This window comes from Tachypleus tridentatus, chromosome 13 (assembly GCF_004210375.1).
Source record: "Tachypleus tridentatus isolate NWPU-2018 chromosome 13, ASM421037v1, whole genome shotgun sequence".
Classification (NCBI taxonomy): domain Eukaryota; kingdom Metazoa; phylum Arthropoda; class Merostomata; order Xiphosura; family Limulidae; genus Tachypleus; species Tachypleus tridentatus.
Window position 1 is genome coordinate 25,970,154 of NC_134837.1, and position 72,089 is coordinate 26,042,242.

A 72,089-nucleotide genomic window follows, 5' to 3' on the forward strand; every position below is an offset into this window, starting at 1 on the left:
TATATTTTATATCCCATTTCAAACCTATCGCTTTGGAAGGATTTAGGGTTTCCCTGCTGTTTCAGTAGTCTCTGAAAAACTATTAAAACCAGTATATTTTACCCAAGATTTAAAGTGTAATATTTGTCGTGTATATGGAATATATTTAATTGTTATAATGGTTTATAGTTCCCAGCCGAGACCAATCTTGTTTTTTCCTTGGCCCAAGAGTGGTTTGCTGCCTAATATTTGGCGCTTAATGTTTTCAGCAACATTTCTCACGTTATTAATAGTAAAAAAACTAATCAATTTCTCACTTCGATATATGTATGAAAACGGACAAAAAACAAAGCACTCCCCTTGAAAATGTTGTTAATTTGCCATATATTTTATTTGATAACACAAAAATATGTAAAACTATATGCTCAAATTTGTATAAGAATATATAAGAAACTACAGCAGATGCACAGCATATTTTAAAACAAAATGTTACTAAAATCATGAAAGTTCAGATATTTACAAAAATTAGTATTTACATTGGAATTTAAGATCATATGTGACCAGATCTCCTCGAGTGCATGCGAACGTGCATAGTACATTGTCGATTCTGACAGTTTAGAATCTTCTTCAACTTTATGGGACTAAATGGGAATTTCGCATTACGCACTTAACAATATAAGTTGCATGCATTTCTAAATATATATTTTAACTCAAACAAACATGGATATTAAAATAAATGGATAATAGTAAATCCGCTACACTTTCCTTATGATCATAAAATTACGTAGCGCTCTAAAGTACATTAGTATAAATTCTATCTTTTTGGTAAAAGCCCAAAAGAATCATCAATCACATGACTGAGGAATTCTTCAAAAGCTAGGATGGGTTTCAAAGGAGCTATGGGAATTTCGTGGTTAGATTTTCTGACCAACTGACAGATATAACACATTTTACAAAACGTAGAAACATCTTATCTAATTTTTACCCAAATTAAATGTCTCATGATTGCATCATATGGCTTGTTGACACCTAAATGATCTTCCATGGTTTAAGATAACAATAAAATAGTCAACTCTCAATATCTCATAAAGATATGCTTTGGGAACAACGATTTGGTGAACTATAGCCCACTCTCTTTTGGTCCTGGCGTGCCTGGTTGTCTCCAATTCTTCATAAGCACACCAATTTTGAAGAATAATCATTCGGAACTTTCTCCAGTTCATTTTCTAGGAGAACATATTTAAACAATGAAGAGATCTGCGGATCCTGTACCTGCTCGGCAATCAGTTTTCGCTAGCAAACAGAACTTACCAAACGAACAGACCCCTCGCGTCCATCATTGTTACTCACTAAGGAAATGTTAGTAAAACAATTATTCACAAGATCCCTACCAGATTCAAAATGACAAATCTATAATATCGTTCTCTCAATACATTCCAATAAATTTTTTGGCTTCATATGTCGCCTGAGTTCGGGTCACAGCACATGATATACACACGTACGGATTCTCCTTAACAATAACATTATCCTTAGATGAAACAGTGATCGGCTCACTAACAATCTTGGGTATAGCACCAACTTTTTTGCCCAGCCAACTCATTACCCAACAATAACGGTACACCCTTAATTGGCAGAGTAGGTCTTACTCCAACCACAACTGGTCCCGAAACCAGGTTTGTTGTTAAATAAATGTTATGATGAGGAACATTAATAAAACCACCTTCAATACCCAGAACCATGACAGACTAACCAGTGGCATAACTCTAACCTAAAGGCAACATACCTTCTAACAACAATGATTGAGTCGTCCCAGTATCACTTGGAATATGTATTGGTATGAGATTATTAGTGTCATTTGTCAAAGACACAGAAGGTCTAAATTCCTCCCTAACTACATCATCCAACAAGAATGGGCGATGTGGCAAAACTATGTCCATATATAAACAAGAATGCACTGGGTGTTACCTCTTAGTTTTTCTTTTTCAACCACCAACAATCGGAGATAACATGACCAGTTTTGTTCGTTTTTGTTTTTGTTTTCAAATGACAGGCAGGCCTTGATAATTTTGGTATTTTTTTTATTCCGTCTGTAAGAAGATTTTGAACTAGAGAAGCTATTTTTGAAAGAATCCTCAGCTTTAGTAGAATGAGCAGATGCAAGTTTTTGTTGTAATGATAAAAAGTTCTTTTTAAGAAAAGTGAGTTTACGCATCAAAGTTTAATCATCGGAAAAAGCAGCTGCTTCCTGTAGTGTTTCAACTCTGTTTTCATCCAAGTAAGATCTGACACCGTCATATGCACAATGTTTAAATTCCTCAATTAGACACAATTGTTTTAGTTCGTTGAAACATCTGCCATTGATAGAAAAACAACTTTTATCCTGGACGAATTCGATATAACTTTGATAATCTTGCTTGAGATAATCTCGAAACTTTTGGCTATAAGCTTCTGGTAATAACTCGAAGACTTTGAGAATAGCTACTTTAACAATAACATAATTCTGAAAATCGTCTCTAGAGAGAGTGGCATTAGCTTCATGTGATTTATCAGTTAAAACACTTTATAATAATAATAATGATCATTTTCGGTGAGCTATTCCATGGATTTATCAACTTTATCAATATTTCTCAACTTCATTTTTAGTAAATAGAGGTACTTTAATATATCGACTAAGTTCAAAGTTGTCATATTGCCTTTTTGGATTGGTGTTGAGCTTAAGTTCCATTTTTTTTAGCTTCGATACGAGCTTGTTCCTTTTCTTTTTCTGCTTCGTTGATGGATTGCTCTTTCTCGGCTTCGATACGAGCTTGTTCCTTCTCTTTTTCTGCTTCGTTGATGGATTGCTCTTTCTCGGCTTCGATACGAGCTTGTTCCTTCTCTTTTTCTGCTTCGTTGATGGATTGCTCTTTCTCGGCTTCGATACGAGCTTGTTCCTTCTCTTTTTCTGCTTCGTTGCTGGATTGCTCTTTCTCGGCTTCGATATGAGCTTCTTGGCCTCGAGACGTTTATTTTCTCTTTCAGCTTCTATACGAGCTTGTACAAGTATGAGTTGCTTCAATTTTAGCTGGATTTCTAGCTTATCTTTATCACTTAACCACGATTGGGTAGAGGAGACGTTAGAGTATTCCCTTAATGCTTTCTCAGATAACAAATCATCACTGACTAGTATTTCAATAACACGCTTTTTTATTTCGCATTTCTTATTAACGTCTTAACTTCTATTGAAAAAAATTGGAAATTTCAAGCAATCCACTTTTTTATATCTTTCTAGTTGTTCAAGGGAGAGTGGTGCAAGAAAAGTGGCCGAATCAATGACCTTTACAGTAAAGGTGCAACCTCTTTAGAATTGTATTAAATATTTCTATTTGCCCTACAACTGGGAACCTCAAACTGTTTGAGTGGCTTAATAGATTGATCAATCATCACATCAGTATTCTTTACTCCCATAACACTTATGGTTATTCACATCCAAATTATATTTATAATTCAATGCATGATAACCTACATGCATTATATTACGTTTATTGTAATTAACAACCATGTACCATTTATTCGTCCAATTCACTAAATTAATTAAATCCTTTTGAAAGGCATTTTTTGCTCCTCCACACTACTACCGACACCCAACACCTCCACACAACTACTGACACCCAACACCTCCACACAACCACTGACACCCAAGATCTCTACACAACCACTGACACCCAAGATCTCTACAAAGCTACCGACACCAACACCTCCACACAACCACTGACACCCAACACCTCCACACAGCTACGACACCTAAAACCTTAATATTATCAGCAAAATTAACTAACTTATTTCCTACATCTCTAGGGACATTTCTTACCAGCCTTCCTTTTATTCAGCATCTTCCAAAAAATTTCTCAAAATTCAGGAACATTTTATCATGAATTACACAAACAATAGCCTTTTCAAAGCGTGTCAAAAGGTTTCTAAGGCAAGTTTTTCCTTAATAAAATCATGTTGATTACCAATAAAATCTAAACTTTATTAAATTACTTTTCAAAAAAAAATGTTATTAGACTTTCAAAATATTCTCTACAAATAACGAAAGACTAATGTGTATATAATTACTGGGACAATGCTCATTACAACTCTTGAAAATATGAGTAACATTAGCCAACTTCCAATCCTTTGGCACCTACCCACTATTCAAGGGCTGACAAAAACAAAAATAGTGTTAAGTGGCTTATATACACAGCTCTTAACCTTCTTGAAAATATTTGAGGAAATATTATACGACCCAGAACCCTTAACACTTTTGAAACTTCCCATCTTTACCTTAATAAGCTCAAAGTTAATGTGACAATCTTGTTCAATCTTGTTTACATGTGTCAACTCTTAAAGATGGAGAATATCATTTAACCCTTCATTAGTATATCGGAAAAAAAACAGAATTTAATAACTCAATCATCTCATAGTTATCCGATATGAGTCTTTCTGTATGATCTTTCTAAGACCCATCCAAATATTTTGTTAATCTTTAATGTACTCAAAATATCCTTTTAATATTTATATTTTCTGCCAACCTTTCACCATATTTTCTTTTTATGTCATGATTTCCCGTTTGACAAACTCTCTTGATATTCTATAGCCTTCTAAATCTCCAGTACTGCCAGTCAACTTAAATTTGTAATGCTTTTCATGAATTTCATCCATTATACCCTTTGTGAATGAGCCTGGTTTTTTACTATAAGGAATACGTTTACATTAAACATTTAATAACTGTTTTAATTTTCCACATTTTATATCAGTGTTTCCAAATAACTTAGCTACTCAATTTACCAAAAATAATTCGTTCTGCATCTTTACAAAATTTTCTTTTTGGAATTTGTAACCATTATTCCTGATCTCATGTAGCAAAACATCGAACTTAATAGAACATTGTTTATCAATTGCACCACAATGTTCCCCAATTTTCACCATTTCGATCATTCCTATATTAGAAGTCACCAGTAAATATGAAATATCATTGTTGCTTAAACCAATGGTGAAGTAAACCATCTTCAATAGTTCAAAAAACCTTTTTCCCTCATGGGTTTACTCAAAACTTCTCCAGTCTATATACCTGAACTTAATATCACCAATAATTATGACCTCATTAACACTGACGTACCAATTTTACTGCAAAGTTTCTCATCAATTTCATCAATATAGCTTGGTTGTCTGTAACAAATTCCCACTAAAATCTTTCCCTTTAGATAAGTTAACGGAAACCCTCAACTTCAACGGGATGTAACTCACATTTTACACATAAAACTAGGCTCCACTCTCTCTTTAGGATACTCTTAAAACATTTTTAACCCTGTACTTCAAAGAAATTTCTGTCATCAAAATTGTTTACATTTAACCATGTTTAATTACGTCAGCTTATATCAAAATCCTTCGTTATCCATCTTATTTCTTATACTTCTGTCATTGCAATACCAACAACTGAGCCTACCCTGAACTTTTCTCTAAACGTTATTTTTCTGCATTTTGTTTGTCCTAGCTTCTCCACTTTCTAGTCCTAATTTTAAACTTCCTTTTCAGATAAGTTAATAGCCCTTACAAGCAAGCCAGTCATCCCTACTTAGATATAGACCATCCATTCCAAAGATCTTCCTCCCCCCCATTGAACTGATCCCTCAAGTCAAACCGACCAGTCTGATCATCCTTACATACTGACCTAAGCCTAGTATTTAGACCCAGCGACCTTTATTATATCTCTTGCTTTGTGAGTCAAATACTCCTCCCGTGTTCCTAAGTAGCATAATCTAATACTTTTCTCCCGATTTACCCCACAGACTATCCTATCTGTATACTTATTAAAGAATTACCTGCAACTATAACCTCTATTTATTATTCACATTCTTCTCTGTCTCAGTGGTAGAAGTCAAAGGCTGAGATTTGTGGTTCGACAAAAAAATTTCAGCACAATTTAATCCACTAATTTTAGCCCTAATAACACTGTTTTTACCTACCTTTCTGAAAGTCAGTATTAGCTAATGTATCCCTTGAGAACTGAAGCTAATGTTACCCTTAAAATGCTGCTGTCATTTTATACAGTTTATACTTATAGTTATCTATTGCCTCTACTCTGGTCAGGATAAACTCATATTTTCTTTCCAACCTTCAAACTATAGAATCTATTGCCTAAAAAAACAAATACTACGAATAATGTGACGAACAAAGCTATTCTACGATAGATTGTTTAGTCAGAGTATTAATGGACGGAAACTGCCTGTTGTAGAAACACAAGTGTAAAGAACAACCTTTCGAAAGTTTTCCGCTTTGCGTCTTCAGAAGTCAACAAGTAGTTGCCGTCCATTCAAATAAGTTTCAAAACATTTGCAGTCAACTTGATTTTTATTACAAATATGAGGTCTACTGAATTCTGTGTTACGTTTGATCCTTCGATTTGAATACGCGAGAAGGAAATGTATCAGTTAATTTCATTGCCTTTCTGTGCACCCTAGTGACTAAAGCCAAGATGGACTGCTCAGATGTCAAAATGCAGGACTCTGGTAATTTCGCCTTCAACTACGATATTAATTACCAAGTTGGGGCCACCAACAGCCGTTGGGAGGCTGGAGACGGATACGGAAACAAACGTGGAGCGTACAGTCTGACTGACATCGACGGTCGTGCTCGCAGAGTTGAGTACGTTGCTGATGGTGCTGGTTTCCGTGCTGTGGTAAAGACCAACGAACCAGGAACCACCGCTAGTGCTCCTGCAGCAGCCATTGTGGTATCCAACCAACCAAGTGTTGTCGTTCCAGATCTGCTATAGTGAAAAATACAGTTTCTGTTCCAGCTTTGGCGTCACCCACCCTTTCCACGAGTGTTTATGGAACTCTCGCCTACGCTGTTGGAACCCTTGCTTGTTCTGTTGGGTTTTACTAAAGTCTTCCTTCCTGGACTGGATTTTAAAAATAACACTAAATAATTATTTATGTTTTGTAGATATATTTTTGTGAAACATATGATAGATATGTTATTTTGACATCAGTTTAAGAGTTCAACTGTAAATAATATCTGTCCTGTTTGGTTTCCCTTTTCATCAGCTAGGATTCTATTGTTATTCTTAAATTGGAACGACAGTTACTTATACGGAGTTTCTCCTCAAGTTTCTGCCCAAACGTTCTCACTACGTTTCTAATTATATAATATGTATTTGTTTAATTAAAGCGTGAGGTTTCCAGGTATGAGAGAAGAGTTGCATTTGTATCATTTTTCACATAAAAGTATAACTTTTCCCATTTGTAAAATTTAAGTTTGTTATCGATCTTTTCCTTTCGTTATGAAAGGTTTACGCCCTCTTTTAGCTTTACTATATACATCGTAAATTAAATCGAGTTGTAAAACAGATTTTTCTTTTCAAATAGTTAAGACAACTTTTGAGGCATACTTTAAAACGTTTTGTTTCTTTGACTTCAGCCGTTTTTATCAATTACACTGACATATTCAGAGTATCGAATTATCAACAGTTTAATTTGAGACATTGAGTTTCGCTTTTCACACTTTTTGAAGTCAAGTAAATCATTACACATGTAAGTTTGAACCTGGGGTATTTGAGAATATATAAAATAGCTGCAAGTTTAAAGCTAATATTTGTTTACTATATGGTTTTGAAATAAAACCGGCCAATATTCATGGACGAATGCAAAAAGTCTCTAAGATGGCCAGTTTTGACATCAGTTTTTTTCATTAAATAATTCAGAAAAATAAACTTGTTTCATTAATATTGCGTATTTTTCAAATACCCAAGTCAAAATAGGTTAACACAAGTCAGTAAAAGACAGTTCAACAAGAATACACAAAATTAAACAATTTATTAAGCTTTATCGAATCAAATAAACGTATTAATTATCATTGACCGAAACTAGAAATTAAACTGTGACTAGTTTGGTTTTCTCCTAAAATAAAAGGAACAAAACAAAAACGTTTACATCTTAAAATGTTCTGACAACTAGTTAACTAATAGAAAGATTACTGTGATATCCATGGTTTATTCTGTATACGTGTAACAAATTCCATCAAATAAAAACAGTATAACTTTATATCATTTGATCTTCCAAGTCAATACATTTTTAAGAGTATTGTTTGTTTGCTTTTTAATTTCGCACAAAGCTACTCGAGGGTTATCTGCGCTAGCCGTCCCTAATTTAGTAGTGTAAGACTAGTGTAACGCCCCTTTCAGTCGTGGGGGTGTTATAAGGTGACGTTCAATTCGTTGGTAAAAGAGCGAGCATGTTTGGTGCGATGGGGGTTCGAACCCGCGACCCTCAGAATACGGGTCGAACGCCTTTACCCATCTGGCCATGCCGGGCCTTTTTAAGAGAATAAATCATCTATTTATTGTTGTTTTTTTCTGTGCAAAGCTATACATTGAGCTACCTAACCTCGTTCTACCGCGGGTAATCGAACCCCTAACTTTAAAGTTTTAAGTCCGCAAAGTTATGGCTGAAACTAAGGTACGTTGAGAGATAAGGGTTTAGTTGATAAATCGTATGAAATACTTGAAACGAAAGCGTTTCAATTTCAACGTATATCATATTTAAAGAGCAGGAGAAACATTTTAAGTGTCTCACTTCAGTTAGGTTTTATGGCAGATGTTTCCAACTGAAACATTATGTTTTAACTTTAGATACATTTCATGTGTATATATACAAAAACTAGTTTTGTATTTAAATATTTACCATTCACAGAGTTACAAAGGTCAAGAACAAAGCATTCGTGACACATATCAACATAATTAGTCAATCGTTTGACTAATAGTTTTAGTTCAAAGATACCGGTTGGTTTATTGAGTTGCACCGTTAGCGAGTTTCAGAACCGTATTTTCGCCTCTCGTATCTCTCGAACCATCTGCAAAGTAAAAGTGAAGTTCGCTAACAACAAGAGGTTCTAGACTTTTCAAGAGTTTCCTATTGAGTTCCAACAGTTAAATCACAGAAAAAGATATAAGACACATGCTGAAATTAATGAGAAATGTTTAAATGGCCCCTTCGCTTTTTACAATACAATATAAGACACAATAACACAATTAACAGTAGGGTAAGGGTTATGTGTCTGTGAAAAACTGACAAATACTGATGAAAACAAAGCAGCTTCTGTCAATGCATGTAGTTCCCCCTTACAAGAAAAGCTGGGTAAAGCTACAAAGTTTAAGGTAAACACCCCAGTTAACTTAAAACCAACTCTAGTCAGTGTCTCAATACATCCTATGTAATTTTTATCCAAACTTCTTATCACATTTCCAAAACATGATAAAGAATGCTTAACTGTAGTTGAATACTCTCTTATAAGATACACGATTACCTCAAAATCCCTACAAAGTAATATTCAGTATGCTAAGCTGTTATCAACAATTACACTTAATTTGCAATTTGAGCCTATTTCAAGCCGTCTTGCTTCCATAGTTCCAACTTCTTTTGTATCATTTTATCTACAGTTCAAGCCTGTTTGGAACCTTCATTTCTACAATTCTAACCAATTTCGGACAATTTTATCTCGATTTCATTTAGTTGTTTTCAAACCGTTTTATCTACGTAGAGATTACAGAAGCTGTTTAAGATGTCTTATCAATTGTGTCAAGCTGTTTCAGCTGTTTAAAGATGTCTTATCAATTGTGTCAAGCTGTTTCAGCTGTTTAAGATGTCTTATCAATAGTGCCAAGCTGTTTCAGATCATGTAAGTTGCAGTTCGAGACTGTTTAAGTCCTTCTTAGCTAATGTTTCAGACTGTATGAAACGTCTTATCCATAGTTCTATTTTTAAGCTGTCTTACTCGTATATCTACAGTTACATGTTCCAGGCCATCTCACTGTTCCAGGGTGTCAAACCGTTTCAACTATACAGACACCATTAAAGTGTATATATTATATTGAAGATTTTATTAACTTATATTGTGTCCCTAAAATGTTTCTCTGTCATATACTCTAACTTTTCGTTGAATTATCGCACAGTCTTAATTTATTATATACATTAGATTACCCTATCCTTTGAATACACTAAGGACTTTGAAGGGCATATAAATAAGCTATAAAAGTTTAATGCTATTTACTGACCATAGTTTGAGTAACATGCACGTACCTCATTATCTATATTGACTAGTTTTGTACAGTAAAATCTCTAACTGTCCTTCCGGAATCAGTCATTTTCAATATGTAACTTTCGATGGAAACCATCCCTACGGCAACCAACTGTTCATTTTTCGATGTCGACCTTTGCTTATTTTTGGATGTCCTCATTTTACGGCATGATTGGTTTGGTTTGATTTGGTTTTTGAATTTCGCGCAAAGCTACACGAGAGCTATCTGCGCTAGCTATTCCTACTTTAGTAGTGTAAGACTTGAGAGAAGGCAGTTAGTTATGACCACCCACTGCTAACTCTTGAGCTACTTTTTTACCAACGAATGGTGGGACTGAATGACACAATAACACTCCCAAAGCTGAAAAGGCGAGCATGTTTGGTGTGACGGGGATTCGAATTAACGACCCTCCGACTACAAGTCGAACATTCTAACCACCTGGTCATGCCGGGCCTTAATGCATGATCTCTTAACCCTATGTTTATGTAGGGTTAAACAGTAACGGTTACACTGGGGAAAGCTTCAGCCAGTTCTTTCTCTAAAGTTACGGTTTTATTTTGTTTTTGTTCAATGGCCAATAAGAAGAACACATTCAATAAAAGTATTAAACTATTGATTTATATAAGATGGCTAAGGTATTTGATATCATAATAACACAGTTGGAACATTTCCTTTTCAATTACTCATTAAGATTTTTATGAATTTTATCTTCTCCTGGCCGAAGATCCCCTTTGATTCGATAGACTTAGGGATATTGCTCCATTCAATGTCTTGGTCCAGGTTACGATATTACTTCAGAACCTGCTTCAGCAATAGTTTTGTTCCTTTTTATACTATTTCTAATTGTTGAAAAACAACTTCTTGATAAATATATTATATTTGTAAAACCTGTTGAATTATCTGATGAGAAACATCAACACAAGTAAACTGTAGAGTTTGAAATATAGAACGTAAAAAAAATTTATGCTGATAAAAGCTCACAGCAAATGTGTTACACTGATCGACACGTTGATACACACAAAAGAAAAGAAACAAAACGTTTTGTTTTCATGAAAGGTCCCCTGGTGGAAGCAGCGGTAAGTCTTAGGCCTTACAACGCTAAAATCAAGGGTTCAATTCCCCTCGGTGGATACAAGAGATAGCCCGATGTGGCTTTAGCTATAAGAAACCACACAACCTTCATGAAAAAATCTCGTTAAGTGCTAGAAGTGTGATGAATTATCACACGTAAGTAAAACGAGCTGTTAATTACCCAGAGAAATAATTTGTTGCTTCATTTTCAATGTATTAACAGTTTTACCCTCCAGTAGCACAGTGTAATGTTTGCGCACTTAAAACGCTAGAATCCGGATTTAGGCTCCCGTGATGGACAAAGCACAGATAGCACACTGTGTAGTTTTGTGCTTAATTATAAACATGCATAAATAATGGCACTTTTATTCAATAAAATGTAATAATGGAAGAGAAAAGAAAAATAATCGAAGCAAGTGTTTCTGTGATAATAAACTCACTTTTATTACAAGAAGAACTAAAATACACTTTATCAGTGCTAAAGTGTGATGAATTATCACACTTAAATAAAACAAGTAGTTAATTATCGTAATTATTCATACAAATAATTAGTTTGTCGCCCCGTTTTCTACACAGTATTACTTTGACTCTACAAGACGTAGTGTTGAAAGAGAAAGTAATCAAAACAAGTATTTCTGTGATGATTAAGTCATTTTTATTACATAAATACAAACTGTACACTAATTAAACAACAGCAAAAGTTCTTAAAATAAAGCCTCAGCTTGAGGGATGGCGTACAAAGACAAAGTTCTCTTTCAGTTTCAGACATTTTGGGAAGTCAGCGGTAAGACAGGGATTTGGGGAAGTAATGACATCATACCAATCGACAGCCAGAGATTAGTCTTACGGTTGTCGAGAATATGTAAATTAGAAAGTTAGTAGTCGAGGCAGAGTTTTGTTTAAGATAATTTGTACGTGAAATCAATTAATAGAGAAAGTTTTATATATATTTGTTATTTAATGATATTTGTAGAATCCAGGTCCGTAGGCAGGGGCTCCATAGATACCAGCGGCATAAACAGGGGCTTTGTAAACTCCAGTAGCGTAGGCAGGGGATCCATAGAATCCAGCAGCATATGCAGGGGTTCCATATGCATAGACAGGTGCTTTATATGCAGGAGCAGCAGCAACATGAGCCTTCACTACAGCAGGTCCATGAGCGACAACTCCAGGTTGGCTGGAGGCCACAACGGCTGCAGCTGGAGCACTAGCGGCTGTTCCTGGTTCGTTGGTCTTTACCACAGCACGGAAACCGGCACCATCAGCAACGTACTCAACTCTACGGGCACGACCGTCGATGTCAGTCAGACTGTAGGCTCCACGTTTGTTTCCGTATCCGTCTCCAGCCTCCCAACGGCCATTGGTGGCTCCTAGTGGGTCAACAATGTCGTAGTTGAAGGCGTAGTTACCAAAGTCCTGAAAATATTGTATGAAACTTTTTCTTTTAAATCTACGACAAAACAATAATTGTTTACTTTCATTACTTCCTATTCAAATTAAGTTAACTGTTCATAGTTAATTGTAATCTGTAAATATAGCACTAAGTACTGGTAGGTAAATATGCTAAGTAATTCCGCCATGAAGTTTTTAGCGAGCTTTCTTACATTAGCGTTTAACAAAAAATTAAAAATATCTTTACGAGCGCAAAGTTCGTATTGAAAATATAATAAAATATTACTTACATCCTGACGGCGAGAACTGACACTAGAACCACCTGCCAAACCGTGGTACAAACCACCATGGACTGCAGCTACCAAAGCGCAGAGGATGGCAATCTACAAAGATAACAGTTAGCATGAATAAATAAATTAACCTGTGATAAAAGGAAAGATTAATTTCATGAAAATTTTCAGAATAAAAATGTTAATTTTGTGTGGCATTGTGCAATAAGTTATGAATAAACTTTATAACATTGAAAACGTGATTTCAAATACAACCTGCAATTGTTAAAAAGTACTGTATGACTTACTTTGGTGATCATGTTTCTGATGTATGGCTCCTTGGACAACTTAGATCTAATGTTAAGTTTCACTGCTTTTCTTTCCACTTTTATAATACCATGTGACGTCATACTGACCTAGTAAAAACTGTTAACTTTATAACACGAGGTCGTTTTTTAACGCTTGCTACGGACTAGACGTATATGATAACACAAATAATTCAAGGATATTTTTTATCTTGTTCCGACTCGGGTAGGGCACACATTCAAGTGATTTCATTTAGACAATAACCGCCTATATTTTCTATTCTATTTCCTATCGAGTTTAAATGATTTAGGGTTTCCCGGTTGTTTAAGTAATTATCCTTATTCGTAGTTTTCTCTGCCTCTCACTCCAGTTCAATTATTGGTCGGAACATTCCAGAAGTTACAGTTCGTTGAGGTCTCGTGCAGCTCAACAAATTATTCAGGATATTCATATTATACAGTTAGCTTTTGAATGTAAAGTATCATAGCTCGAAGTTTTTTATTACCCACAAGCTGGTTAGTTCAGATAAAACTGTTTATATTTTAGATTTAAACTAGCATTGGAGTAGATGGAATAAAAACTTACAATATGAATTTGAGTCTTATATAGTATATTGTGATGTTGCATGGTGAAACTGTCGTTAGCATAAGATATTCTACAAAATTTCTATTAATGTCACTAAAATAAATAGTTGTATCTACAGAATGTATTTATATCAATCAGTTTTCATACCCTCTGCTTGCATTTTCCTCATTCTATCATTTTCACTCTCGCTATTTAAGTTATGTTCTCTTGTAGTCACTATGTGTTAGATAGTTAAATTCTGGCCAATTTGAAAGTCTTTTACGCTGTCAGATAAACAAACTCATGTGGACGTAAACTTTATTTGATAAAACTACACTACGTAATTTTACTTAATAAACCTGCAAGTAAAGTAATAAATAGAATTCATAATAGCGTACAGAGTGTAAAACAGATATGAGCGTTCAATATACGAAACGATTTTGAAGAAACTTGCAAAACTGAAGAACAAAGCTCGTAGTAAAAAAAAATAGCTAAAAGGGGTTTATAGCAATCTATGAAACGAAACTAATGTGAACTATAGCAAAATTCCCTGCTGGTACAGCGGTAAGTTTACGGATTTACAATGCTATAATCAGCGGTTTGATTCCCCTTGATAGACTCAGCAGATAGCCCGATGTAGCTTTGCTATAAGAAAACACACACACATATTATTGTATAGTAAAGTTTTGATGAAGCGAAAGTTACCTGAATATGCATAAGCGTTTGAATGCATCTTCACAAAGTAATAAGCATATGGTTTTGAAAGAAGTATGCATGAATATTTTAAACCTAAATGAGTCGAGAATTCGCATTCAGTGTAATAATCACTTTTAAAGAAAATTATGTGCGGGTTAAGTGCTGTTAGTGTGAAATGCCTTGCAAAGAAAAAAATCTAAAGTTGAAATCGAAATCAATCGTCACGTGTTGACAAAGACATTGTGCCATCGTGTACCATGCTCGTTGCATTAAAAGATTTGACTAAGGAAAAACAGGTAAGATAATTATCAGTGGAAAAGACAATAAGCAGTCTGGAATCCTCGGACATAGACCTTTCTAACGTTACGAGATCTGAAATGTTTGATTAAGAACTTTGCGAAAAAAGTTCTGGACAGGCAAGCACAAACATTATTTATATCGATTTCGGTATTACATCTTTATCAGGAGTTAACTGATAACCTGGAAGATTCTGAATTCGCGAACTTGCAGGATATCGATAACTTCTGGCGAAGCAGTTGTAATGAAATATTAAACTGATAAAGGTAATTTCTGGAGATGTAGATGGTTATTTACTGACATTAATAGAAATGTCTTATAATAATTGTCAGCTTATTCCCCAAAGTATCAAATCTCAACTCAACTATCTATCCAGAAAAATCTTATAAGAATTCAGAGGTGAGTGTTTGCAAAGTTGACACAACATCTCTACTAATAAGACCTTACTAGAATCCAAGATTATTGTTTGCATTAACAATTTAGCCTGCCCTTTCAGCCGTGGGGGCGTTATAATGTTATGGTCAATCCCATTATTCGTTGGTAAAAGAGTAGCCCAAGAATTGGCGGTGGGTGGTGATGTCTAGCTGCCTTCTCTCTAGTCTTACACTGCAAAATTAGAGACGGCTAGCGCAAATAGCCCTCTTGTAGCTTTGCGCAATATTCAAAAAACAAACAAACAATTCAGCCTCAAACGACTTTACTAAAACCCTAAATTATTGTTCGCAAATTCGGCGTCAACAGTTCAATTAGAAAGAATATAGGTTGTTTTTATCATATCAGTCAAAAATGGTCGTAATAGAATCCCACGTTGTTGTTTGCAAGTCCAATGTTAACAGTTCAGTCAGGAAGACTTTACTGGAATCTCACATTGTTGTTTGCAAGCTTGGCGTTAATAGTTTAGTTAAAGAGACTTTACTAGAGTTCTGGATATTTGTCCATAAGCTTGGTGTTAACAAAAACCTTACCAGAATCTCACAATATTGTTTGCAAGCTTGACGTTAACAAGTCGTTTAGAAAGACCTTAGTGGGATCTTGGATTATTTATTTAATAAATGAAAATTGGATTTTGGTAACGCGTAGATAAGTTGGTGATGGCAAAAAGAATCACGTTTTTTTGACAAAGTTTTCACAGTTATGATAACATACAGTTAAAGGGATTTTTCTTTTTAATTTCTGAATTTTGTGGTGATCTTTATGTTAAACAGGGGAACTGTTATCAAATTCAACAGATAGCATATTTTGCATTGAAGTCGTACTTTTTGCAAAGAAGATATTACAGTTAGATATTTGTGATCAAATAAAATTTGTCATGCACATTCATTGTGATTAGATTGTGTTTAGACAACACAATGAGAAATTTGTTTAACAAATGTTTCGTGTCTTGTTTGCCGTTTTGATAATGAATATGCTTCATAAAAGGTGTATTTCATTATTAATTATATTTGTTTATCAACATTTGATATTATCAAAAATAAATACAAACTTAGAATTTTGCTTATTTAATTTTTAGGAATCGGCAGACGATAATGACGTAACAGGTATTCCGTCCATCAGAGATACATAGTAAATGCTGTCTAAAAATTAATATATCAGCTGCTTTATTGAACGAAGATATTATATATTCTATGGATTGGAAATATGACTTCAGATAAGCTTCTCTTATTAAAACTAGCTTAATTACAGAATAATCTTAAAATAATGTTGGAGTCTAGGTCGTATATTGAAATGGTACGTTCGATTGTACTAAGTGTTATCGCCCCCGCCAGAGGGCATGGAAACTTGAAAACGAGCTGTATTGGTTGGTACGATACTTTCAGCGACGACCTTGTCTCAGTTCTCACTAGGCCATATATTCTTACAAAGGGTGTGACTGAATTACACACTCTGTAAACCGCTGAACATGGCATTCTTTAAAGTTAACAAACATTTCTGACTTGAAAAACCCGCGATACAAAAAATGTATTTAAACCAACCCTAAACACCGACTTTCATAAAATATTTTTTTTTCTTTTGAGTAAAAACAATTATTGTAAAAGTTCTCTTTATGTTTTTACAACTTCTTCACTTAAAATGAGTGATCGAGTAATTATATTGCCTCCCATAATACTATTCATAGTAAATTTGGTCAAATAAACATTGATAACATTAAATTAAATCAACTATTTTAAAACTAAAATCATTACATGTATAACTGTTTACCATTCACTTCCGATGATGCTCACGTATTGTATTGCATTTGGTCATTTTATAATTTTGCCTGTTACAATAAACAGTGAACATAAATAATCAAAAAATGGCGGAAACACTTGTTTTCCATGATAACTTGAAAGAAATCCCATCGATAATTAGTGAAATTATTGGTAATGTTTCTAGTAACCCATACGTATGTTATAAGAGATTCTTTCAACAACAAAGTCATAGAACCACAACTAATTTGGTGTATAAATAGTCCAGGAGGGTATCTTTGTTGTTGATTGTGGTGTTTTAGACAAAGTTACACAATGAGCCCTCTTCGCTCTATCCACCATGGAGAATCAATCCCCAGATTTGGGAGAAGTTAGTTTTTAGAAAGTTGATAGGATGGGTACTTCTAAAGTTGGTAAATTTATCTAGTTTTAATGGTTAGTAAAGATTTCATTTTAAGATTTATTTCTGACTCGTTTATATTGATGATAAGACATACTGACGAGAAACAAAATGCAGATTATTTAGACCTACATTCCTTTCATAAACATGAAAGTTAGTGTAAAAAATTAAACACTAACACTCAGTATATCGTTATTTGCAGACCGTTATGTAAAATAACGCGCTGAAACGTACTGAATGTAAAAGGTAGCTCTGACTGTATTTAATTTGTTTGGAATTTCGGCTGAAAGGGCGAGCATGTTTGGTGTGACGGGGAATTCGAACCCGCGACCCTAAGATTATGAGTCACGTACCTCAACCATCTGGCCATGCCGAGCCCGTATTTATTTAAAATTACTTCCTGGAGGTATTGAATTCCTCTATATTTTTCATACTTGGTATTCAAAGATATTTATGTTATAACTCTTTTTGGTATAGGGCCTGGCATGGCCTAGCGCGTAAAGCGTGCGACTCGTAATCCAAACATGCTCGCCCTCCCAGCCGTGAGGGCGTTATAATGTGACGGTCAATCCCACTATTCGTTGGTAAAAGAGTAGCCCAAGAGTTGGCGGTGGGTGGTGATGACTAGCTGCCTTCCCTCTAGTCTTACACTGCTAAATTATAACTGGAAATTCAAACACGGTTTAACTTCACCCTCTTGTATACGAATAAAACAAGAAAGTTTCCTAGTTTAAATTATATCTTCAGCGATAAAATTCCAGTAATAAAGAAAGAAAACTGGGGTATTTCCCTGAGTTAGTTTAACACTTGAAGTGTTTCTTACCTAAGAATGTTGCTTGGTTGAGTTAGCAAAACATTGAAATGTCAATTAATTTAAACCCTTAATTTTCGATTATTTGTAAATACAGATTTTTTTTTAGTTAATGCATTAATTTTATTCGCCGTGTTTAATTTGTCTGGTTGGTTTATAAGTTTTAAAGTGAAATAGATTTTTATTTTGTTCCACAACTGTTTGTACACTTATTCATTCTAAAAATCACTACAGCCAGATTTCCAACTTAAATTATGAATATGAGAAGTTCTTAACGAAAGAAGTAAATGCATGTATGCAGCCCCCACTAGTACAGCGGTATGTCTACGGATTTGCAACGCTAAAATCAGGGGCTCGATTCCCATCGGTGGGCTCATATCCGTTGACAGGAGCCTCATAGACAGTAGCCGCAAAAACAAGGGTTCGATATGTTCCAGCATTGGAGGGAGGGGCTCCATAGATACCAGTATGGTATGTAGTGAATTCATATCCATAAACAGCCTGCAGAAACACGAGCCTGCACTACAATTGTTCCGTGAGCGACGACAACGTTTACAGTAGGAGCAATAGCGACGATTCCTGGTGCGTTGGTCTTTACCACAGCACCGAAACCGACACCATTAGCAACGTACTCAAATTCGAGGGCACGAGCGTCGATGTCAGTCAAACTGTAGGCTCCACGTTTGTTTCGTATCCATCACCAACCTCCCAACGGCCACTGGTGATCCCAAGTGATTCAACAATGTCGTAACCCCCAGAGTCCTAAAAAATTAGTAAAAAATTGAATTTTGTTCAGAAATTTACCAATAATATAAAAATATTGCTATTCAACAATTTTCTTCAGAATTAAGTTAAATTAACTAGGTTTTCTGAAATATAATGCATAACCATAGCAACAAATGTTGAGAGGTAAGCATTCAAAATAATTCAACTTATTACCTTCAGCAGGATTTCTTCCAATAACATCTGTTAAGGGGATAGTAACTCTTCCCCACCCTTGATGACTCACCGATAAGTCAATATTCTTATAACGCTAAAAGTAGGATTTCGATACCCACAGTAGGTAAAGCACAAATTGCCCATTGTATAACTTTGTTTGTTTTTTTACAATACAATACAAATAAAGAAATAAAATGTTATTACGTCTAGGTGGAGAGAAGTGACACTATATCCCCAGGCAAAACGAGAAATAGACTACAACAGGCATCAGGTACTATGGCACAAGTATGACAATATGATAAAATGGAACCAATTAAAGGATGGAAATGTTATACACAAAGAAATATATATATCTAAATACTTCTGCAATGCTCTCAGATAAACTGATTTCCGTGTTAATATCATATATGTCCGCTTTATAACTAGAGGATCGAACAGGGAATTTGTGATGGAATTTAAAAAGTGTCCGAGTTTTAAGTGGAGAGAAAAATAATGGGACTGGAATTAAAATTAGGTGAAATAGTCTTGATAAATGGTACAGCAACAAAAAGAAAAAACAAACAGACAGTGTGCTACTTCTGTTGGATTAGTGAACTGGTCAACAGCTTTATTTCAAGACAGTCATTGGTGAAACTGAACACTTGGATAACCAAAAAGGCCTGAGAGAGAGAATAAAAGTTGCGACTTTGCAAAAAATGTGGTATCATTTCTCTCACGATAGCATCACCATGTGATTAAACATTGTCGTATAGTATCTATTGGCTGGAACATACAGATATCCTTCAAACGGCAATGAAAGGTGAGGTTCTAGAGCAGAGTAGAATAGGTGTTAACTGCTACTGACAACAGGAAATACAAAAAGCCAATCATAAGGACACGATCCAAACAGTTTTATATATACACCAAAACATATACGAAACAAATTAAACGAAAACTTAAAAAGGCCCTACGTTATTAAAAAATTGTGTAAAATGCATGATACCCTCTATGTCACACTTCGCCCTATGATTAGAACTTAAGATAAGAAAAATAGTGTTACTTTTTCAAAAACCTTTCACACGTTTAATAAACTGTGTGAATTAAAACCTTTTTGAAAGTAGAAAAACTGTCTAGTTGAACTCAATAACGTGGAAAAATTATTTGTTTGTTTGTAATAATTCACAAAGCTACATAATGGGCTGTATCTGCTCTGCCCACCACGGGTATCGCAACTCGGATTCTATCGTTGTAAGTCCGCCGACCTACTACTGTATCATTGTGGGAGGGGGGCAGTTAAATGATTTATAAATAATCAAGTAATATGTATTAAGCCTAAACATCGGAAACTGCTGTTTTGATAACTTATAAAGGAAATCATTTTCTATGTTAGGTATAAATTTTACATATATAGAAAAGAAAGAATATGTTACAACATCAACACAAAATTTGTAAACGGAGAAAAAAAAAGGATGCAGCGTCAAAAGTGTGTTGTCAAATGTACAGTTTGCAAATACATACAGAAATAAAGATGCATTAGGCCTATCGTTTTCTAACGCTTTCCCAGCTTTCGACATGTAAACCGCAACTTATAATTGGATAATCTGTGAACAGTAAGTACAAATATATTTCGAAGTATTTTATTCCTAAAGAAACAATTGGATTCTGTTAACTTATTCACAATCATTTGCCTAGTTGTCAAAATACAGTTGTTGTGGTTAGGTAGTGACAAAGAGATGTCAATCGCTGTCACGATTAATCGCTTATACGACGACCAAATAAAAATTAATAATTTGGGCCCATGGGCGTAGATTTTTTCACCCGATGGGGGAAATGATTTTTGCAACCACTTATGTGGACTGTTCAATTTGCAAATTGGTAATCAGAGATTGAAAGCTGTAAACATGCAGTCACAGAGTAATCTTGTTGCCACGATACTTGCATTTATACTTAGGCCTACTGACTAATACGAACTATCGCTTAGGTCGAAAAGCTTAGAAGCATACCTATATTAAAGATGTACATTTCGGCTACTGAGAAATCCTACATCTAGGCCTAATTATGTAATTCGATTGGTAAGAACACGAGAATCACAAGAACAAACACACAATTTGTAGGCCTGTGACGCAATAAAACAATTCAACAAACCAAACTGTAGGGGGGATGATTGTATGCACCATACCCCCACCTAAAATGAAGGGGGATGTATCCCCCATCCCCCAGGATCTACGTCCCTGAATTTGGCTATATCCTACGTTACTGATTAACAATTAGAATTTAAGTGATCGGTTAGACCAAATTAAACATAAAAAATCCACTTATATATAAATTCCAATTATATTTCATGTATAAAGTTTATACGTATAAAAAGGAAATGATACGTCATGCAAGTAACAGTAAACTTAAAACTGGGATGAAGAGATGTATGATACAGTTTCAACAATAAACTTTGAAGATATGTGGAAGAAATATTATATATTAAAGCTTCAATAGTTAAGTCTACAGTTGCAATAACTTTTAAAGTAACGTGAATTTAACTTTTCTTTAACTTTTAGTATTTCCTAATAAGTTAAACTTTAGGTAACGTGTAAGTTTAACATAACACTGTTTTGATTTTGTTGAGCTTGGTTGAAGTTTGCTTCGTGTAGGAGCGTTTAACTTTACTTTATTAGGCTTAACAATGCCATTCTTGTGATTTGGGGTACGCGTGTTGGTCGTCAATGAATCAAATTTTATTTTAACTTTTATTGTTAACTTTGGGACAATTTTATTTTTACTTATAGTGATAAATGTACTTATGGGGGTGGTATATCGAGTTGATAAAAGTTTTTGAATAAGGTCTTAATTTTTCTTTTATCAGTTAGACTCATACCACTGAAAACTTGGTTTTGTTTTAGCTATATTATTTTTTCTGTAAATAAATATTTGTACGTTCGTGAATCTGTTGTAGTCAAGCCCTTTTTTTAAATGAACCTAGTAGTAAACGAAAAAAATATTATATATCCTTCGTTGTCCGGTACTTTCCAAACCCTCATTTATGTGCCTAACTTTCTCCTTTGTGGCAAACCCCTTCCCCACGTAATGTGTAACAAAATGTACAGAAATTGAAGCGTTTGTAATAAGTTTGATTTTTAATAACATATATTTAAAGATAAATAATTTTCTATACAATGAAAGAAGTCACGATATTGCACCTCAACTTCTCTGTGGATATGGTGGTTTAGTGTGATTTAAATGTGTATTTTATTATTCTGTTATTTATTTTAAGATTTCATTGTATTCCAATACATATATTAATATATTTGTGACATTCTGAAAATCAAAACTGTCGTCGACAATACATTAAGGCCTGGCATGGCCAAGCGTGTTAAGGCGTGCGACTCTGAGGGTCGCGGGTTCGCATCCCCATTGCGCCAAAACATGCTCGTCCTTTCAGCCGTGGGGTCGTTATAATATGACGATCAATCCCACTATTCGTTGGTAAAAGAGTAGCCCAAGAGTTGGCGATGGGTGGTGATGACTAGCTGCCTTCCCTCTAGTCTTACACTGCTAAATTAGGAACGGCTAGCACAGATAGCCCTCGAGTAGCTTTGTGCGAAATTCAAAACAAACAAACAAACAATACATTAACCGCTTTCACAACTTCCATCATAGATATAATAACAATTTGTATCTCAGGGCAGCTGGTATGGGTATTAACATTTTTACTAATAAAACAGAGAACACCTTTTCGACCTTCTTAAGTCATCTTGAGATTGAAACATTGTTCTCTGCTTTATTTGTAAAAGTGTTAATGCCCACAAACCGTCCTGAGATACATTTTTACTTCAAATAGGTTTCTTGTCATCACGAATTGTAACAGTTTATTTTGATTTTCGTATTCTTCATTGATGTTGCTTTTTATTTTTATCTTAGCAGAAGTAAGTAAGATCATACCATCATGTCTCAGCAGAGAGACATATTATTTGTCTGTATTTTTTTTTCCGAACACTTGTTATTTTCTTCATTTCTCGGTGGGTTAACTAGAAACTTGGTAGGGTTATATTTTGTTCTTATAGGTCTAGACATGTTTTCCGTTTTTATGATTAAGCTCTTTTTAAATATTGTACGAGATCAAAGGTAAAACAACCCAAAAATGTATATTTTCGGCTCTTGTGTGATCACATATGCAACAACCAAGATTAAATATAAAGTTTTATGTGCCTAACACATTCACTTAAAAAGTTGTATTTGCCTATTTTTAATCTTTTTAGAGAAGTCAGAGTTCACTAGAAAATACAATTGGGAGGAAGGTGGGGGTAAATTACACGGCCATATTTTAACAATTTACTTGGAATTTGGTACAAAGGTACTTTTCTACAGGTCCCACACATTGATCTGAAAAGTGGTAGACTTGCCAATTTTTTGTAACTGTAAGAGACAAGACACCACAAAAAGCATAGTCTAAGAGTCTTTTTGCAATTACCCCAACGTATGTTAGACAATTTACTTGTAATTCAGTACAAAGATACATTTTTTTAAGGTAACAATCAGATCTATAGAGAATTTTGGAATTTTTGTCTTTTGCTCAATGTTTTAGTGAAGAAGATCACAATTTTGGGTTTTCGTGAACTATTCAACCAACTTACATGAGAGTTAGCACCAAGATACCTTCTTACACGTTCCAAGCATTGGAATAGACAGTTTCCAATTATTGTCTTCTAAAAATTGGCCATGTTGGAATTGCGTGAAAGAGACGTCACATTTGCTTGCAAATGTTGGTCTTTTAACGAAAAAATTAGTTATTTATTTTTTCCACCATACAATAGAATAATCTGGTCCATAGAAAGTAGAATTAAGAGTAATATAAAACAATATAGTGGCTAATTGTCGCAAATCGACTATCAAATTAAAACGTTAGAAATATTTTCGTATTTCTCAGTTGTTGAATAAGTTGGAGGTTTGAGTTGAAAGTTCTCACGAGTCAACTTATAGTAAATAGTTAAATAATTTATCAAGTTTTAACTTATTTTTATTGTAAAACACATTGTTTGTATTTATGAAATAACATAGAAATTTATGTATACAACAAATATTAGTCCGGAAAACAAGACCAATAGATACTTATGCTGTTGATACAAATTGTCTGTTGTTACTAGAAAGTTGTACTAGTAATTTGGAGATTGGTCTAGTATTACCACTAGTTCAGGGAGATTAATATGTCCTAATAACAGTAGGGTTTGAGGTCAGGCGACTTTCATTATATTATTCTATAGATATTAATCTGAAGTTAACTATATTTTCAGAATGTAAAAAGATGTAGGAAGGTATATTGAAATATCTGTGGTGAAATTTAGCGTAAGTGATTTTCATCACAAATATTAGACCTATTAGTTTTCAATAGTTCTCCAGCTTTCACCGCTTAAACCGTAACCTGGAACTGAGTCACCTATAAATGATAACGATTTTGAAATCTGTTATTCCTAATGCAACTAATGGTTTCTGTCAAGTATAAACATTTCTTCCTAAGCATCGGTCTATCGATCAAAATACAGGTCTTATAATTAGGAATTGTAATGATAGGCCAATCGTTATCATGGTTAGAAGTGAACACGATAACCTGATCCTAATTATGAATGAATTATTTTTATTATCAGATACTAGGTTATATCCTACCTAAATAATTTGCACTTAGGTGGTAGCTTAGGCTAATGGTCATGACATCAAGTCAAAATAACATTAACGAAGGAGACGATCCTATATAGTTGTGACGTGCAATATGTATCAACACTGTTTATGGTTCTGATGGGTCTAGTAAGTTATGCATCGTTGTGAATTTGCATGCTTTTATTATAACGACTGCATTTTACGTTTAAATACTGATATTTTGGGTCCATAGAATACACATTCGAAGACATGGGGTAGTTTTAATAAAGTAATTTGATGTGCATTTGATTCTTAATTCCATGTCGAATCAAAGCCAACGCTCGAGACAAAAAAACAGTGAACAAAATAATACAAAATGCTGTAAAGGTTATACTACTTAAAATCATTAAGTTGCATGACCTCCGAAACAGTGTTTACAGTATTGTGTTGGACAATTTACGACATTACCGCAGATTATTTATGTCGTGAAGATTAAATGTCAGAATAGATAATACTATTATTTTATTTTATCTCAAGAACATAGAGGGGGATTCCAGACGTGTAGTTTCCAGAGACTCTTGTTGATTGTTTGTTTTTGAATTTCGCGCAGAGCTACACGAGAGTTATCTAGTTAGCCGTATTTAGTAGTGTAAGACTAGAGGGAAGGCAGCTAGTCATCATCACCCACCACCAACTTTTGGGCTACTCTTTACCAAAGAATAATGGGATTGACTGTAACTTTATAACGCCCCCATTAGTGAAAGGGCGTGCATGTTTGGTGTGACGGGGATTCGAACCCGCGACCCTCATATTAGGAGTCGAGCGCCCTAACTACTCGGCCATGATGAGCCGAATCGTATTGAAGCGAACCAGTTGCACACTACCTCAACTAAAGGCTCTAACTTCAAGCACTGTGTAAAACCGTACATAGTTTGTGAACTGAGCTATAAATGTGGAAATCTCTTATACTCAAGTATGTGCATTTATGAAACAAAATTGATGAGAATTTCATACTTTTCTCAGTTTCCAGTCTAGTTATCCTGATATTTCCATTCAGGTAGTTCGCTGAACATTGTTCAAATATTGTCTTAATGTATACGGGTTCTTTCTGAAGAGCTAGGACTGAGAAAATATTTTTAAAATTTTATTCTGTGTTGGTACGAAACACACAGCTAATGTCTTGTCGTGTTTAATGTGCTGATGAACAAGAAAGAGAAGAAAACAAAAGTTTTATATTTATAAAAAAATAAATAAATATTAACGTCAACGTGCAACAAGTTGTATTGAATCGAGTCATTAGGTGTAATTATTCAGCTGGTTCACAGCTCGACTTTCAATGGCACTTTTATTCTCGAAAATGCTATGTTGAAAAACACGCGAAAAGTATTTGATACAAGTTCTTCTATACCAACCAAATAAGATTTATTACATAAATACAAACTATACAGGCAGTTGTGAGTGCATACAAAAATTCCCCTCGGTGGACAGAACGATACAGTTCTGTCTCACACGCTATCATTTTCAGCACACTGCAATAAGTTAAGACTTTTGTGTAAATAAAGATACGATACTAATACTCGGGAAGAATTCGGGTTTAGGTAGTCGAGAATTTGAAGCTCAGAATGTTAGTAGCCGAAACAGAATATTCTTTAAGATAATTCATATGTGTATACATTGATATATCTTAATGAAAGGACTATTGGGTTGAGGAATAATTCGTGAGCGTTTTTCAAGTTAAAAAAATATATTCATAAATGAAACGCTTTCGCAAAATATTTCATGTCATTTGGTAGATAATTTTTTGCTCTAATAGATGGCGTGTTTGATTTTCATATGTCTTTAATTTTTGCTTTCATTTTCAGCTCATTAAATGGAATGTCAAGTGGACAAAATCGAGCATTTTCGACACCATCTGCTTTTCGCATTTAATTTCTTGCAATTTCGTTTAAAACAATGCATACTATATACCTAGGTATTACATGAAATAAAGTATCATAATAAATGTTTTGGGTGTAATGTGTTCATGCATTGAAGTATTGTATAGTCTTGCATGTAATGCTTGAATGAAATTATTTAAAAACGCTCACGAATTATTCCTCAACCTAATAAAATACATATGTGCATTTAATGATACTTCAAGAATCCAGCTCCATACACAGGAGCCCTATAGATACCAGCGGCGTGAACAGGGTTTCCATATGCATAGGCAGAGGCAGCAGTAACATGAGCCTTCACTACAGCAGGTCCGTGAGCGACAACACCTGGTTGGCTGGACGCCACAACGGCTGCAGCAGGAGCACTAGCTGCTGTTCCTGGCTCGTTGGTCTTTACCACAGCACGGAAACCGGCACCATCAGCAACGTACTCAACTCTGCGGGCACGACCGTCGATGTCAGTCAGACTGTAAGCTCCACGTTTGTTTCCGTATCCGTCTCCAGCCTCCCAACGGCCATTGGTAGCCCCGAGTGGGTCAACAATGTCGTAGTTAAAGGCGTAGTTACCAAAGTCCTGTAATATTTTAAATTGTGTTTAAAAAATTTAGAAGCAATCAATAAACATTTGCCTTCATTAATTTTCATTCGAGTCGAGTTAAATCAATTAGCTATCCAAAAATTTCATGTGTGCTTATACTAAACATTGGTGGGTAAATATGTTATGTATTTCAACTTATTACCTTTAGCTGAATTTCATTCGTTAAATATATTGTTATTACTCTTTATGGCAAAAATACGTCACTTTATAGGATAATAAAATATTACTTACATCCTGGCGGCGAGAACTGACACTAGAACCGCCTGCTAAACCATGGTACAGACCACCACGGACGACAACTAGTAAGGCGAAAAAGGTGGCAATCTGAAAAATAAATCCATTAAAACATAAAAATATTACGTAAAAAGCTATATGTATTTACATACGTAATCTTATGAATAAATACAATAATGAGAAACTGTTATCATCTGTTTTGTTTGCTTTAAAAGCTCTGAAAATGGAGCAACTGTCTAGTAATACAAGAAAATGATCGAAAGATAATCAAACAATATTATTAAAAACTAAAAAAATCAGAATTCCAAGTTTTATTATGTTTATTCTATTTATATTTTTATTCTTATCCTATGCCAGGTATAAAAAACCTTGAACAATAAAGTTATGCGAGATACTGCGTGAACAATAATGTTATGTATATTCAGTGTTCAATATTAATAATACACCAAACTTAGCTAATACTTTAGTTCACGGGCTAGTAATTTATAATACTAATAATTGTCAACGTGAAAATACAGTTCTTACCTTAACGATCATGTTGCTACTGTGGTGTTTTGTGGACGACTTGGACTGTTCGTCTATTTTGTCTACTTTTATACCATGTGGTGGTGTTACCATGACCCAGTAAAATCAGTGATCGTGAGACATTCTGAATTTAAAAAGTCGATCTAGAACACTGAGAAAAAAAGCAACACACACAAAGTCGAATGTGAAGCACTGTGTTGTTCATAACAAAAATCAAGGTTATTCCTTTCTTGGTGTGCATAGCAAGGTGTAAACATGTATTCTGAAGACATCTGTGTACTATTTATTTTCTGTAGAATTCTTGTAGGATTTAAAACCACGTGGAAATGAAAATAGGATCTCACAGTAGCTTGTTTTCAAGGTTTTTGAATCAAAGCTACACGTGATCACATACGATTATATGCACAAAGCCGTCCTGAGTTTCGAAGTCAAAAGGAATCCAGCCATTCAACACCATCTAAAGTAATTTCTTGGATTATTGTTTGCTGATTTAATAGCTGGATTTGACTGTCACTCTTATAATCTACCCAGGGTTCCAAGGTGCTAAAAATGCTTTAATCTTGCTAATAATTGCTTGCTATTAAACACACAGCTACACACTGGGCTATCTATTTTATGTCCATCGTGGGCATCGAAACTAGATATTTAGTGCTATAAGGTCTTAGACGTGCTGCCAAGCCACCAAGGTCGGGAGGCAATTATTTAAATAAGCTATGAACAAACATTTTTGTTATCAATGAAAACGTACATGTTAGCTTCATGTAGTTATGGTAAATCACTGCAGTTTGTACACAATTTTTAATTACTATTTTTGGTATATATTTCAAGATCTTCTTGTATTCCAAGTGCTGCGCAGTTACATTATCGACATTCTGACAATCAAAAATGTCACCGGGAGTTTTACTGAATCGTTTCACAATGTTCATTATTCCAGTTAAGTTTCGCATCTCAGATATTTTTTGATGGTGATAAGAAGGAATGCCAACAACAATATAATTTTAAAATAAGTTACAAAATAAAATTAAAAGTAACGTCAAATAATATAGAGGTCAAAAGAAAGTAAAGGTCAAATTATTTCAAACCTTCACATAATTTCCAGATTTTTCGAGGGCTAAACAAATAGGCGGTTGAGCTGAAAATCATGGCTAGGTGTCAACTAATAATAATAATATTTCAATTCATAAAATAACATAATTTATGTTGAAAAGAAATATAAATTCTGACAACGAGACCGGTAGATAGTTTTGCTTTAACCAAAACAATTATTAAGGTATAAAGTACTTCAATTAAAAACATCTGTTATTACACTCGTGAAGGAAGTAACACTAGTAAACATGTTTTGAATTTAAACTATTAAAAGTTTCCTTCCACGTTTTTTTGTTTTTTTTACAAACATTTTGCCACTGCTAAACTACATGGTTAACTTTGATCAACAAGTGAATTTTAATCCACAGATGGAACGTGGTGCATCAACAGCGTAGCCTAGAAATAATAGTGTATGGCAGATGTTGTTTTTTTCAACAGTTAGACAACAGTCACGAGGTCATATGTTTCGTGTTCTATTCGGTAGGGGCGACCTTATGGTAAATGACAAAACCATGAAGGATATATTATTGTTTCGTGTACGTTGGGTTGGGCCCGTTTTTGCACAAGGTTTCTCGCAAAGACGATAATTAACTCTTGTTTTTCGTATCGTATCCGTCCATTCTGTGACCTCAGCTTCCATATTGTTTTTAAGAGGTCTGGTCGTCATGTAGCCAAGGATTTATGTAAATGTGTACTGACTTTCAAATGGAATTTCAAATAAGAAAGAGACTGAGTCTGATTCTTCCAACTTGCTTTTCTTGGAAGTTTTTCTTTTTTTAATATATAACTTCAAATATATTGTCAATCACATTTAATAACCTATCAATATAACAGGACTTTAACAGAGTTTAGTAGAAAATTATAACAACATTCTATGGGAGTTAGCGTATATAGTAGCAGTCTACAAGTGTGTGTTTTTTTTTCTTATAGCAAAGCCACATCGGGCTATCTGCTGAGTCCAACGAGGGGAATTGAACCCGTAAATTATTACATTGTTATAATAGTTGTATAAGATAATCGTTCTATAGTTGAAACAATAATATAGAGAAAATGTTATTTTTACACTTTTTTACGGAATTCACTTTTGTTTAGTAACTTGCCTGTCGTATCAACAATCTATGAAGATTAATCTACAGTCACTGCTAATTTATAACGACCATTGTTACCAGTATGTGAAGATTGTGTGACCAGAAGTCTAGGGTATTGAGTTTTACTTGATATATTACGAAGTATTTATTCTGAATATTCAGTAAAAATTATAACTTTATAAAATACAATTATTTGAATGTTAGGTAACTAGTTTTATTTAATTTTTTTAAAAACTAGTTTTAAAAAATTCTAATTCGTATTTTATGATTATAGCAGATCGGGGCTGTGCATTGTAGTGACCCATCCTTTATGCTCTACAATTCTTCTTAAGGAGTAACTTTTTATATTGAAATGTGCTGTGTGTTATCTACTTGCTATCTAAAAATAACGCTTAACGGTATATACTGTCGTTATTAGTACATCTAATCTTAGAATCGTTAATTTGTTTGAGTTATCCTAAAAATAAATCTATTGCTGACATTGTAAAAAAAAAACGTGATGGAAAATTCATTCCAGTTCAGTTTAGAAATGCTTAAGAATTCTATATCAAATGTTCCAAAATATGTTATACACACATATTTTGAGTGAATGTAAACATTTAAACATATTATATATTATCTCTTTTAATGTTGTTACTTGTCTTTTTTATTTTGATGTCTCAGTTTTGGCATTATTTACAATATTATAATGTTCAAAAACAGAACTGTTAAGAGTTGAAATCAAACAAAATAATATTTTATTTAAATCTTTAACATGCTTGTAGGAGTTTTTGCTCTAGATAAAGTAAATAGTTTAGACATCTTACACTTAAAATAACTACGTTGAAACAGATAACAATACAATTATTATACAATGTCAAACAAAAAAGCAGTTAGTAATATTTAAATCGACAGCAAGGAAAATACTTGTTTAGTATATGTGTTTTGTTATAGCAAAGCTACATCTGGCTATCTGCTGAGTCCACTGAGGGGAATCCAACCCCTTATTTTAGGGTTGTAAATCCGAAGAGTTACCTCTGTCCCAACAGATGACACAGATGATTAAAAACAGTCACTTTAATTTTTCTGATGTTTAAATCAATGGGAAAAACAATATGCTTGGTAGACAAGAGAAGTCATTTGTTTTTACCATTCTCACAACAATAAGATAGTGTGTTGTCTGTCTGTCAGTCAGTAGACACTAAAATAACGTCACGTAAGGGACGTTTAACGTTGCAATTTGCGCTGTCATGAAGTACAACTTGCGCATGACACGAATCACAAGAAGAATTATGCACTCTGCATGCTGCAACACAGCATGATATATGTACTTTAAAAACAAGAAATAAAAATATTTATTATTTTAATTTTGGTTTTATTTATTTCTGAAACAGAACACTTCAGGGGACACTGCGTATATATATATAACTGCGTGGCTGTATTTTGCGAGCGCAGTTTTCTGTTCATTTAACACGCTTTACATCTAAGTCAGAAGTATAAATGCATTTCAGGTTTTAAAATCAAAGTGGTGCTTATTTTAGCATCTCTGATTCACGTCTGAAATGCTAGTGTATTTTTGAAACAGAAATAATTTATAAACGACACTTTTTTGTACAATTTCATTTTGAAGTGATATAGGGGACCAAAGACAAAGAATGAAGTTCACTCTGTTAAATGTTAGAACTAAGGTTTTCCCAGTCATCTTTTTTTATTCATGAATCTTTTTTTTCAGAATAACACCTGATTAAGTTGAGCAGTTTTAGTTGTTAAGTGTTTATTTGGGTATTTTCTATACTTTCTCGATGTGTCTTGTTTATTTTGTCTTGTTCTGTAAGAACCACGATCTGGTGGCTAGGACACCCGACTAATTCTTTGGATCGCGGGTTTGAATACTGTAACAAAACATGTTCTTTCTTTCAACCGTGAGGTCATTATAAGTGACGGGCAATCTGATTATTCGTTGGTAAATGCTGGATGGTGTTGACTAGCTTTCTAGAGTATTACTTCAAACTTAAAAACTTCTAGCGTTTATAGCAGTCGAATAGTGTCCCTCCAGTGACACAGTGGGATGTACGGACTCACATCACCAGAAATCAAGTTTCGATACCCGTGGTGGAGAGAGCACAGACATTGTACTTAATTTTAAACATCACCTTTGAGAAGTTTTACGCGAAAATTGATAAATAAAACCTATAAGCTTACATATTTTAATTTGTAATTAAGCTCCCCAGTGGGGTAAAGGTAACTTCACGGAATTACAAAACTGAAAATGAAGGGTCCAATTCTCGTGGCGGGCAGAGTGCAGGTAACCTATTGTACAAATTTGTACACAGCCAAAAAAAATTGTTTTCATGTTGGTTGTTTTCGAATATTCGCGCAAAACTAAGGGTTGCCTGCACTAATTGTCCCTAACTTTGTATTCTCAAGATGGCTGGTATAGGTATTAAAACTTTAATTAAAATAAAATACAGAACAACGTTTCGACCTTCTTAGATCACCTTCAGGTTAACAAAAAGATGGCGTAAAAGATAACCTGAAGATGATCTAAGAATACCGAAACTTTATTCTGTAGTTTGTTTTAATTAAAGTTTTAATACCCATACCAGCTGTCTTGAGAATACGTTTCTACTTCAAGTGGGTTTGTCGTTATCACGAATTACTGTCCCTAACTTTGAAATTATGGGATAAAAGAAAAGCAGTTAGTCGACAGCATCCACTGCAACTCTTGGGCAACTCTCATCTGATTGAATGTGGAGTGAAATTTATATTAAATATTTTGCGGAAAAATGACGTGAAATGTGAACTCGCAGATTCGCAGTCGGGCAGGCTAACCATTGGGCCACGTTCAATCTAATTATTTTGAATTTAAAAACTAAATGAGTGATCATACTGAGGTGTGAAAAGTATCGTTTTAAATTCACATAACGTTAAATATTAACTTCACTGCTTTACCAGCAGAAATAGGAATTATTAAGAATATGAAGTTTTCATTTCATTTGTGTTTTAAAGTGCAAAACTGCCCAACGACAATATGCTGTGACCGATGCAAGGATCGAACTCCAATTTTCTGTGTTATAATTCCTCCAGCCTTTAACTGTTAATTGTTAAGCTTTACGAGACTTATGTTAAGAAAATGGGGGTGACAGCATCCCGCTAGCACAGCGGTATGTCTACGGATTTACAACACTAAAATTAGGGGTTAGATTCCCTCGGTGGGCTCAGCGGATAGCCCGACATGGGTTTGCTATAAGAAAACACACGCAGGTGACATTATTTTTAAATAATCTATATAAATGTAATAGTGCTTATTTGTTGTATGTCTAATTAATCTATTCGCAGTGTGAATAGATATTCCTCAAATTTATTATGGACGTTTATTGAGTCTCTGCGGAGGTATAAACAAACTTTCAATTTTGCGTTTTACTGTTTTTTCGTTTTTTTTTACCACTACTTCGGAGTTCTGTTGGGTTCATGCAGATATACCTGCAAATTTGTGTTTCACATTTCTGGGTTTTGCAGTTTTTATGGGTGATTTTACGTTTAATATCATTACTTTGTCTCTGTTGATAGATCGTCTCCAAATTTGGCATAATGGTTTGGTGTGTTCATGGAAAGATACTTGCAGATTTGTGGTTTACATGTTGTTTGTTTTTTTGACAATTACATATAAGGGGACCATCTTTTCATGTCCTAAGATAACCTTTCATGAATTACAAATCTGCATAACTTTCGTCCAGTTTAACGGTACGCCACTTATTCTTTAATAGATTGTTTAGGCAAAGTATTCATGATGAAACTTTGTAGAATGGACGGCAACTGCCTGTTGTAGAGAAAAAGTGTAGGGGACGATATTTAGAAAGACAGAAGGCTTTGGAAACATTGTCCTCTGCACTCGTTTCTCCACAACAGTTGCCGTCCATTCTACAAAGGTACGCCGCCTAGTTGTTAATAAAGAATGTAGCAAGTATACAAACAACACATTGAATATATTTCAGTTTTACTTTATTAGTAATTGTTATACGCTCTTATTGTATCAATTTTTCTTTCAATTTAGAGAATATTAATTAATGGTTATTAAAGATGTACATTTTTAAACCACGAGTCACAAAAGTTTTTGGATAAATGCAAAATGTACAAATAATTCATTTGTTTGTTTTTGGAATTTCGCTGAAAGCAACACGAGGGTTATCTGCGCAAGCCGTCCCTAATTTAGCAATGTAAGACTAGAGGGAAGGCAGCTAGTCATCACACCCACCACCAACTCTGGGGCTACTCTTTTACAAAATAGTGAGATTGACACTCACGTTATAACGCCTCTATGGCTGAAAGAGCGAAAATGTTTGGTGTGACGGGGATCCGAAAGTTCATTTGAATACTGACTCGTTTCCAAGATATTCATCACCAACGAAGCACCATTTTGTGAAAACTATGTGAATGAAAGTAATTTACCTGTGTTCATTTATTTAACTTAAAGGTAAAGGTTTAGGTTTCACTGTTCATGACCAGATGGTTAGGGCGTTTAACTCATAATCTGAGGGTCGCGGGTTCGCATTCCGGTCGCGCCAAACATGCTCGCCCTTTCAGCCGTGGGGGCGTTATCATGTGACGGTCAATGAGTAGCTTTGAGCGAAACTTAAAAAACAAACAAACAAAACAAATGTATAAAAATATGAAAAAAACGAAACTTAAATATATTAGTCTTATTGAAAGATGTTGGTTAGGTCATCTATTAATTCCTCATATTATTGCTTTCTTTAATATGTTAACAAAATTTTATAAAGTGTATTGGTCTGCTCCAAAAAAGTTGATACAGTATCACAATATTAACACAGCAAACTTATAGACCCAGAAATTAGATAAACCGAGCACGGTAATTTCATTCGAAAAAGAAAATAAGAATACTCTAATGCTATTACTGATGTTTCCTTTGAGCTTGTATCAGACAAAATATGTAGAGGTGCAACAAGAAATGACTGTTGCATTTAATACAAAATACTGTTTCACGTAATTACAATAATAAAATCTTTTTTTATAGTTATCATCGTTCACTGTTTTCTAATTACTCTTGCAGTAATATTTTGTATTAAATTATTAAACTATGCGATAAACTTTGAATTGTGAAAATAAATGTTAATGTATAATAATAATATGTGTAATAATAACAAGAAAGGCATAATTAAGCAATAGGGTTATCTCGCAAATGAAGGCTTAGGGAGTATCTACGCACTTTAGATCACATAAAAAACCACATACCAAGATGGAATCAAACACCTAAACAATTTGCGAAACTTTTTCCTCATATATTTCTCTATTTTTCCCATATTTAAATAAAATCAGTAAATTGCTCACAAGTAATCGCCTTTCACAAGATTTTTATTTTCAATGATTAAAGTAAAATTCTGTTGTCATAGTAATACCGAATTGTAATACTATTACAACAATATCTTACAGTGACGCTTAAACAAACCCTTAACAATGTTGTTTATTTAGTAACGGATAATCGAATGTACATATTTAAAAACTTTAAACAATACTTCTCGGCGTACGTAGTGTATTCATCTGGGTAGCTTTAAGTAAGAATTATATCTTTCACGTGCTACAATATCACAATGATGTAACTGAAATCAACAATATTTAAGTCAGAAGAGCTAAAATAAGAATAAATATAAACACACACTTGCATATTTGTAAATGTAAGGTTTCTGTTTTTTGATAAAGATTGTTTATTTTTTTTGAAATTCGCACAAAGATTTGCGCGAAATAAGAAAAACAAACAAACAATCTACTCTGAAAAATCAAAGAAGTGATTATGCTTAACCATGTGTTCAACTTATGAGAAAGAGCTTTGAAATGTTCTTTCAGTATTGTTGGAAAACGTCTGTTAGTTTCTCTGACACAAAATGTATTATTCTTTATATCGAATTTGTTAAACCGATCCAGCATTTTTGACGAGCACGCTATATCTGGTGTATTAGATAATCTACGCTTGTCATTAAACTGCGTAGATTGGAAAACTCTAGTCATCAGTATTAGTTAGGCCTGTTGCAGTTTATAATACTATATTCTTTATTTAGTCCACTAGAGCTAACAAATAATATGAAGCGTTTAATAGCATTTCAACCATTTGTTGTCCGTCACATCCATTGCCGACGGCAGATTTCTTGCTAAAAAAGAACTTACTTATCAGAGCGACCCAGCATGACCAGGTGGGTTAAGGCGTTTGACTCGTAATCCGAGGGTTGCGGGTTCGAATCCCGGTCGCACCGAACATGCTCGCCCTTTCAGCCATGGGTGACGGTCAATCCCACTATTCTCTGGTAAAAGAGTTGGCGGTGGGTGGTAATGACTAGCTGCCTTCCCTCTAGTCTTACACTACTAAATTAGGAACGGCTAGCGCAGATATCCCTCGAGTAACTTTGCGCGAAATACAAAACAAACATACAATTCGATGTCGTTTAGGCATATGAAGAAACAGTGAAGGGAAACCTTACAATAACGAAATATTTTCTACATTGGCTAAGAATGTTGAAAACTACCATATCCTTTAAGTTCCATTAATGTAATATTAGATCTTCACGATTCAAATAACACAATGTATCGATCCAGTTTTACTACGCTGTTCTTACATTATAGGAATTGGAATGTTATATTCCTTATTACAATTCTACCTTTTTCACCTGGGCCCGGCATGGCCAAGTGGATTAAGGCGTTCGATTCATAATCCGAGTAATGCTCTCCCTTTCAGCCATAGGGTCGTTATAATCTGACGGTCAATCTCACTATTCGTTGGTAAAAAAGTAGCCTAAGAGTTGGCGGTGGGTGGTGATGACTAGCTGCCTTCCCTCTAATCTTACACTACTAAATTATGGACGGCTAGCGCAGATAGCCCTCGTGCAGCTTTACGTAAAATTCAAAAACAAACAAACAAAACCTCTCTCACCCAATGTTTTCTTTTAGTTATTTTTTTTAGTTAATATTTTCTTTTATTAGTTGTCATAAAATGGTACAACGGGAAACATGTAGGCCTACAATGCTGAAAATCAAGTATACATATCTATGGTTGGCATAGCAGAAATAATCCATTGCACAGATTTGTTCTTGACACCAAACAAATTTATTAGTCCATCTATTTTACAAAAAAAAAAACTTAAAATAATAAACTTTCTAAGAAACTATTATCTTTGTGTATGATTTTTATAAGAAAAAATCACATTCAATAAAAAAACTTTTAAGTTTTATTTTGGCTCTTTTCTTTGTTTCTGAAGTTGTAAAATAAATTAAGAAAATATTTTGGTAACTTGAGACCTGTATTGATGTAGAATTTGTGGTAGCATATCATTATTGATGATTTATTTATTCGGAAAGGAAATAGGCTATTTTTATCTGAAAGTGTGTGATTTTTTTTATTATATTAAATTAACTTTCGTGATAAATATTATTACTCAAGTGTTAACATTTAGAAGTTTCATCACTTCTAAAAGTGCCTAAAGGTGTCACACATGAATAATCGGATAAGTTGAGGTATGATTAGTTTTTAAACTTTATTTATTCTTTTCTTGAGTTATGATTAGACTTCTGACTCGAAATTTGCAGGTCACGGGCTCGAATCCCGCCACCAAAAATGCTCGCGTTTTCAATCGTGGGGAGATATAACGTGACAGCCAGTTGAAATACACCATAGCCCATTGTGTGGGGGAGATATAACGTGACAGCAGGTGAAATACACCATAGCCTATTGTGTGGCTTTGTGCTTAATAACAAACAACAAAAATCAATGGACTGAACCCCCACTAAATTACCAGACACTGTGTGAAAGTTTTCCAAATTAAAAAAAAAAAATTGATACAAAAACACAAGAATCAAAGTTTAATTCAGATATTAAATCCAAATATTTAGATAAATAAATCTAAACAGGTATTTTGTATGGTTTTTTGTTTGTTTTTGGAATTTCGCACAAAGCTACTCGAGGGCTATCTGTGCTAGCCGTCCCTAATTTAGCAGTGTAAGACTAGAGGGAAGGCAGTTAGTCATCACCACCCACCGCCAACTCTTGGGCTACTCTTTTACCAACGAATAGTGGGATTGACCGTCACATTATAACGCCCCCACGGCTGGGAGGGCGAGCATGTTTGGCGCGACCCTCAGATTACGAAGCGCACGCCTTAACGCGCTAAGCCATGCCATGCCTAGGTGTTTTGTAGGATTGGTTTGTTTGTTTTTTGAATTTCGCGCAAAGCTACTCGAGGGCTCTCTGCGCTAGCCGTCCCTAATTTAGCAGTGTAAGATTAGAGGGAAGGAAACTAATCATCACCGCCAACTCGTGGGCTACTCTTTTACCAACGAATAATGGGATTGACCATCACATTATAACGCCCCCACGGCTGAAAAAGCGAGCATGTTTGGTACGACGGGGATGCGAACCCGCGACCCTCAGATTAGGAATTGCACTCCTTAATTCACCTAGCCATGCCGGTCTTCTCGGATTGGTACGCACATCTAACCCTATATAGTGAAGGGAGAGGGGGGGGCATCTACAGCCTTCGAGACGATGGAGACGGCTACGGAAACGAAAAGTTGGCGATGATATAACTGACAAGCTGTTTCTTGTCTAGTCTACCCCTGGTAACTCAGCGATAAGTCAGTGAGCTTACAACGCTAGCATAGGATTTCGATACCCGCAATAGGCAAAGTACGGATAACTCATTATGTAACTTTGTGCTTTGCAAACTCTCTAGTCTATCAGTTAAAAAACATAAATGTCTAAGCGCAGATAGCTGTATAGCTTCGCGTAAAAATTATGAAATGAACAAATACTGCACAGTTTTGTAACTCAAGTTTACAGATGGGCGAATAGGAAATTAAGAGTAGTTCAAGTTACCCTTGACTTAAGTTTGTATTGTGTAAGAAACAAAACATGTATTTCATCACAGCAAAAACAACTATTTTCATAATAGCTGGTAATTAACATTAGATGGTTTGGTTTGTTTTTGGAAATTCGCACAAAGCTACTCCTGGGCTATCTGTGCTAGCCGTCCCTAATTTAGCAGTGTAAGACTAGAGGGAAGGCAGCTAGTCATCACCACCCACCGCCAACTCTTGGGCTACTCTTTACCAACGGAAAGTGGGATTGACCGTCACATTATAACGCCCCCACGGCTGAAAGGGAGAGCATGTTTGGTGCGATTCGGGCGCGAACCCGCGACCCTCAGATTACGAAGCGCACGCCTTAACGCGCTAGGCCATGCCAGGCCCTAACATTAGATAATAATCATAAGAGATCGAGATATCTCCATAGGGTAACAACGAGTGTTAAAAAGTTTCTGGGTTGAATACATCTTTCTAAACACAGTTAAAATAGTGTTGTAAATTGTTACCAAGATGAAGTTATTTCAATATTGTAGTTTTTGTATTCAGTAGAGTTTATCAGCCAGACTCTAATAGTATTGACTCAAATGCTATTATTAAAATAACATATTTTTATTATATTTGTTGTAGTTTCTGTTCTTAATTAATTTTTTTTTACTATTATCAATACAATTTATTTTATCTTTTAGCATAACAATTATAATATTTTTTGCAATGTTTCTTGACCTTATAATATCATTTTTATTTTAACTTATTAGACTTCGAGCTTCTTTTTGTAAAGAAACTTAAGGAGTGTGTTCCTTTTTTTTTTCGTTGTGGTTTATTAAACGTCTCACCTGTAGAAGGTTTAGGTAAGAGACGAAAGTTTGTGCATTAATTTAAAAACAAAAAACGTAATGATAGTCCAAATAAATTATTTTGTACAAACACGTTATATAGTGCGGATTATGTTACATTACAACTATTTTGAATATGCAAATCAAGTCATATGACAACCACAACCGAAATAATGTCCTTGTGGAACGGAATGTATCAGGACTACATTTTGACATTGTTTAGTGTTTCATAGGAAGTGTGACCCCAACAAAAACTGATCACTTTGGGAAGGATATGTAATGACTCTCTATAACACTTTATGGTATTAATACACTTAGGTAACAAATGTGCAATGTAATGACTCTCTATAACACTTTGTGGTATTAATACACTTAGGTAACAAATGTGCAATGTAATGACTCTCTATAACACTTTATGGTATTAATACACTTAGGTAACAAATGTGCTTTCAGATCGTAAGGGATTTAAAATTTCCGATACTCCTTTACTTAATAGCATTGGAGAAAATAGGAATATGGATCAACCAGGGATTATCCAGAAAAAGACCTGCAACAAGTCGTACTGTAACCATGGTAATCAAAGTGCGATGTCATATAATAGGTAAAATCCATGAACATAAAGGTCAGCGTCAAAAGCCATTCACTTGTACGCAAGATGAATCTCCGTCCGGGAAAACAATATAAGTGTGAACAAAAGATACTTCTATGACACATCCGTTCAATCGTCACAGATAGCTATAGAATGAAACCAGTATCATGTTACTCCATGTAAAGGTATACCGGTAAAGCCTCTGGTCTTAAAATATATGGATTTCTGTACGATCAGACTATTGAAACGAACGCTGGGTAACCGACATCCTTGCACAGTGGGTGGATTATGGAAAGCAAGTATGAAGGGTCTGTGTTTTTTTGATGTGACATTCTTTCGAGGGAGCATTTTACAATACAAACTATGCTGTATGACTGTTGTCAACCAACACTAGCATCAGATAGGTTGTGATCGTACGTGGCGACATGAATTATAACGACGTGATAAATCCTTTTCATATAACATGTCCGTCCTTCTCTATAGCTTTTAACTCATCATATCTGTAACATTCATTCAAGTGTTTTCCTTAAACGTTGTTAATGATGCTTCCACAACAAGAGCCATGCAAGTTTTTTCATTAATGTTCAATTGAACATAATATTTTGCAAACGTTTGGTAGAAGTGCAACATAAGGCTAATGAAAGTTGTTGGTGTTCTAATTCAATGCTTCACAATGAACAACATTCACTCTCTTCACCACCGACAAGCGATCCCTGGATTTAGGAGTCAGAAGTCCGTAAACGTACCGCTGACCAAAGCTTAATATCTGTTTCGTTTGCTTTGAATTTCGAGCAAAGCTACACGAGAGATATCTGTATAATTTTCAAAAGATTAAATAATTTATACATTGGACAAACAGGCCGACGATTCGGTAACTGAGCACGAGAACATATAAATCATATTAAACTGTAGAACCAAGATACACCTGTAGGTAAACATTTCACCATCAATAACCACTCAGTTGAGGACTTTTCGATTCTTTGACATTGAGTGCTCCAACAAACACTCACTAAAGAGAACGACTCGAAAGATGATTAATCTGTAAGCTGATTTAAATTAACGCTTTTCTATTTTTCATTCTTTGTTAAAATTTTAATTGCTATAAACGTGTTGTTTTTGTAAGGATGTTACTACCCATACTAGTCGTCCTGAGATACAAAATTTTCAATGGTTCCCTATTAAAACCATAGGCCCTAGCAGGGGCGTTGCCAGGGGGGTTACCCCCCATGGACCTAAACTTTTTAGACAATTCAGTTGCCTTCTGTGAAGTTTCATAAAGATCCATGATTGCATGGCAGATAATTTCACACACAACAAATGGTCAAATGCAAATTTCTGATTGAACACTCTTTTAATACAACAAGTTTTGTCAGAACTAGAGAAATACAATCTAATATCTATGAAAGGCTCAAAGGCCTGTTCGTTCTTGCCAGGACATAGACAATACAGTTTAGTTTAACTTTAATATCACGGTGAATTCAATCGATCTTCAGTGGTGGTATTTCTCAAATACGTTTTGAGTCTTCTGAGAATTGAAAACGAACGCTCCACCAAGCTCGTTGACACAGGCAATGTGGCAAATACTTTCAACAGTCTAAAAATGACTGGGAACATTTCTGCATTGCACATTGCATATGCATCTATGACATTTTTTGGTCTGTTGTTTGCAAGTGATTTGTACCAATCCTAAGTTCACCTACTGCAGCTAGTGAAGTGCTGTCAATGTCAGGCTTGTATATATTGACCAACTGTTTAATTTGGTCATATTATTGTGCTGTAGGTTCTGACCGTTCTGTGGTAGATCCTGATGGTAGTAGACACATGAAGTTTGTAAGGAGAGTTTTGTGACTGGACAAACGGTCACATATTTGTGAAAGAAAGTGATCAACAAATGGTACAAATACAACAATACGAAAGTACTCCTCAGAGCTAGTGGTTTGTGGGTTAGCATGGTACATCTGTCTTTTAACCTTCCTTGGCATTATGATGTCAATTTGAAGCTCACTACACAGAATTTGAGCCTCACAGAAAATGTTGTTAAATTCATTCACAGTATTATTTCTGAGTAATCGGATTAAATCTTTCACTATTTCTGCATGATGCATCGCAGTACCTAAAGCAATGTTCTGTTGCTGCAGTAAGTTGCACAGAGGTAAACTAAAGGAAAACACTTGTACTATACATTCCTTGGGACTCAGCACATGAAACAAAACAAAAGCTCAACATACTAAGAAACCAAATAAACACAGCCATAAAACTATGCTCACCAGATAAAATTAACGATGAATTAGACAAAATAAAACAATACTTCATCAACATCAATAAGTTTCCTCCACAAACCGTAGAAAACATTATACGCACACACCTAGACAAAAAGGCAAAATCGACCACCAAATACAGCTCACGAATCAAAAACCACGAAACCATATACTGCTGTATACCATATATTCCTGACATCAGCAAACAAATAACCAACATTTGGCAAAAATTAGTAACAAAATATGACATTCCAGTTAATACCAAATTTATTCAAAACCAGGCACAAAACTGAGGTCTATACTATGTAAAACTACACTGACAAACACCACACCAACATTATTTATAAAATACAATGTGATAACTGCCACGACTTCTATATTGAGAAACAAGTAGAAAAATGGAAACCAGATTCAAAGAACATAAAAAGTCACCTTCACACGTTTTCGAACACTGCAAGTCAAATAAACACAACATAACCATAGAAAACACTCAAATACTAAATAAAGAAACAAACATAAACAAACGCAAAATTAAAGAAGCCTTACTTATACAACAACTTAAACCCAAGATAAACCAACATAAAGGAACACCTTTATACCTATATAAATAAAATTATATATTCAAACATCTAATACCGCCCTCTACATTTCGACACACAGTTACACAACCCCTTTCAAACATGTGGTCAGCTTCCGGTCAGTTACCTCTTTCTTTCTTTGTGAACCTGACGATGACCGAAGAAGGTCGAAACGTTGTTCGCTCTTCTATGTAAAATATTTTCTCAACCCGAACGAGCCGTTTTTGCATATAAAGGAAAACAATTTAGCAATGGTAAGTAGAGTGATGATGAATTCTGGCTGTGTTATAGAACACAACAATTGATTTGCTTGCGTGGCAGAATCTCTGTCTTGCCAACCTGATATGGTCTCAAGAGCATCTGCAACTGCATGGATTAATTCTAGAAAGACAATGACTGAGTGATGCCTCTCAACCCACCGGGTGGGGCAGAGACCTTTCAAACTTTTTTTTTCAATTCAGTTGCTTTATTCTCCACATAAAGAGCCAAAACGTGCTTTCGTTTGGGTGTATTAAGAAAGTTTTCAGTGCTAGAAATTACTTCCATGCAATTTTGCACAGGAACTTCTTCACAAACATCAGAAGTTTAGGGAATTGGCACTACAGTGTACATAGGGTGCAAGTTGGAATTTATCAGTTATGTGTCTCTGGACACCATTGAATTTCCCACTCATAGAGGCAGCACCGTCGTAACCTTGTCCTCGCAGGTAAGCCATGTCAATACCATATTTTGTCAGATTGGTTATGATAACATCAGCCAAGTTTCTGCCTGTCACATCATAAACAGGTATAAATTGCAAAAAATTTATATTTTCAGTTTGTATATGGAAATTTCACTAGTTGTCCCAATTTCTGGCTTCCAACACCAGCACCATCATATGCAAAAAGAAAGCAGTACTTGCAGAAAGCACCCTTTGCATGTTGACTGAAGAGTAGCCATCTCCACTGTGAAAGCCAACGATGTTGAAAACGCAGCTTTCTTGGACCACACTGGGGGAAAATGTAATCACTCCCTGGCTTCCAGGCATTCTCAAAGAGGCATATTTTGGTTTCAGCGTTTATCTAAAAGAGACAGAAAGACATAGTTCTAATTAAGTTACTTTGCTCATAGGAAAGTTTGTTATGAGAGTACAATAACTTCGAAGAGAAAGGCTTAGAGTTGTACTTTACAGAGCAAACCTAACATCCTATGGCTGTTGGCCTACAATCACTAGCAGCAATGACTATTCAGTCTAAAACTCATCAGAGTGTTTGCATGATTGTTAATACAAAATAATATAATGAGGAGTCGACTTACCTGTTTACCAATGCTGAACTGACATCATCTCAGATATGTAATTTCCAATGTACCAGACTGAACCTGAAATGGTAGTGGTAGCACTGGTAGAAGGCCACGGTGATGACTCTGACAATTCTGATTCAACCTGATTGGCTGCAGCAGATTGATCAGGTTCAGCCTCATGAATGTGTTTAAAGAACCCATGCAGTGTCTTTTGCTTTTTCAGGCTTGACATAGTGAATGATTGTATATTGCAACTTCTGTTTGTCAACGTCACATTCACAGTACCATTGGCGCCATCTATAGTAAATGATTCACTATAGATGGCGCCAATGGTACAAGGTTAGTGCCATGGTGCTGCCAACCTGTCACGGTGCCATCCACTGTTTATTTGTGAAGTTAATTCTTGAAATCCAGAAAATTTGAATATACACTGTCCATGATATTTGAATACAGATTATAGACACTATACATATATTTTACACTCTCCCGAGTGACTCTATATTTTATATATTGATGACAGGACTGTAGGCCTACTTTGCTGGGCCTAATAGCTTTAAGTTATATATTATATATATAGGCCTATATGTTTATGTATGATTAAAAAATAAGACAAACACCTCAGTGTGTCATTCTGATATCTGTCAAAAAGGTGGTCTCAAAATGCATAATTCAGGCTTTTCTTTTATGTTTTTATTAAAACATTTCCCGGGGGTCATGTCTCCGCACATCCCTAGCATGGCTTCGCGCCTGCAGTGCTTGCATCAAGCACTCAAACTAAATCCCCTCTAATGGTCATTTCTGGCTACGCTCCCTGGGCCCTAGGGCTGAACCCCCTTTAGCTCCTACCTAAACACGCCACTGCTTTTCATGACTTCTAACGTTTATGTAATAGATGTAATTTTGCCTATAAATTACACCGTCAACATTCCAAATACTACGCACGCAAGTTCTTTGAATTCTGTGCATGCGCCATTATTGTAAACTGTACGATCTGACGAAGAGTGCTAGCTAGAAACGTCATCCTTCTTTCAATAACAATACATATATATAATTGGCGACTTTTCAACCTGTTACTTTATTTTAATATATTTTTGTCAGTTATGCAGTTTTAATTATATTTGTCTTGCAAAGGGATCGCACCAATAGATAAGTCTATTCGTAGTCCTCACAATCGTTTACAACAGAATTAAACCTTCTCTAACAATTTAGACTACTTAAACGTCTTGATCTAAATTGTGATCTTAGACTTCGAATCTTTGGATGTATTTATTATGGTGTGCTTGCTTAGCATTCTTGCTTTGGTCTTTTTCCGACTGTTGATTGTTTGTTTATTTTTGAATTTCGCGCAAAGCTACAAGAGGTCTAACTGCGCTAGCTGTCCCTAAATAGCACTGTAAGACTAGAGGGAAAGCAGCTAGTCATCACCACCTACCGCCAACTCTTGGGCTACTCTTTTATCAACGAGTAGTGGGATTGACTGTCACTATATAACGCCCACATGACTGAAAGGGCGAGCATTTTTAGTGTGACAAGAATTCGAACACGCGACCTTCAAATTACGAGTCAAGTGTCTCGTGGCCATACCGATTGTTGAAAGTTGAACGTTTTTCTGTAAAACTGAATATGTTTTTTTGTTTTTTTTCCTCTTTGGTAAAAACTGTGTTTGCTGACCTATCATTTGCTTCTTCCCTCTGGCTGGTGTTTATGTTTGCTTTTAACAAACAGTGTTTCACACATGTATAGTTAAACCTATACATGTAAAAGGACAGTCGCAACAACAACTTCATTTCAGTTAAACTGAACGGCAAACTACATTTTGTTTGTTAGAAAAGAAAACATTAAGAAAAAAAACATAATAAAATGTCAGCTAACTTTGAGGTAATTCAATGAACATAAAACTACCAGATGTTGTTCTCATTAATGCTGAGTCTAACACAAAAGCTATCTCTGATTGAATAGTGAGTATTTTTCTTATAACAAAGCCACATCGGGCTATCTGCTGAGCCCACCGAGGGGAATTGAATCCCTGATTTTAGTGTTGTAAATCAGTAGACTTACCGCTGTACTAGTGGGAGGCCTTGAATGGTGAGACTTGGCAGTCACTGTTAACACGCATTCACAGCCACAAAATGCAGAACATGTTTCTACAACCAAGGAACGGCGAACATAAATTAATACTCGCTAAAACAAGTTCAAAACACAACATCTTACAGCATACACAAATATTATACATTATATAGATAAGGAACTAAAACCTTCCATTTCAGCCTCCCAGCGTTTAAAGTATTTTCTAGTAAAAATAATCTTTGTTACAAACTTTAAATGTAAATAATCTGTAAATGTAGTTTTAAAAATTAAACTTTTATTCAAGCTTAAAGTTTTCTCAACTATATATGATTTTAAATATACGTATTTAAAGTATTTAACATTTTTCTCCCATTACCCCTTTAATAATATCGTAGTTATACTAATGTTATGACCAAAATCCAGCCACCACTACCTTGTTTACCAATAAATAACGGGAGTGACTATCACGTTATAACATGGTTGATTGATACGTTAAAATAACAATAAATAAATAAACTAGGTTGATAAAATAACGCTCGACTTAACTTTCTGTGGCATTTCTCAAAATTATATTTAGACAAAATGACTAAAAAGTATAAAACTAAAAGTGACTCAAACTTATAATTATCACAACCTGTTTTTAGTAAAAGTTTTAGATACTGGAGTGACATAACTGAGATGTTTTAATGAATAAGCTAATTTGAAAATACCAGTACGAAAATGTTTCAGTTTGAAGTAATTTGTAGTATCTGAAATAAAACCTAAGTGATTTTATTACAGAGAAGTACACTTGAAAGTGAGAAAAACGGTTTAGATGCATTATCTCATATTGATGCATTATTTAATCTTGAGGGTACCCAATTGATAATAAATTATTTCTTGACATTTTCTAACTGTATAAATTTAAAACATGATTTTTTTTCTAGTCTGAACTGTTTCCATTAATACAAGTGTTATTTTAACTCTTTGGTGTGATCCATATTGTCCGACATGGCCAGGTAGTTAAAGCACTCGACTCGTAATCCCACAGTTGCGGGTTCGAATACCCGCCACACCAAACATGCTAGCCCTTTCAGCCGTGGGGGCGTTATAATGTTACGCCCAATCCCACTATTTGTTTGTAAAAGAGTAGCCCAAGATTTGACGGTGGATGGTGATGACTAGCTGCCTTCCCTCTAGTCTTACACTACTAAATTAGGGACGGCTAGCGCAGATAGCCCTCGAGTAGCTTTGTTCGAATATTTAAAATAAACAAACAAAATATTTAAAAATTAATAAAACTGAAAATTTACCTTCTAAAATTAGAATAAATACACATTTTATTTCAAGTTTAAATAATAGAATGATATTGAACAAACAACTAAATTGCCCTTAAAGTGTCAGATTCTGTAATATACATATACTTATTATGGGTAACAATTAGATAAACTTGTTATTTTACTAAATGTCACTGGCGCAGATAGCCCTCGTGTAGCTTTGCACGAAATTCAAAACAAACCAAACCAAACCAACCTGATCTATATAATTAACGTACGTTTCATCCAAAAGTTTTTATTAGTATATATCAAAAAATAAATAAAATGCGGACACAAGAAAGTAGGATTTGAACTTATTAATAAATCTTCAATCATTGTTTAAGTTTCAGAAATATGTGTACTTTAGAGCATATATGAAGGAAATAGTAGAAATACAAATAATATATTAGTCAGCGGTAAAAATCGGCAATCGTTGGATGTTTTGAAATGTTTTTGTTTTCCTTATTTATTTGGTTTCTAACTCAGTCAACAGATAACACAGCAAACTAATGAGCGCATGCTCTAACTGTGAAGTACTTAACTGTATAAGTTTCTTTAAATAACTTTTAATAAAAGATGTAATTATTGTGCTTCTAAACTATCGTAATAAAATAAAATTTAAGTTACCGTAAGATCTCTTGTTCTGATCTAAGAATAATTCCCACAACTTGGAGCAATTTTCCCTACAAATGTATATCAGACTGTGAGAAACTGTAGGTAATTTCTTGTGTGTGGGGTAGATTTGCGCCCTCATCTGAATTCGCAGCAAAGCTTGTTGGGATTTATTTACTTTTTATTATCTTGTAGTTTATATATTCATGAAATGGGTAAATTTTCTAGTCGGAGTAAGGTGAAATGCGAATTTTACGGTGTTGTAAGATTAAAGTATTCAATATGTATTGTTTCATAACATAAAATATTTGAAAGGTAATTGCTTCCGTGAGTGAATATTGAAGTTTCTAAATGAATTAAACGTATAGTATTTTAAGTTATTATTGTTTCGTAAAGGTAAGTGTAAGATTTACGTTTCACTGTTGCAGTAATTCTAGCGCTGTTTGTAGTGTTACTTAAGTTACGGTGATAGGGTTACCTGGCGTTTGTCCTATTGTCTAATTTTGAATTGTCCACGAATGTTTACTGTCTAAACAACGAGGCTTGTTTCTGGAGCGCAGTTTCATTGTACAATGTTGGTAATGTTTTGTTTATCTCGTTCTGTATTTATGTTGTTGTTGTTTTTATAACGCTTCCAGCTGGTTTAAACGTTATTATTATCATCAGGAAAGTTAGTAACAATTTTGTAATATAAGATTACCAATTACAATTTATGATAATTTTAACGTTACAGATTTAATATTAAACAGTATACTCAGTGACAGTGAAAATAATATTGTGATTCTTAGGTGATTTAACATTAAAGCATATAATCGGCAAATTAAAATTGAGAGGCTTACGTTTATGATTTATAGTTATTCTTAAATTTTAATTTTAGGCCTATCGTCTTGAACTTGCCATGTCTAATACCGATTATCTTGTGCGTATAAAAGAAGAGCCAAGTACTTCGAGGTCATCTGTATGTTTTGTGTGTGGTAAAGATGGAGTTGAGCATAGCCTTTATTCTAAACCAAGACAACAAGGACCTTTTTTTCCATTTCTTGAACACCATCCCCCTCCTCAAGGAGCCAATCCAGTTGGACCTGATGGTATTGTGTCTGCTTATTTGTTGTGTTATTCTTTTTGACATAGCAGTGGGAAGCCTATGAAACAAAGAGAATTTCAAATAGTAGAAGAATGTATTGGCTTAAAAGATTTGATAATGAACCATTTGCTGGTTTGGAACAAGACAAGCATGTAGAATATGCTGTAAACATTTTTGACCTTGGCTCAAAACCCCACCCACAAATAGTTTGAAACTTGATCTTGCAGAACAGTTACCCAATATTATGTCTAATGTGACAGACAGTGTAACTGACAATAAAGTAAAACGATTTGAAATAGATCACGGAATTATCTCGGAAGATAACAAAGCACTTGATCTCAGTGTCTCGGTTCAATCTTCCAGAAACTCTTAAGTCAGACTGTCAGCAGAAAATAGTAATGTTAATGTGTGTTTTGTCTGTGGAGATTGTTGTTCTAAGGGTAGTTTAATTGACATTTTTACTAAACCTATTTCAAATTGCCCATTTTTTCCTAGCTTAGCACAACATAGAGCACCCTTGGGTGCAAAACCAGTAGATTCATCAGGAAAAATTGAAGTATTTAAAGTTTGTCACCAACACTTACTTCAACAGTGGGACTTGTATCAACGTTATAATGTTAATCATACTGAACAAAATCTTAAAGTAAAGGAAGCTACATTTTCTGGTAGTCATGCTGTTTCACAGAAACCTGTTACTTCAAGAAATTCCTCTAATTTTTCTATGGACCAGCAAGAATTTACTTGCTTTCTTTGTGGTTTTCGTAATATATCAGAAGAGATTCAAGTTGTATTCTCATGTCCAACCAATAACAAAGAACCATATTTCACATTTCTTAGGAAGATCAGACCTGCTCTTGGTGCTTCTCCATTATCAAGTGATGGAGCAGCTCTTATTTGTTCCTGTTGTTACAGAAAGCTGTACTGTCAGTTTCAAGGCTATGAAAGGTCCAGAGTTCCAGAAGAGAAACGACTGTACAAGATTACGAGTGATGCTCCAGTCGAGTTGACTAGTGTTTTAAAACTTCATTTAACAGGAGCTTTTAAACCTGTTTCTATACCTTTTGTCTCAGGTTGTTATTTTTGTGGCAAATCTATGCAAGCAGATAAACTAATATTTCTGAACACTAATCCTCAAAATGGAGCAATGTTTTTTTCATTTATTAAAGATTTGCCCAGACCAATTACAGCAAAACCTCTTGACTCTGAAGGGAGAATTCTTGTGTGTGTTGAATGCCAAACTTTAATGAAAACCCAGTGGGAAACATTTGAAGCTGTTAGAATGCCAAATGAAAAAAGACAATATAAAATACCTTTTACAAAAACTGTAAAACTTGAAAGTTCATTAACATCATGTGGTTCACTTCATGATGCTTCACCACAGGTCTCTGTTCCCCAAGTTCAGATTTCTCACTTGGATAAGCATGCCTGCAATAGAAATGCAAACTCAACCCAAAATGAAGTGTTGCTAACTACATTTAATCCTGTATCCACAACTCGCACACTACCACAGTTAACATATCAAGATGCAGGTTTTGGACCAAGTACCAGCTCTTTCATAAATAAGTCAAAATTCAAGTTAGAGGATGCAGCAACATCAGATAAAACTCAACTGAGCAGAAGAATTGCTGACCCTTTAGAAGGTGGTTTTACTAAACATCCCCTGCACTTTGCTGCAGTGTGTTTTGTATGTGGAGAATATTCTTCAGCAACTCAAACCTATTCATTATGGGCACATCCAAACCAAGAAGAAACAGCTTTTTTCCTGTTTCTGTTCAAGCATATGTCTCCTAATGGAAGTGAGCCTCTTAAAGAAGATAGCAGCTGTTTTGTGTGTACTTTTTGTTACCACTCGTTGACAGCTCAGTGGATTGCTTATGAAACTTCACCTTATCCTGAAGATAGCAACCCCTGGCAACGTCAGTACAATACTTACCATTACGTGTGTTTTATATGTGGAATCACAACTTACAGGAACCACACACGCTCCATATCTGTGGAAGATTTCCCTTTTCTCATCGAGCATCCCAGACCAGCTGGTTCTCTAGCAATAAATAGAGGGGAGAGTGTTATCACCTGTCTGACATGCTTTGAGTCTTTAATGTTCCAGTGGAAAGACTTTGAACGCATGAAGGTCCCTGTTGAGCTTGGAAGTATAATTGGATTGTTCTTCCTCCACCACCCGATGATGATATCTTCCAAGCTAATCAAGAGACAGTAAGTTTTTCTGTATTAAAGATTAGAATATAATGTAGATTTAAGTGTTTTTACCAGACTGATTTTGGTGTAGATGTGGATGACCATAGTTGAATAGCCTTTTGTTAATATTAGTAAGAATAAGTTAGTGGAATGTTGTTTGGTTCATTGATGATATCCAGCAGTCACCAAAGCAACAAAATCTTTTTTTTAGAAGCAAGGTTTAACTAGAAAAGACTGGAATGAAGTAGAAATGTTTCTTCAACAGTGTTTGCCTGCTAATTTGAAGATAATCTTTTTGAACTATCATCGTATGTCATCACAGTGCTTGACCTAGGCTAGTAAGTTCAAAATGTTACCTATAACTTAACAGGCAAATACAGCTCATAAATATGATAAATCCAGCCAACTGAAATATCAAATGTCATGTTGATAATTAAGTTCCAATCAGAGAAAGTTACTGACTTTGAGCAAAACAAAAAGTTATCCTGGTAAGGATATAGCTTAAATGCTTAAAACAACCAAAACTAATTGCACATACCTGCTATTAAGCAAACCATTTCCAAATTTATTACTCTAACATAAAAAGTCATTTTTGCAGCATGATCTGTTGCTAGGCTTTCATAGCTTGAACCTATTACTATGTAAATTAAAGCTTATACTTCCAACCATTTCATTCCATCTTTAAGCAGCTTACCATAACATCATTAAATCTATAATAATTTTAATTACATAAATCATGCTCTACATATATCTAATCCTCCTATGTCCTTGTGGAAACAAGTCCACAATTTGGAGTCTCTCTTTTTGATAGGTTTTTCCTCCCTTTTCTTAAGAGACCAAAGTTCTAAGTGAAGTGTCAACAGAGCTTTAACCATTTTGCTGTTAAATTTATAAATACTGCTCATTTTGTTTGTTTTTATGTCACAAGGAAATTACAGGGATTTGGATCTCGATTCACTCGGTGCCTAGGACACCAAATTTTACCATTATGGCTTTTTCTATTTTTTATATTGTGTATTCTGCTGCTGAAAATTAGATTTGTAGGAAGATGTGCAAATTCTTGGAAATTCAGAACTGCAGGTATTTGTCATGTACCAGTCAATGATAAATGTGCATCAGATCAAAACTATATATATTTAATTCACAAATCTTTAGTAATTCTCATGGAAACAAACATTTAAATTAATGCAAAACTATTATTACTTTTATCTACAGTTTGATTTTAAACTCTAGAAAGGATATACAAGTTGATAAGAAATACAAAAGTTTTAAATTGTTAAATATGTATGTTAAATGCCACTTTAGTTACATGGCAGAAATAAGGTAAACCATGATTTCTTTTATTAGTTTATTAGGTTCACATGAAAAACTTGGATGCAAAATATGGTATAATCTATTCCCAACAACATATATCTGCCAACAGAATTATAATAATTGTACTTGCTGTTAAAAATTACATTCTAGTTTTTTGTGGAATGCAGAATGAATGTGTAGATTTTTTATTTTGGTCCTTGGGCAGGTGTTTTGTTTTTTCTTCAAATTATAAACTCCTTCATTAAGGCATATCTCTAGAAATCATATCTGGCATTAGCACACAGGTAAGAAACTTATCTTTGGAAGAATAAAGCTAAATATTTTAGGGTGATTAAATTGTTTGTGTATATGTACAGTACTCTACAATTTGTAAATTATGTTTACATGCATACTACAATATAAGATAATATAATAGTATGAATACATGGGCATTGTTATTATTACTGATTAAAATTTTTACAAGGACAGTATCTTTTATTTTTATTGTAATTATCCAGAACAAGTATCATTTATATATTGGAAACACCAAAAAGCAGTACATAATTGTGGTAATTTTCAAAAACTAACTTTTTTCCTCTTGTAATTATCAAAAAACCAGTACCTTTCTTTCTGTTTGAGATATCAAAAACTAGTGCATAACCTTCTGTTGGAACTGTCAAGATCCTTTCTTTCTTTTGGAGTTATTTGAAAGTTGTGAAAGGCATTTTCTCATGAGTAAGCCTGATCAGAAACCCTCAAATCATATTAAAACTCTGATGTTCTATCTACAGAGCTATACATACAGGAGTTTTTTTAGCCCAAGCTGACAACTCTGTACCTTACTTATTATACCATATTTAAATACTAATGTAAAGCTACTTTGTGTTCAATAATCATGATAAATTAATTACCACTCTACTTCCCTTTTCATGATATATCAAAAAAGGAAGATATCTTCATGTTTGGAGGTGACATTTGTTCTCTTTGCAACATTTTAAATTACCAAGTATTTTTGTGTACAGATGTATAGATTTTAAATACTCTAAATAAGACTACATGTATGTGGGGATTGATTTGGTTTAGGGTGGTTATATTTCAAACACTAACCATCTTTGTGGACACAATCTTTTTTTCTTTTTTTTCCTGTTTAAATTAATTTATTTCTATTAATGTTAAGCTGTACAGAAAAGTTTACAGTGGCAGCCTGGTGACTATATAATTGTTGCAATATATTATGTGGAGATGTTTTATTTCTTTAACATTCCTCTGTTAATACAAATTATAACTCAACATTTTTAATAAGCAGTCTTTGAACAGTGCAGTTGGCTAGTGGAATGTCTCTTCTGCTGGTAGATTTCTCTAGCACTAGCTCAGCTAACCACTTCCTGGAAAAGTTAAAGTAAACCCCTGCTTAAAAGTTAAAAATTTAAAGAAAACAAGAAAGAGTATAGTCAAGACAGATGTTTTTTGTTTTTGTTGAAAAGACAATTGGTTTGTGGAATGAGTTGCTATCAGTAGTAGTATTGGTTAGCACTTTACATATACATACATATAATTTAAGGGCAACATACGACTTGTTGGTTCATCTAGGCCATCAGATCTGCTAAACTCTAAGGTAAAAGTAAAACACTCAAAGCTAGTCTTTATCACTTTTCAAACCTTCCCTTAAACACCTGTAAATTAACTGCATTTACATCTGAAGGCAACTCCCTTTTAAAGGCCAACAACCCTGTTAGAAGAATAAAACTTTATTAGCTGAACATCACTCCTATTTTGCCAAAATATGTTTTATATTCCCTGGTCTCACCATTTTAATTATCAAATATGGAAAAAGATGATGCATCAACACTTAATTCTGTTTACAATCTTGAACACTTGAATCAGATCTCCTCTAAATTGTCTTTCCTCAAAAGAAACTTTCAGTGATTTTAACCTGTCCTCATAGGACAACAGTTTCATCTAAGGTATCATCATACTAGTCCTTCTTTGAACCTTTTCCGGTAATTCAATGTCCTCTCTATATTAAGGAACTTTAAACTAAACATTACTCCAGATGTGATCTCACTTATGACCTGCACAATGGCATTATAACATCTTTTGGCATGTATTCAATATTTCTGTAGGTAAAGCATGATATCCTATTTTCCCTATCACTAGCGACAGTATACTACTTGGATTGCTTGAGAGACTGGACAATCTAAACATCAAGATCTTTTTCTGCTGCAACACAGTTGAGGCTATTCCCAACAAAATTATATACACTGATAATTCAGATTGTCAAAGCCCAAATACATTACCTTGCATTTATTATAATTAAAAGCCACCTGCTATCTATTCACTCAACTTATCAAATAAACCAAATCATTTTCTAAAGCAACAGCAGTATTCTTCTTATAGCCAGTAGCACACCTTATTGAAGCTAAACACCACTTTGATCAGGGAAAAAAAAATAGCAAATTCTTGCATATCTGTGAAAAAAAGTAAAAAAATATTAATAGCCTGGAAGTTTTAGAAATATATAGAAGTATCAAAAACATATCCAGAAAAAGTTATAAATAACCAACTTCAGCTCCTCACCACTTGTCTCAAGGTGAATTTGAAGGCTATTTCCTGTTCTTTGGTTAAAAATATATAAACCTGTTTACAAACCTTTTCAGTCTGAACCTGATGGTGAAATTATGGTCATTAATGAATGGAGTATTTGTGAAACATAGTTTTGTTTTTTTTCTCCTCAGTTCTTTAAGGCAGGGGGGCCCAGCATGCCAGGTGGTTAAAGCACTCAACTCGTAATCTGAGGGTCATGGGTTTGAATCCACGTCACACCAAACGTGCTCGCCCCTTTCAGCCATGGGGCATTATAAGTAACAGTTAATCTCACTATTTGTTGATAAAAGAGTAGTCTAAGAATTAGCAGTGGGTGGTGATGATTAGTTGCCTTTCCTCTAGTCTTATACTGCTAAATTATGGATGGGTAGCACAAATAGCCCTTGTGTAGCTTTGTGTGAAATTTAAACAAACCTTTAAGGCCATATGTTCCCTTAATAAACCATGCTGATTTTCTTCAACAAAATTGTAAACTCTATTAAATGACTTTGCAAGTAATCTCTTATCAAATTTGAAACAAATGTTCCTACTACTGATATAAGAATAATAGGTCTTTAATTACAGGGACAGTTTTCACTTCCTTTGAAAAGAGGAGTAATATTAGCTAACTTCTAATCTTTTGACACCTTCCTACTTTACGAGGAGTTAGAAAATAAAATAGTTCCACATGGTTTGCATAACCAATCCTTAAGCTCCTTCAACACCCTTGGGCAAATATTATTTGGCTCAGGTGATTTATTCTTTAAACTTCTCAATTTGTTGTGTTTTGTTTTTCACAACCTCAGAATTAATGTGATCATCTTGTTCATTTTTGTTTTCATCTAAAAGTTGTTCAGGATAAGGAACACTGCTTAAATCTTCATCAATGAAATTTGAAGAAAAAATATAATCCAGGAACATAGCCATCCCATAACCATTGTTATCTTTCTGGTATTAGCCCTCATGGGTCCTATTCTTATTTTGACATTTTGTTTATCTTTAATGTATTTAAAGAAATCTATGCTATTAATTTTCAAGTTTTCACCCAACCTTTTTTTTCCATAGTTTTTTTCATAATTTTCCATTTGACAACAACTCTCTTGATCTTTTTTTTTAATTCTCTGAATCTCCCATTGTTCCAGTAAATTTAAGTTTCTTATTTTATCTTTTATAAAATTTACAAGTCATTCTGATTTGTTGATTGCAGCTCCATTTTTTTTATGAGAACATTCATATATTGAATATTTAATAATTTTTTAATTATTAAATCAGCATCTCCAATTAATTTATTTTTCCCCTATTCATAGCAGACAACTTTTGTCTAATCCCTTCAAAGTGTTTGAGAGAGCAGTTGATACCCAATAGTGTATAAGGCTTTGAAGGGTCAAGTGGTCTGTTTTTGTTTGTACATTATGTACTTAAACATACTGGATTTTATGTCATGAAGGAACCTTCAACACCAATAATAGCAATGTACATTAGAACTGCCATTCCTGGTGCTACTGAAAAACTAAGATTAATAGGCACAAACAAATATTTTCATTTCTCAACCAGATATTATTTTGCAGAATAATAGTATTAATTTGAATTTAAATAGTCATTCTGGTAGTACAGGAATCATGATGTACAAGACATCTGTGAAAGTTGAGCTGCTTTACTAGTCCAGTCAACAAATAGCTAGAGCTTAGCAGTACTTAAGTTATAAGGGGAATTTCTCTTGTAAGCAAAAAGAATAAATGTGAAAATGTGTGATGACGAGAAACCCCTTGAAATAAAAATGTATCTCAGGACGGCTGGTATGGGTATTAACACTTTAAAATAAAGTACAGAACGGCATTTATGTTAACCTGAAGATGACCTAGGAAAATTGAAACATTGTTCTGTACTTTATTTTAATTACAGTTTTGATATCCATATCAGCTGTCTTGAGAATACTGTTTTCTGTGTTTACTATTAATTTTTGTATTGTGTAATAATTTCCAGTAACACTTTGTTTTTACAGTTTACTGTAAATGTTTGATAGTCATCAGTTTCCAATAACAGTTTTGTATGATAATAACCAATTTTCCATTAGCATGTTTTCCTGGTCTAATATTAAAATTTATCAGTCATAACACAATCTAAGTCATGCAGACATTTTATAGAATAGGAATGGAAAAACAGTTGATTAATTCAGCAACCTACTGCTATGTAACATTTCTTTTGTGCTACACTTGGGCAAAATTCATGGTATGGTAAATATAAAAAAAAAACTTGCAGATGTTTATGTACCTAAACAATCAAGGCACACCATTTTCAAATTTATTTGAAATTGTCAGTTCTGAGAGAAAATTGTGTTTGGACTGTCTAGCTTTTGAGTTAGCTCAGTCATTGAAATAATTTATTGTTTGAGTTTTTATCTGAAATAAGAAATGAAACAAGAATAATGAGGAGTCTATAACATCACATGTTGAGAAACCTTTGTTACCATTATACTATAGATCAGGTTCCATTTTCCAAGGTAATTTTCCATATAAACCTTAATAAAAGATTCTCTTTCTCTCTCTCTTGTTTTCCTTATGTCAACTTAATACGAAATTTTTCTGATCTTTTTAAAAACCTCTTCCTCTTGTAGCTGAAATTTAAATAATGTGTATTTGAAGTATCAGGAATGTCTATAATGTCCACAATGTTTAAAAACTTTCACTTCCTATTAATGTTCTCTATTAATCTTTAATAGCTTTTCAACTTTTCTTTATGTCTACATGTAATGTATATGCAATTACATGTATACTAGTAAACTTACTGTAAATGAATAAAATGCACTTTTGGTTGTATTTGTCAGCATATAGTAATGTAGACCTTGGAGAGTGTCTCTATAGTAAATAGGAAGTATCTACAGAGATTTTACAATGAGTCAAATATATAATTTTTAACTTTAGATAAAAATCCATCTTCATGGTGAACCTGTTCTTTGTTTTTCTCAAGGAACATTTAATCAATGAACCATACAGATTACCACTCACTATATGTCTATCCAAATAAAATATAAAAGGCTGCAAAATAAATCATGTGAATACATCATTAGTCAAATCCTTACATAACTTTATTCTGAAGATAACTGAACAAAACAGTACCAACCAAAAAATTAAAGTACATTGTATATTATTGGTCCTTGAAGCTTTTAATCAGTTACTCTAATATTCAGTTTAATATTTTTAACTTATTATGTATTACAAGAGATGATCCAAAGACAGTCTATCCAAATCATTGTCAGTTAAACATCTGAATCGTTTATATTCCAGGAAAAAAAAAACAACTTAGAAAATCTGTCCAAATTATAGTCAGTTAAACATATGAATATTTTGTATTCCAAGAAACTAACAAAATCTGTGGAGATCCTTGACAGATAAGCATCTGAATCAATTTTATTCCAAAAACACCCCTTGTTCCAAATAAGTTAAAATCTCTTTGTTCTTTTGTTATTAATTTACTCAAAAAGATAAACATTTTAAAATTTATTTATAAAAACTATTCATTGTGCACAGTGCTAAAACGTTGTTAATAGTGATTAGCTACCTTTTGAAATATATATCACATTGAGGTATTTGTAAATGTATAGTATTAAGGCATTTATATATGCAGAATAAATTTCAGTTCTGCGTGCGTTATAAAAGTTAAATTCTTGTGTTTGTAAATCTGTCATTCACAAACTACAAAAATGAACTGATTTTTCGTTGAAAAGTTATTCTATTATGAAAGATGTAGTTTAATTTTGAGACATTTTCGTGTTTGTATTTACAAAAAAAAAAGTTTGAATATAATTTCATTTCATAAATTGATGTCCTGTAATAAACTGTTATTTTGTGTAACGAATAGTGAATTGAAAGTATTTAATATACTAGTTTTGAAATGTGTGTTGATCAGATAAAAAGGTTATTGCACGTGACCGTGGAAGTGTCCCACATGGTCGAGGTTTGAAAATATTCCATGACGTCATTTAGGAATTGCGAATTTTCCGTGAGCTGTACTATGGTGTGAGGTAGAAATAAATATATTGTAGATAGTGAAAATATATTTAAAAAGCCCTGAAACAAAGTAAAATTAGGCTTAACAAAGCAATGTACAATATAGCAATATAAAAATACCACGAGTGGGTAAATGCTGAAATTACATATGCATTGCGTATACAGTTAATTTTCACTCGGGAGCAAAGAACTGTATTTAATATATAGTGATGAAAACATGCATGTGACTTTATGATAGGCACTACATGATGTAACCACGTGTCGGCAGTACATATATTTATTTATTTATTTATTCAGACTTACTTTTTTTGCTGAACATACTGTTGTATTGTATCGTGGCTATATATTTTTTCATGGAAATATTTATGTAGTAAATAATTATTTTAAGATGGGAAGTAAAACTGTCTTAAGTATCAATCATATGAAATACTGTATTTAATGATTTTATGTGACCAATATAATTATAATTTGACCAACGCTTTTTTTTTTACATATTCTCACGGACAATGTTTTATATTGTGTAAGTTATGGAATTTTAACTGGATTTTTTAGTATTTTCAGGTAACTGAAAATAGAAGTTTGACAAATCGCACTTTGTAAGTTTCAAAGTTCAGCAAAATCTTGCTGAAATAGTAACTTTCCCGGGAGTTGAAATATTTCAAATTAATCATAATTTCAGTTGTTTATTATACGATATGGAATTTTTCTTAATTTTAAAATCACGCAACATATCAGTGTTTTAGTTTTAAGGCATAAAAGCTGTTTTAATATCGATTATTTTTATAGTCAACATAATATGTCTGTTTTTGTTTTATTTTTTATAGATGTAAGGTCATTAAAATGTCTTAGTTGAAGTCGTTCGTTTATTCATTGTGTATATATACTGTTATGCGTGTTCAAAATACTTTATTAATCTGGTGAAATGCCACGCGTTATCATTATTTCATGTTAATGTTTTGGTATAGTAGACGTAAAAAAACAGCATCGTTGATAAAGTAGACAAACATACTTTAGATAACTAAGAAACTCGCGAAGTCTGACTTACTACAATCTTAAAATCACCCTAAAACACACACGTCTGTCCCAATGTCACTCGATTTTGGTTATATTTAACGTTCCAGGTATCTCATGACTGACTTGTGAAACTCAGTCAAAATCGGTTTAATAGTAATATTTTATAGAATAACACAACGTACACAATGATACGTTTGTTTGTTCAGTTTTGTGTAAAGCTGCCCAAGGGCTATCTATGCTAGCCGCCCCTAATTTAGCAGTGATAAGACTAGAGGGAAAGTAGCTAGTCCGCACAACACCTCAAAAGCTCTTGGCCTACATTTTTCTTTTTTTTTAAATTTTAGACTCGCATGTTAAGAATTAAGAGCGCTAACCACCAGACCATGCCAGCGGTATGAACAACATGCAAACTGTACAACAGTATGAACAACACACCAAAATAATGAGTGGTAAAGCCAAGGTTGTCGTAGTTATTAGCGTGCGCGAACTATTTGTTAGGATTCCTGGTTTACATCCCAATTCTAAAGAACATATTCCACATTGTATGATAATGGAGAATACTATCTGACGATCATACAAGAGTCCGATATTTGGCGTTGGGTGCTGTTGACTAGCTGTCTTCCCTTCAGTTTGTTATCTTCAAATCGAGGAAGTCTATGTGCCGATAGTTGTTTCTATTTTCACGTAGAATTATGGAACAAACACGAGAATGACGCACAAGTACTAAACGTCCATAACTTGGAGAATTTTGTCCATACTGTGATGATAAATGCTCGTTATTTAAGCATTGGCCTTTAAGTCCATCAGTTACGAAGGATTAAGACACATGATTTCACGTGTCCACCGATGAGAGTAGTGACCTCGGATAACCTTTCCCTGCTCATCTTTTGTGTTCTGTGCCCAAGAAATCTGAGAACTCGAGAGATGTACTTACAGATATCACAGTTGAAGGAGCACAGAGTGACCTTACAGTTGTAAATGTGAACGCATTATAAATTTAAAAATACAGTGCTCACTTCAGTATAGTAGAGCCTGCTTAACAATATTAGAAGAAAAACTATCGAAAGTGCCCATCACATGGTGCATCTTGAGTTGAATATAAACAAAGAATATGTATATAATTTATGTTATGTAGGAGAAGATCATGTCTCTTGACCGTTAATCTGTACGAGTTCGATGTGACAGAAGGTGCACGTGCAACAGGGCGTGTCACACACAGCATGCCTCCCTTTTCTCCCCCTAATCATAAGTGTTAATCACCACATTACCCTATTTCACTTAAGTTAAATAGTTTACATTGGACAGGTTGATTAAAGATCAAATTATCGACTTGTGTAAATAACAAAACACATCGATAAACACGTAAAAATAATTGAGAGATTGATCAACATCGTATAAATATCATATGACGTATTGATAAACGCTATTGTATGAAAATACGTAAAGTATTAATAAATACTTGTATAAGTAGTAAAAATAAGTAAATTTTAAAATAAATTAGGAACCATTGGGTATTTTGGATAGCATTATGATCCATATAGCTAAATGAAGCAGTCTAAATCACAATACCATCCAAAGTATAGACTGAAAATTGTTTTAAAATATATCCAAGTCGTATCACTTTACTTATTACTATACTTTTTATTATGACATTTAACTTGTTTTGAATAGTTTTTACAGTAATTTTACCAATAACCAATGATACCTATTTTTCGTTAAATTTTAATTTTTTCCCTATATATTTCAGTTTTTATGTCTATGCAACGAACACGATATAAATAAACTTTCAGAAACGATATATATAAACTTGCAGAATAGCCATATCCACGATAGCTATAACTTTTACAATAATTAAAATCACAATCAGAACTATATACAATTTAATACTTAATTTGACCAGTAGATAAGTGTATAAAACTGTCGCAGTAGGGATTAAGGTTTATAAATTTTGATTAATATTTCCTTACTTTTGTAGCACGATCTCTACTGAATCTTAAAATATATATATTTATAATATTCTTGCTTGTTTCCTGTTTATGTGCCAGGTGGGTTAAGGCGTTCGACTCGTAATCCGAGAGACGCGTGTTCGCATCCCTGTCGCGCCAAACATGCTCGCCCTTTCAGCCGTAGGGGCGTTATATTGTGACGGTCAATCCCACTATTCGTTAGAAAAAGAGTAGGCCCAAGAATTGGCGGTGGGTGGTGATGACTAGCTGCCTTCCCTCTAATCTTACACTGCTAAATTAGGGACGGCTAGTTCAGATAGCCCTCATGTAGCTTTGCGCGAAATTAAAAAAAACAAACCTTTTTATGTTATTTTTATATAGAGTATATACTTTACCTATAGAAATTGTATCTATCCACCAGTTTGTAGTGCCATCTGTTGGTTTAAATCGGGTTGAAACGATATTTATGTATGTTCATGATATGCTAACTATTAATAAAAACTCTGTATATATTTATAGGAATATTAAAAGTAGATACCCACAGACCAGTCAAGTAAGCTGGATAAATCTTGTAACAATAGTCCAAACCCTCTGTCCCCAGTGGCTCAGCGATATGTCTGCGAATTTAAACGCTAAAAACCGGGTTTCGATACCCGTGGTAGGCAGAGTACAGGTAGCCCATTGTGTAGCTTTGTGCTTAATTCAAAACAAGAACAAAAACAACCAAGCCCTTTAGGGGCGAGTTTCGTTGACATGATCGGGTAGGAAGTAGACGGAACATTGGTGTACCGTAAACCTTAGCGACCTTTTTATCTTATTATTAGTATATATATATGACAGGTTTTCACTTAGGAATTCAATAGGATGGTTTTTAGGCGCATGAATTATTTGAAAACCTTGTCAGTTCCTTCTATTACTGTACTTAATAATAAATAAATGTACTTCAAAGCTCTTAAAAAATAAATATTGTTGAACACTTGTATAAATCATCTTACTATAACGGTAGTAGCGCGTATATCAGTATCTATGTATATAACCAAAACTCATGCGCTATATATTGAACGACACCACAAACAAAAATTCATAATTTGAAACTTTGGGTATTCAGAACTTAGACAATTAGAAAAATAACTGTAGTATGTGTAACAACCATTTCTGTATAATATAACACAGTTTTAAATAAAAAGTACTCGCCTTACAATGAAAACAGACATGGAATGGATAGGTGGTTAAGGCACTAGACTCGCAATCTGAGGGTTACAGGTTCGGATCCCCGTCACACCAAACGTGCTTGCTATTTCAGCCGTGATGGCGTTATAACGTTACCGTCAATCTCACTATTCGTTGGCAAAAGAGTAGTTCAAGAGTTGGCGGTGTGTGGTGATGGCTACTGCCTTCCCTTTAGTCTTCCACTGCTAAATTAGGGATAGTTAACGCACATAGCTCTCGTGTAGTTTTGCGCTAAATTAAAAAATAAGCACAACTTTCTCTCGGACTGCACGTGAATATTTGACTATATGTTTATTGATACAATTTTTAAATGTAGCATTTAAATGAGAGCATTGCAGTTTATATTAGTAAAATATATAAAAATATTAAGCTTTGTACATTGAACCTTTTTAATGAAGTTACGTATCACTAAAGAAACAATCCGAAAACGTCCCTTCCCTTGTATTATCTCCCAGAAAAAGAATACTTTTTGTTTAGAAAATGTCCACTATAATTTTTTTTAATGAGGTATTACTAGTAGAAACTGCGGCCGCATGGCGACGTTTTGTCTTGTAACTTATGTTGATAAACGTTTGTACAAATAACAATGTATTGATTAAACTGTTGTACAAATAACAAGCTATGTATTGATAAACACTATTGTATGAGTGTGCGTGAAAAATTAGTTCTGTTACGTTCAAATAATTAACTTCGTTAGAAATTGTAGAGATAGCATTAAAGAACCTAAACACGGTGTATTATGGGGGGGGGGATTCCCATGTCCACTGACTATTTGGTCCAAGATGCTTTTGCACAACATTCATAGAAATTATACATGCGTAAAGGAATATAAACATGGTGGATTTTTCAGTTTTTCGGGGGGGGGGGTAATATAGGCAGTTTTTTGCACAGTATATGATATTCAAGTAGCTTCGTGACAAAAGTCAAAATAAAAAGCGATTGTGAGAAATAAACTTACCCTTCACATTTGTAAGACCTAATGTACTGATATATTAAAAAAAACGTAATTATCGATTTATTTTTTTACACGCATCTAGCTTTTTGCCTTTATGTTAAGTGGTCTTTGTTTTGAATTGCCTCGAAGTGCGGCGTTGCATATTGTATTAAAAAGAAATGTTTATATGTATATATATATTTAGTAACATATTTTCTGCCCTTATATATATTTTTGCATAAGTATCATGGTAACCAAGGATTATCTAAGCAGTCTCGCGTTCTAAAGCACGTGATGGTATTTTACTTTCACGTGTTGTTGTAAAACAAGTTTTTCTTAAAATTTGTTTGTTTGTGTTTTGAATTTCGCGCAAAGCTACACAAAGTTATCTACGCTAGCCGTCCCTAATTTAGCAGTGTAAGACTACAGGCAAGGCAGCTAGTCATCACAACACAAACCACCGCCAATTCTTGGGCTACTTTCGTACCAACGAATAGTGGGATTTACCTTCACATTATAACGCCCCCACGTCTGAAAGGACGATCATATAAGGTGTAACGGTTTTTCAAACCCGCGACTCTCGGATTACGGGTCGAGTGCCTTACCCACCTGGCCATGCCGGGCCAGTTTTCTTAGAAGGCCGTGTTCTTGCGAAGTTGTTAAGAGATCGAGAAAATTACAATAGCCTAAGCAGCTGCCACGTAAAAGCTGGTTTGCTGTATAATATCTATATAAATATAATAGTACTGTGCTATATGTCCATATACTTACTTCGCAGGGTTTTGATGGATCTTCAAAATTGATATGGAGGCTCATCAGGTCCATGCGGAGGAATAAGTTTTCAGCTTTGCGGTTTTTACCACTACTTCGTCCCCTATAGATGGATCTTTACCAAATTTGGTAAAGGGGTTCCTTGGGTCTATGGGAAAATATTTATAAACTTCCAGTTTTGCGGTTTTTGTAACCCTTTTTTGCGTTTTTTACCACTACCTCGCCCCTGTTTACGAATATTTACTAAGTCTGGCAAGAAGGATTGTCAGGTTCATACAGAAATACAATCTAATATGCAGTTTCGCCTTTTATGTTTTGCAGTTTTATGGGCGTTTTATATTAATAAATACCTCAAAACTCGTTCCTTTAGAACGCTCAATTATTATTATTATTTGATTATATATTATTAATCTTCTTTATAATGGTTTATGATTAGATTTTAAACTACCTTATTTTTTTAACTTGTTGAATTAACATTTTTATGAGATCTGTGTGTACAATAATCAAGAAATAAAATCAACAAATAATGACTGATGTATTGTTAGGTAAGGGGTTATTTCAATTTAGACGTTTGCTGATGTATTGTTAGGAAAGGGGTTGTTTCAGTTTAGACGTTTGCTGATGTATTGTTAGGAAAGGGGTTGTTTCAGTTTAGACGTTTGCTGATGTATTGTTAGGAAAGGGGTTATTTCAATTTAGACGTTTGCTGATGTATTGTTAGGAAAGGGGTTATTTCAATTTAGACGTTTGCTGATGTATTGTTAGGAAAGGGGTTATTTCAATTTAGACGTTTGCTGATGTATTGTTAGGAAAGGGGTTGTTTCAGTTTAGACGTTTGCTGATGTATTGTTAGGAAAGGGGTTATTTCAATTTAGACGTTTGCTGATGTATTGTCAAGAAAGGAGTTTGCTCAGTTTTTCAGACGTTTGCTGATGTATTGTCAGGAAAGGGTTATTTCAATTTAGACGTTTGCTGATGTATTGTTAGGAAAGGGGTTATTTCAATTTAGACGTTTGCTGATGTATTGTTAGGAAAGGGGTTGTTTATTGTTAGGAAAGTGGTTGTTTCAGTTTAGACGTTTGCTGATGTATTGTTAGGAAAGGGGTTATTTCAATTTAGACGTTTGCTGATGTATTGTTAGGAAAGGGTTTGCTTATTTCAATTTAGACGTTTGCTGATGTATTGTTAGGAAAGGGGTTATTTCAATTTAGACGTTTGCTGATGTATTGACGTTATGTATTGTCAGGAAAGGGGTTATTTCAATTTAGACGTTTGCTGATGTATTGTCAGGAAAGGGGTTGTTTCAATTTAGACGTTTGCTGATGTATTGTCAGGAAAGGGGTTGTTTCAGTTTAGACGTTTGCTGATGTATTGTTAGGAAAGGGGTTATTTCAATTTAGACGTTTGCTGATGTATTGTTAGGAAAGGGGTTATTTCAATTTAGACGTTTGCTGATGTATTGTTAGGAAAGGGGTTATTTCAATTTAGACGTTTGCTGATGTATTGTTAGGAAAGGGGTTATTTCAATTTAGACGTTTGCTGATGTATTGTCAGGAAAGGGGTTGTTTCAGTTTAGACGTTTGCTGATGTATTGTTAGGAAAGGGGTTGTTGCAGTTTAGACGTTTGCTGATGTATTGTCAGGAAAGGGGTTATTTCAATTTAGACGTTTGCTGATGTATTGTTAGGAAAGGGGTTGTTTCAGTTTAGACGTTTGCTGATGTATTGTTAGGAAAGGGGTTGTTTCAGTTTAGACGTTTGCTGATGTATTGTTAGGAAAGGGGTTGTTGCAGTTTAGACGTTTGCTGATGTATTGTCAGGAAAGGGGTTGTTGCAGTTTAGACGTTTGCTGATGTATTGTTAGGAAAAGGGTTGTTTCAGTTCAGACACTTAATTGAAGCTTCCCTAGTTTTGAATAAAAGTAAGCTATTTCCAAGACTTGTCAGCTATTTTAAAGTTTAAAGAAGGTTATAAGAAGTGAAATAATTCAATATTTTAAATACTTTTAATAATATTGTTCTTGTAACTTTAAACAAACATCTGTTTGTATATAGTGTTGTTATTTTATTTGTATTTGCTTTAATGGAGAAAATGTTTTTAAGACCTTTTGAAATAACATACATCTTTTTAATTTTATCTTTAGAACTGATTCTGTAAAATTTATTCAGATGAAGTTGATATTTTAAAATTAATCTGTACAAAAAATATAGCATAACCTGTCTTTCTAAGCACACTCAATTAATCAAACAAAAAAACCTGAATTTTCATGTGCCTTTTCTCGAATTTCAATTGTTCGTCTATATTTTTAGAATGTTTAAAGATTAACAATACTTCTGCACCTTTAATCTTATGATATAAATAACAAAGTAATTCTTAGGCATTCCATGTGTGATATTATATTTGTTAAATAATAAAGTGCACCTCATATAGATCAATAAACCTGGCATAGCACTGTAACTACCTGGAAATTAACTTTGTTCAAATTGCACTGAAATGAAAGTTATCTGTTGAATTAAAAGTTGTGATTTATTTTATTACTTATGTAAATAAACATCAAAGGAGTAAGACTAGATAATAAACCTCTGTGAAAGAACTCTACTGCAGGAGTTTTCTTTCAGAATATTTCCTTGAGGTGGGGGTTGACTAATGCATTGTGGGTAATTTGAGGGCTAAAGGTGAAGTATATGTTTAAATATTGTTTTGTAAACCCTTAAGTTAAGTAGTACAGTTTTAAGGGTATATACCTTTCTCAAACCAAATATTATTGTCTAGAAATAAAAAACAACAACATATATTTGCCAAAATATGTATATAAAAAATGTAGGTGGAAAGTTGAGTTTAGGGGAAAGTGTTCCCCCTACACTTCAGGAAAAAATAAAATCCTGGTATTGTATTACTCCTGATGGTTTATTTAATTTCATAATGAACAATTATGATTATTTGATAGTGTTTTATCCATGTAAAAATGAAGTAAAAGAAATATGAACAAAGTTTTGACAAGAATTTTCACCTCTTACTCAACATTCAAATGATATTAAAACCACCCATCTTGTGAATAATTTGACTGATTATATACGAACATTTAGTTCATAGGTTGTAAGTTACTTGTTTACTCAGAATAAATTTTTCCTAAATGAAGAGTTGCTTATGCAAAACATAAAGATCTTTATTAGTTTCTTTAAAAGTTCTGTGCAAAACTTTTAAAAGATATTTTGTGCTATGACTTGTAATGTTTTGAAGTATTTCAACTGTTTTATTATGATTGTGAAAAAGGTTTATTTTTTACTTCAAGTAGAAAATGTGTAAGGTAATTTAACCACTATATGTTAATAGCCTTTAGAATTGAATGTAAAACTCTTAGCAAAAAGCACAAATTCTTAGTTTGTTTTCTATTTTTGAGAAATATTGAAATGTATCTGTGAGGAATGCCTACAAGGTTTCTGTGAGTTCTATATTTTAAAACGTCCATTCATGTGTTAAGAAAAGCAAGTAAAAATCAACTGTTTTTGAGGGTGTTTTTGTGATCGTCACTTAGAGGACTCTTCATTACATATACTTTCCTGTCTAAAGTTTTTGTTGACATTATTTTTTTAGCCTTGTGTTGGGTTCTGCTTTAGAACATGTATGAACTGTATGTTGAGTTCTTGTTTAGAACATGTATGAACTGTATGTTGAGTTCTTGTTTAGAACATGTATGAACTGTATGTTGAGTTCTGCTTTAGAACATGTATGAACTGTATGTTGAGTTCTTGTTTAGAACATGTATGAACTGTATGTTGAGTTCTTGTTTAGAACATGTATGAACTGTATGTTGAGTTCTTGTTTAGAACATGTATGAACTGTATGTTGAGTTCTTGTTTAGAACATGTATGAACTGTATGTTGAGTACTTGTTTAGAACATGAGTGAATTGTGTGCTGGTTTCTGCTTTAGAACATGAGTGAATTGTGTGCTGGGTTCTGCTTTAGAACATGTATGAACTGTATGTTGAGTTCTTGTTTAGAACATGAGTGAATTGTGTGCTGGGTTCTGCTTTAGAACATGTATGAACTGTATGTTGGGTTCTGCTTTAGAACATGTATGAACTGTATGTTGAGTTCTTGTTTAGAACATGAGTGAATTGTGTGCTGGGTTCTGCTTTAGAACATGTATGAACTGTATGTTGAGTACTTGTTTAGAACATGAGTGAATTGTGTGCTGGCTGCTTTAGAACATGTATGAACTGTATGTTGAGTTCTTGTTTAGAACATGAGTGAATTGTGTGCTGGGTTCTGCTTTAGAACATGTATGAACTGTATATTGAGTACTTGTTTAGAACATGAGTGAATTGTGTGCTGGGTTCTGCTTTAGAACATGTATGAACTGTATGTTGAGTTCTTGTTTAGAACATGAGTGAATTGTGTGCTGGGTTCTGCTTTAGAACATGTATGAACTGTATGTTGAGTTCTTGTTTAGAACATGAGTGAATTGTGTGCTGGGTTCTGCTTTAGAACATGTATGAACTGTATGTTGGGTTCTGCTTTAGAACATGTATGAACTGTATGTTGAGTTCTTGTTTAGAACATGAGTGAATTGTGTGCTGGGTTCTGCTTTAGAACATGTATGAACTGTATGTTGAGTACTTGTTTAGAACATGAGTGAATTGTGTGCTGGCTGCTTTAGAACATGTATGAACTGTATGTTGAGTTCTTGTTTAGAACATGAGTGAATTGTGTGCTGGGTTCTGCTTTAGAACATGTATGAACTGTATGTTGAGTACTTGTTTAGAACATGAGTGAATTGTGTGCTGGGTTCTGCTTTAGAACATGTATGAACTGTATGTTGAGTTCTTGTTTAGAACATGAGTGAATTGTGTGCTGGGTTCTGCTTTAGAACATGTATGAACTGTATGTTGAGTTCTTGTTTAGAACATGAGTGAATTGTGTGCTGGGTTCTGCTTTAGAACATGTATTAACTGTATGTTGAATACTTGTTTAGAACATGAGTGAATTGTGTGCTGGCTGCTTTAGAACATGTATGAACTGTATGTTGAGTTCTTGTTTAGAACATGAGTGAATTGTGTGCTGGCTGCTTTAGAACATGTATGAACTGTATGTTGAGTTCTTGTTTAGAACATGAGTGAATTGTTGTACTGTGTTTTCTTTTATAACGTGTGAATTCTGTGTTGGTTTATTCTTTAGAACACCAGTTGTTAAAAACAAATTCTCTCTGGGTATGTTTTTACTAAGCATATTTTCTATGTATTTGAGAAGTGTGCGCTGCTTAGTAGGTGATGCAAATATATGAGGTGATAAGAAATTCATTAGTAATTGTCATACTGTATTTGTGGTTATATTAATTATCCACACACAGTCTTATATGTATTCATTACTAATCTACTCGCTTTTTGTGTACCACACAAATGTTTTCCAGAACAAAGCTGTTTCTCTTGTACAGTCATTGTGTGTCTTTTGATACTTAGCATCTGTGTTCTAAAGTTGTATATCCATCCAAATGATGACAGTTACAATACAGATCAAGATGATATTTTGCCTTCTATTTTATCATTCTGTAGTAATGTGAACCAGTGTCATCAATGTAAAACCAAGTTCAGCAATCACTTTGAAGTGGTATGCTGTTTATATGTGAAAATGTTTCACAATCATTTATGACAAGTGAGCTTTTCTCCCATCAGTTTTCCAAACAGTATATTCTGTATATTGAGCTCATTTTTTTGCTTTTTTCTTGTTTTTCTTGCTGAAGGTTTTCATTATAGCATAATGTATGTATTATAAAACCCTCTCCTTGAGAATGCTGTGAACTATAATAACTTTTCAGGATGAAATCTGTATTATGAATAACAAAATTAGCGAATAACTTTATTAAATAATTTCATTCTCATTTATGGCTGTATTCAAACTTACGTATATTATACACCTGCTGTTACATTAGAAACTGGTGTTTCAAACTTTTTATACACGCTACTTTTGGTAACATGAACATTGATGGTTTTTAATTCCGTAGAATGTTCCTTACTTTTAAGTCTGTTTAGTTTGACGCTTGTACATCGACTTTTCTTACATGACTTACTTGTATCACACGAAAGCACTGCTGAAAATAAACGTGGCGTTTAAAGCTGCATTATTTTGTACACACTTTCAAGATTTCTGTGAATCATCACATACGTTTTGGTCGTATTTTCTTGCATTTCTATGTAAATAAAGTGATTGCAAACAATAAACACATAACCCATTCTAAAAGAACTTTATCACAACACTGTTCTGTTTTGTTACTCTTAACCTTGTAAGGTTTTCGTTATTCGACGTGTCTTATAACAAAATATTTACTGTTTTCCAAAATATGAGTATTATTAATTCATACAGTAGTCCTGTTCTCTTATATTATTACAAAAAAATAAAAAAACAACTCGTACATCAGCAGTTCGTGTCCCGGCATGGCCATGAGGGTTAAGGCATTCGACTCGTAATTTTAGGGTCGCAGGTTCGAATCCCCGTCGCACCAAACATGCTCGCCCTTTCAGCCTTTGGGGCGTTATAATGTTTTGGTCAATCCCACTATTCGTTGGTAAGAGAGTAGCCCAAGAGTTGGCGGTTGGTGGT

At 34.1% G+C, this 72,089-nt stretch overlaps 2 protein-coding genes and 1 long non-coding RNA gene across 4 annotated transcripts; 1 reads left to right on the forward strand and 2 right to left on the reverse strand.

The window, feature by feature from the left end:
- Window positions 1-11,781: 11,781 nt before the first annotated feature.
- On the reverse strand, window positions 11,782-13,261 carry LOC143238832 (uncharacterized). The gene is made up of 3 exons (XM_076479401.1): window positions 13,119-13,261; window positions 12,832-12,924; window positions 11,782-12,565 (listed from the first exon to the last, which is right to left on the reverse strand). Exons 1-3 carry the CDS (start codon window positions 13,218-13,220, stop codon window positions 12,107-12,109), a joined length of 654 nt encoding a protein of 217 aa, XP_076335516.1. The 5' UTR covers window positions 13,221-13,261; the 3' UTR covers window positions 11,782-12,106.
- Window positions 13,262-26,007: 12,746 nt separating this feature from the next.
- Window positions 26,008-28,034, reverse strand: LOC143238543 (cuticle protein 14-like). Of its 2 annotated transcripts, XM_076478876.1 has the most exons (4): window positions 27,902-28,034; window positions 27,374-27,466; window positions 26,905-27,118; window positions 26,008-26,853 (listed from the first exon to the last, which is right to left on the reverse strand). In XM_076478876.1, exons 1-4 carry the CDS (start codon window positions 27,992-27,994, stop codon window positions 26,735-26,737), a joined length of 519 nt encoding a protein of 172 aa, XP_076334991.1. In that variant the 5' UTR covers window positions 27,995-28,034; the 3' UTR covers window positions 26,008-26,734. The 2 variants fall into 2 exon arrangements, with proteins under 2 accessions (XP_076334991.1, XP_076334990.1); XM_076478875.1 differs by having other exon boundaries at window positions 26,008-27,118.
- A 20,814-nt stretch (window positions 28,035-48,848) lies between these two features.
- Window positions 48,849-50,228, forward strand: LOC143239205 (uncharacterized). Its single transcript, XR_013021058.1, has 2 exons — window positions 48,849-49,013; window positions 49,313-50,228. It is a non-coding gene; the product is annotated as an uncharacterized LOC143239205 (long non-coding RNA).
- The last annotated feature ends 21,861 nt before the right edge of the window (window positions 50,229-72,089 follow it).

Bases quoted from the DNA above. Each gene is read 5' to 3' on its own strand.
- LOC143238832 (XM_076479401.1), bottom strand. From the start codon at position 13,220: ATGACGTCACATGGTATTATAAAAGTGGAAAGAAAAGCAGTGAAACTT. The intron at 12,925-13,118 runs GTAAGTCATACA...TTATCTTTGTAG, and splicing joins TCAGAAACATGATCACCAAA to ATTGCCATCCTCTGCGCTTT. The intron at 12,566-12,831 runs GTAAGTAATATT...CAATATTTTCAG, and splicing joins TCAGTTCTCGCCGTCAGGAT to GACTTTGGTAACTACGCCTT.
- LOC143238543 (XM_076478875.1), bottom strand. From the start codon at position 27,994: ATGGTAACACCACCACATGGTATAAAAGTAGACAAAATAGACGAACAG. The intron at 27,467-27,901 runs GTAAGAACTGTA...TTTATTTTTCAG, and splicing joins GTAGCAACATGATCGTTAAG to ATTGCCACCTTTTTCGCCTT. The intron at 27,119-27,373 runs GTAAGTAATATT...AAAATATTACAG, and splicing joins TCAGTTCTCGCCGCCAGGAT to GACTTTGGTAACTACGCCTT.